At 41.8% G+C, this 72,089-nt stretch overlaps 1 long non-coding RNA gene across 2 annotated transcripts; it reads left to right on the plus strand.

The window, feature by feature from the left end:
• Positions 1-12,472: 12,472 nt before the first annotated feature.
• On the plus strand, positions 12,473-34,429 carry LOC129145778 (uncharacterized). 2 transcript variants are annotated; one of them, XR_008551812.1, is made up of 4 exons: positions 12,473-13,425; positions 13,945-14,051; positions 23,073-23,258; positions 33,946-34,429. It is a non-coding gene; the product is annotated as an uncharacterized LOC129145778 (long non-coding RNA). The 2 variants fall into 2 exon arrangements; XR_008551813.1 differs by lacking the exon at positions 33,946-34,429 and adding an exon at positions 31,058-31,096.
• Positions 34,430-72,089: the final 37,660 nt, after the last annotated feature.

The following is a 72,089-nucleotide window of genomic DNA, read 5'->3' on the forward strand; positions in this document are numbered from 1 at the left end:
GGTCTATCCACTGGGTTGCTCTCACACAATAGGCATATGGATACAGGCCACAAAGAGGACACGACTCGAGTGACCGACTTAGTAAACCAGGAAGGACAGAACCGTGGGATGCTATGCAACATCACTAGCATAAGACCAAACCCTAGTACTAAAACAAGTTGTAGAGTTGCTGAAAACATAGATGTAAATGCAGAGAACCAGGTAAATGGGGAAAACAAAAGAACATGACCCAAATGAAAGAGTAAAACAAAATTCTAGAAAAAAAGCCCTATAGTAGTAGAGATAAGCAAATACCTGATGAAGAATTCAAAGTGGGCCTCCCCGGTGGCGCAGCGGTTGAGCGCTGGCTTGCGAAGCTGCCCGTGGCCTCTGCAGCGCCGGTTCGATCCCCGGCTGCTCCCCGGCCACCAGAGTAGTGTCCCGCATGGCGCGCAGACCTCTCTTGCCACCCGCTGCTCCCCTCAGTAATGTACTTCAGTCCTTCTGCCTGCTCTGCTCCCCGCTCTGGTTCTGGTGAATTCTCTCACCCTCCCATGCTTCTGACTGTACCCAGTGCATGTATAAACAAAACAAACAAACAAATAAATAAAACATGCCTCTATAAAAAAAAAAGAATTCAAAGTAATGGTTATGAAGATGCTCATGGATCTCAGGAAAACACAAGCTCCTTGACATCAGCCTTAGTGATATCGTGGATTCATCTCCAACAGCAAGAGAAACAAACAAAATTCAAAAATATTTAACTGCATTAAACTAAAATGGCTCTACACCATGAAATAAATCACGACCAAAACAGACAATCTACTGAATGGAAGAAAATACCTGCAAACCATACATGAGACAAAGGGTTGATGTCCAAAATACATATGCAGCTCAACAACAATAAAACATACAACCTGATTTTAAGAAAGGGCAGAGGATCCAAATAGGCATTTCACCAAAGAAGGCAACAGATGGCCAATAGGCACATGAAAAGCTGCTCTGTATCATTATCACCAGGGAAATGCAAATCAAAACTTCAATGAGATTTCACCTCTCACTAGTTACAATGACTATTATCAAAAAGTCAAGAAATAAGTGTTTACAAGGATGTAGAGAAAAAGGAACACTAATGATTGTTGGTAGGGCTGTAAATCTATGCACTTTGGAAACCAGAATGGTTTCTCAAAAAATTAAGATTAGGACTTCCATATGATACAATGAGCCCAATTCTGGGTGGTAAACTAAGAACAGACACTCAGATCAGCGGAATAGAATCAAGAGTTCAAAACAAAATCACACATATATGGACAACTAATTGATAACAGAGAAACCGAGAGAAAGGAAACACTATTTGAAAAGATACATGTCTACCCTTCAGGGTTGACTTCTGACTTGTCCCTCGCAGGAAAATCAAGACCAAACATTTCCCAATAATGTCATTTCATATGAATAAGGGTGCAAAGGAGCTTGGGAATGAATCTCAGAGTTATTTCCAAAGGTCAGACACCTATTTCCATAGGCAAATTCACTATGAACTTTGCTATTTTTGAAGTGTTTATATTTTAAATATTTACTAATGTAAAAAAGAGTTTCAGAGGAATGCACTAAATATGATATTTTTATTAAAGTTCTCAGGAAGAAGTTCACTTAAGAATACTCAACATATTAAAAGGGAAACTTGTTAATAAATTAACCATATGCAATTTAGGAAAATTTTCCATTGCAAAATATTTAAAAAAACAAGATTATTCAAGTCACATAGTGCAGACCCTAGAGGGATGTTTACCCCAAAATAGAAATAATCCAACAGGAAAAAATGTAAGCTAGTTCTCCTCATTCTCTCCTAAATATTATTCACTGTCTTATCAAATAGTTGCCATTAAGGGTTTTATTTCCACACGTGTCACTTGTTTTTTTCATCACATTAATTCCCATCTTAGTAATGATTTCTCCCAGCGCTGTGTAGGGGCAGGCTCAGTATTAGCGTGGAATTTACATATTGTCTTTCTATTCAAGGTACAGTCAAACCAGCAACTGGCAGCCAACATCTCATGCTAAAAGAAGGGCCTAGGACACCCTGAGTCTGCCCCAAACTAAGAACAGAAAACTGATAAGGAGAGAATAGAAAAATGATGAGAGTATCTTTACTCCTTATTTTCACTAGAGTAAGTGCTAACAAAAAATTAATTACACAAAGTCCAAAGAAGAATTAACTACATAATGTCCAAAGGCAAATTCCCCCTTCCCCTATTAGGTTTCCCAAACAGAAACATAAATACAACCTAGCTAGACACTAAAAAGAAAAAAAAAAAATACAGAGAATGTTCACCATAAAAGGATTAATGTAAATTCTTTAATACAAAGGTCAATAATGAGATGGTAAATTTCAGACTCCTCTAATTGTTCACTGTGAAATGGTCTTAAATGCAGTTATGTTAAATATTAATGCTCCTAAACCCCACTTGCTCACACAAAAAGAGAAGATATAGAAATGTTCGGAATTCTACTTTAATTGGTGATTTACTTTGTAGCTGCCATTGGGGGTAGGTATTAAGTATGTGGGTCTAATATGATTAAGATAAAGACTAATTTTACATAATCTCTACCCATGTCTCTCATTTTCCCACCAAACTGACCAAACAAGTCTCATTATGTCCCAATTATCTGCTCATTAGAGCCTTATAAAGCCGTTCCAGGGCTAGACTACTTCCTAAAGAGTTTTATAAAGAAGATTAGCCCTTCTTTTAGAACTTGCTAGGGGACAACACTGCCAGGTCTCAAGAGTCCACTCCAGGCTTCATTTACATACTGGGTCATGTAACTGCTTCTTCCTGGAGACAACGGGCCCTCTGCGCAGGGAGAGGACTGAAGAGCTCTGTGCAAGGGCGTCTGCCAGTCAGATGGTGTGTTGGCTCCCTGCCCAGGACAAACCCCTTGTCGTGGTCTTGAACAGGAGGCGGAGGGCTGTCCTGCTGAGTCATCATTCCGGCTGTATTGTAGAAAGTCAGGCAGCATCCTTTCTGCTGCTGCAGCAACCATGTTGTTCTTCAGATCCCTTCTTATAGCCAGTGTCCAATAGATTCTCCACCCCAAATGAGAAAAGAAACAGTGGTTTGAAGGTGCAGAGCCCCAAGGTCTAGAACCATCAGTGACTGGTAGACTTTGGGCAATGGATTTATTAGAAATGTAAAATAATTGCTTTTTCTTTTGGCATTCACTCTCTTTTTCCTGGTGTGGAATCCTGTGGTGAGAGGAAGTTCTAGGGGCTCAACAGAGTGGGTGGGCAGCAGGGGAAGCAGTTGGAGTATTTTATTTATTTTTACTTTTTTATAAGATTTTTTTTTTAAGATTTATTTATTTATTTATTTATTTATTTATTTATTTATTTATTTATTTATACAAGCACTGGGTACAGTCAGAAGCGTGGGAGGGTGAGAGAATTCATCAGAGCCAGAGCAGGGGGCAGAACAGGCCAAAGGGCCGAAGTACACTGCTGAGGGGAGCAGCGGGCAGCAGGAGAGGTCTGTGCGTCATGTGGGACCCTCGCCGGCGGCCAGGGATTGAACCGGAGCCTCAGAGGCCACGGGCAGCTTCGCAACCCAGCGCTCAACCGCTGCGCCACCGGGGAGGCCCAGCTGGAGTATTTTTAAATGGTGTTGGTGCCAATGATCTCAAGTGACAAAATGACTGCTTAACTTTCCCAGACTCTTCGGTGGTCAGCACATTGACATCTTAGAACACGGACAAGACTATTGGGCAGGAACAGCAAGAAAGTATACTGAATTCAAAAAGGTTCCAAAAGTATACTGAATTCAAAAAGGTTCCTCTTCCTGGAGCAAGAGGAAGCCCTTGGAGCAAACTCTGGGTTCAACAAGTCAGACTGCCAGCTGACAGCCCCACTAGACTCTGAGGCTCAAAAAACTTAGTGAGGAGCCACAGAAACCCATCTGAGAAGACCAGCTTTCAAACGTCGGGCACGCGCTCACAACTTTATGAGCCTGTGATTTTGTAAGCAGAGCGGGTCTGAGGCAAAGGCATGCTGAAGCTACTGTGACCCCAGGCCCTGGCGACTGATTCCCGGACTTCATTAGGGTCTGGACCCCCACCCAGGAATCAGCACCAGTACCCCTGCAGACGCTCACTCCAGGAGGTCTCCTCACTCCTTACACCGCTGTGTTGATGCTCTCCTGGAGCACAGGTATTATTTCACCCTGTTATTTACTAACATGCCCATGGAACCCACCAAGCTGTGTATCTTTTGGCAGAACCAAGTCTTCTGCATTCTCCTAGGATGGTGGCACTAAAAAAGGTTTACAAAATTAATAAACAACGAAATGGGCAACACATAACTTAGAAGAATCATCTCCAATGGCATTCCAGTCTCTGTGTAGTAAAGAGTGAAGGGGGTAGTGAAGAACTTTCTGTAATGAAGTGTCTTCCTGTGGGTCTGGTCAGCTTCCAAGCTGATGTGCAAACTTACAAGCATCCTTTGAGGGACATAAGCCCCAAAGACACTGAATTTCCTCTTGGCTTCCTAAGACATAAAATACAAACATAACTAATTTCCTCTCTTTTACACTGGAATGAAACCTTTTATGATCTAGAAACATAAGTCAAAATACAGTAATTACCATCTTCTCCCAATACTTACTTGAATTTTCAGCAATTCAAGACATTTTATCCATCTTCCAGTCTATCTGATTTATAACTAACTTTTATGACAAGCTCTGCTTGGATTACCTTTACTTGCCTTTGACATTGTGTCTTTTTGTATCCTTACAATGTCTGTATGACTATAGAGTCCTAATCCATTACTGAATTATTATAGATGGTTTCAAGTTCTTTTTCTTCAAAACACAAATTAAAGAAAATAACTCCCACTTATTTAACTTGTAAAAAAGCAAATTGGCATATTCAATACAAAGAATTTTTCTCCCTTTCACTTCTTCTGTTTACATATAAATGGGTTCTTGTTCATAATTCGGTTTTACCATATGAACAAATTATCCACTTATGTAAGTATACAGATGACAGGATGATTGATAGATACATAGATATACACAGACATAAATATATGTGAGTGGAAGAGAAGGTGAACATTTATTTGGATTTAGAGTGTATATTCATATTGTAAAAGGCAAAATTCCAACCAAACTTATAAATTTTCTTATAGGTGACAAAATAGGACTTAGATGTAAAAAAGAATAGACGGTCAAAAGGTTTACCAGAGGGATATTACTCAGTCAAAGAGAGGGGTTACTGGAAGGGTTAGGGACAGGACAATGAGCTCTGTAACCAGGTGAGTGGATAATGACAAATGGCACAATGAGAAAAGCCAAGGCAAAATAGTGACCCATGATCTGAATTATGGTGATGAAGATCATTACAGATCAGAGCCAGATAGTGAGAATTCATTTATTACAGACATCATTCATTTTCCCATCAGTTTCAAGAGAAACACTATTTATATGTAATTACATATACTCAATTATGAATAGATATTAATTCATTTGCATACACAGAAACTCCTTAGAGCTCTGCAGTAAATTATATTCATAACAACTGTTATGTATGTTTGTGTATATATATGCAATCACAGAGAGAGGAAATCCCACACACACTCATTGTAGGTTTAGATTCATTCTATCAAAAGATACAGAACATTATGTTACAGGTTAAACAAATCAGAAATTAAATTTTTATATTGTTTCGTTTCTGTACTGAAGTTTTCTCACAACAGTGATGTATTTTACCAGCATTCTACCATTTAAGAAGATAGTTCAAAACCTCTTACCCCTAGTAATCAATACTTGTCTTGGAGGAGGCAGCAGATTTTGTTTCCCAAAGTGTAGACTTCCAAGGTAAGAGGTGGCTTGCCCGAAACAGGACAGCTCTGAGGACTGGAAGAGACAGAACTGGCCCAGCTTAGTCTTGATGCCTCAGGACAGAAAAGTGGGGAAGGGGGAGAGTAAAGGGATAGTGTTTTGCATAAGTGGTGGGGACAGAGGGCAGCAACCTGGGAGAGACAACATGCCAGAAGGGCTGGACACTAAGCCCACAGCTTTATGAGCTGCAGCAAGGGTCCCCTTGGGCCAACTCTGTGACCAGGGAGGATGGTTGGGGGGAGACCTTCCAAAGGAGATCCCTAGAGCTCTCCCAAGGCAGCAGACTAGAGACCAGAGCACCATGTAGCACACATCACCTTAGCAATGGTGGTGTGGTAGGTAATCAGGATGCTTTGGTCGTAAGCAACAAAACAATGCTAGAGATTAAAAAAGACAAAGGGCATCTCACAGAATCAAGGAAAAAGCTAACAAATCAGGTCTCTGAAAGGACAGGAATCAGGGCAGTTCTAGAGATCTAGAAAGCCAGCAATGTCCACCTCCTCAGGGCTCCTCTGTTGCGATTTTTAGGTTCCTATTATTTTCTGTCCAGGCACCAAGTACTCCTCTCTAATTCAAGCTCCCAGAAAACTGAGTGTGATTGGCTTGGCAGGTTGGATGACCCTCCCTTGATCATCTAAGAGCAGGGAAATTAGTCAATATCCCCCCAAACAGTATAACACTGATGGGGAGTTTCCAAATAAACCGCAGGGGCTGTTTGCCAAAAATAAGGAGGACTGCTTGCAGCCACAGTATCTACATGATGGGTACTGCTGTGAGCAAAGGAAAGTCTCCTTCCAATTTTCCCCAGAGTTACACTGAGTCACATATGACCCGATGTAATACAGGGGAGATTCCTAATGATTGATATTTGCTTTGCAATCTACTGTGATAATGGCATCTTTGGTACAGAGTGTAATCTCCATAAAAAGGGGAGGTTCCAAGTGCCCTGCCCTACCTACGGAAGGATGGAGCTGTGCAAGAGAGAGGCTGAAGAGTCTTGGGGAGAAGACTAGAGAAGACCTGGGGGAGACACTTGGAGTGGGCAGACATGTGAGGAAGATTGACTTCTCAGCTTTATACTGGAGACCGAGGATATGGAAGGAGACACGTGGAGTTGACACAAAGAGACACTTGGAAGAGACGGGGAGGCTGCCAATGGCAGTTGTTACCTTGATTTGTACCTTTGATTTTGTTTCTTTCATTCCAGACTTGCCTGACCCCTTACACCCCATTTCTGTGGTTCTCCGCCAGAAGGTGCCTTAGACTTGTGGCAAGCAGCCCTGCTTTTGGCCAACCTTGTTTGGCTGGGCATTTAACCATGAACTAGGTGGGTTAATTTGGACATTTTATTGGTAAACTCTTATCCTTTCTTCTCTCTCTGTGCTCACTCATTAAAGTTCTTTCACACTAAGGGTATGCTTTGTCTTTATGCGGCAGATGGCAGCAACTCTAAGTCCTTTAGAATGTGCAAGTTTGGGTGTCCCAGAGTACCCCTCAGTTCTGCATGCTAAAATTTTGAATCAGTTTTGTCTTGATTTTAAAAATAATAGAGTAATGAATTATTTTTTAAATAATTCAAGTGAGAAATCAAGCAATTTCTCATACCTTGTAAATTTATTCCTACAATAGATATTAGTGACTTTTTAGCTGCTTTTGCCTATCCACATGGTACCCTTGCCTGATCCCCCAAGAGAATGACCTAGGTAGGCTACACATGGGTTCCCTTGCTCTCTAGTTGTGGCTGGGTGGGGTCAGTGAGGGCTAAGAGGTTGAGGAGCAGGGGTAGTGCCAAGTTTGGGTGTTCACTTCCCAGCCCTTGCCTGCTGGGGCACTGGAGCAGATACATCTTGGAATCCTCTCTATACGACCACTTTCCCTGTTCTCAGAATTGCCCCCTCCTCTTAGCCCTTCAGGGGAGGTAGGAGCTTCCAGCTTAGCAAGGTGCTTCATTCTCCCTTCTTGGAAATCCTAAACCATTCCCTCCCACTTTACAAAAAGTCTCTTTAATAATCTCTATGCAATTATTCCATTGGAGTATTCCATCTGTTTCCTGCAGGACTCTGATTGATAGACTAAGTAAAAACAAATTCATATTGAGGACTCAGGGAGGCAAAAGTCAGCAGAACTCAGCCAATCACAACCTGTTGTCAAGAGCAACTGCCAGTCCCTTCTCCAAAGATTAAGTATGATCTGAGCAGCTGCAGTGGCAAAGTGATGTCTGACAAATGCTTCGGAGAGATCAGAGAGCAGCTTCCTATGCAGCTTGCTCTTTAGGAGAACTTGGAGCCAGGAATCATAGAGCCCGTGAAACAATACAAATGAGTCTCAGCTCATCCGCCATTTTCGTACTTAGGGAGAAATAGCAAGATGGCTGCCAGGCTTGGGCACCACCGCAACCTCATACTCATCATTACCAGCTCACATGGCTGCTCCTGGCAGCTCCCATTCACCCCTATTTGCTGCCGAGGGCTACACTGAGGTGATCTTGGAAGGTTTATGCTCCGGTTGCCAAAGGAGAAGACAGTGGCTAGACCCCACACATTACGTATGTGTGAGTGTATGACGGTGCCAACTAGCAGCATGTGTTGTTGATCCTGGTTCAAAAGCACCAGACAGTCATCTGCACCAGGGGAGTGAGAAATGTATTGCCCATCAGAGGCAGGTTTAGAGAGAGCGCCATGCAATGCTATTGTTAGGGCATTGTTTGAAGAGCCTGCATCAAGTCAGACTGTCCAGGAATAGAACTGAGAGAACAAAAATGATAACAAAGGGAGGAGGAGCCTAAAGGGGTTTGCGTATCACCTTCTGCTCCTGACATGTTGGGAAGACAGACCAGCCAACTGTCCAATAGCTTCTCCAGTGGGTTGGGAATGAGCTACTGTGAATGATCAGAAGAACAGTTTAAACCAGAACGCTAAAGTCACCTTCACAAAGAAAAGACAGGAAAGAGTTAAATCTCACACCTCAAGACTGCTAGAGGACAGAGAGAGAGAGGTGGCTAACATGTAATTATATAGCCAAGAGATGGAACTATGGATAGTGGAGAGGTTCGGAGATGGAGCATTCTCTCTGAATTAACCTGGAGGGTTTTCTCTTCCTAACAAAACCAAGCAGTAAAGAAATGGTCCCCCACCTCTAGCAGAAGCTACAGACTCCTGCTTCTCCTTGCTCCTTCCTGCCTCACAATGACTCAAATGTCAGCAACTATATTTCTCAGTCTCTTCTCATCCAGAGACCTGAGCGTGACTTAGATTCAATCAATCTGGGCATCTCTGCCAGACATAAATGCAGAACTAGTTTCAAAGGTGAGAGGGAAGGTCGGAGAAGCAAGGTAGTCAGCCCCACCTGCAGATGATTTTAACTAACTGGCCCAAATTCACATAGAAAGAAATTGCCGGAATTTGAATCTAAGCAGAACAGTTCAGGGGCAATATATACAAAATTCAACATGATATAGCACAGAGTTAAGTTCTCACTAAATGAATATTATGATTAGCTACTTAAACAGCATGTCATCTCCCACAGCAAGTATTCCGAGCTCCCTAGGATGGCATTCAAGGCTTCACCCACGTATATCCTCAGCTGCCTCAGTTCACTGTACACCCCCCACTGAGTGCAGTCCCCACCCAACTCAGGGGCTTTGTGCAAACAAATCTCTCTTCCTGGACTGTTCACCCCACTTTTGTAAGTGTGTTCTCTCTTCCAGAAGGCTCTCCCTAATGGCCCAGCTCTTCCTCCTGCATGATACGAGGCTGCACACACAATATGGCTGTAATGCCCTGAAAAGGTCACACATAGGGAAAGCAAATACGACATCAGTGTAAAAAAATAACAACAGTACAAAACACAACAAACAAAAACAGGCAATTATAAATCAGACATTCTACAGGGGAGGTGGAGGGAGAGGGATCAGAGGAAGGGAGGGCGGAGCACGGGGGACTGAGATGATGGTGCACGGGTGCATTAATGAAGGAAATTCTATGAGGACTACACCTGAAGGGGGGGAAGCAAATATTGTTTAAAAATGAACAATGATGTAAAAAATAAATTAAAAAATTAAAAATGAAATAAAAAGTACACCAAAATAGGGCCTCCCTGGTGGTACAGTGGTTGAGCGCTGGGCTGTGAAGCTGCGCATAGCCTCTGCAGCGCCAGTTAGATCCCGGCTGCTGGCGAGGGTCCCACATGGTGCAGACCTCTCCTGCCATGCCCGCTGCTCCCCTCAGTGTGTTTTGTCGTTCTATCTGTTCTGCTTCCTGCTCTGCTCTGGCTCTGGTGAATTCTCTCACCCTCCTGTGATTCTGACTGTACCCAGTGCTTATATAAATAAATAAATAAATCTTTTTTTTTTAAAAAAAAGTACAGCAAAATAAATAGTATCATTTTAGATTAAAAAAATCAGTTCTGAATTAAAACAAATATAAAATAAAGGTCTCACATACTAGACTCCAATTAGAAAGACCTGCTGGCCCAAAACCATCACATGCTCTGTCTGTCCCAACCACCCTAAGCTCTTTCACCCCTGAAAGCATCCTCAGCAGAGTGGAACTGGGCAGTAGGCAGGGATATGACTGCCCTGAAGACAAGCCCCATACCCTGGTATGCAAGCGCCTTTCTGCCCTGAGGACATAGCCACCCATGGCAGCCAGTGCTCCCTAGCAGCACCTTCACGCCCAGGGTGGAAGCACCACACCACTCACAGGACAGCTCATAAGTGGACACATTTGGACCAGCTTCCCCAGCCAAAGCTTTCCATGCTCAACCTGTCCAATGACTTATCTTGTCCTACTGTCCTTGCCAGCTTGCCTTCGCCCTGTGACTGTACCACAGGTATGTCAGGATAAGGAAGGTGTCTAATTCATTTTCACACCCCAATACCACACCCCGACTAGTACATCAGCAGTGCTGGTCAAAATGCTGAATTATCTGCAGATTGACCAAGCTCTCCTCCTCAATTCAGGCAACAGAATTGACAGCATGGATTTCTGAGGCAGATGAGGAAACGGGACACACAGATGGAAGGTTCAGCCCCATGGATCTGATCACTCTGTCTTGTCCTCTGAAACTTTGTGAAGACACAGCACCCTCCAACTGGGCTGACAGCCACCTCTGGTCAGCTGAGTTTTCAGAGGGTGCTACCCACACTGGCAGGCTGTTGACCTGAACAGACACAGCACCACATCATTAATCCTAAACAGAAACAAAAACCATCATCTGGTACTGAGAATTCTCTATCCCATCCAATTTAAATAATATTGTCTCTAGGCTTATCGGTGCACTCCATTTTAATAGCTCAGTCTACTATTTTAGGTATAGATAGAGATATCTGCTGTTTTCAAATTAGCCTCCAGTGCTCATCATTAAGCCATCAAATCTTTCCCTGCCAAAACTCCTGTGCCTTAATGTTGAAATATTTCCTGTTTTATTATCTCCAGTAAACAGTCGATTTTCCCCAAACAAAGTTGGCACTCAGCCAGCACTCTGCCCTCCAGTCGAGGTGATCAGCTGTGCAGTTGCCTCACTTGTATGCCCAGACAAACATCTTATCACCTGCTCAGACTCCCCTTCCTGGCCCAGTTTGATGTCGACAACTGCTGTTCTGGTGGGCAACCCAGTGGGCAAGTGCTGCAGAATACTTGGGGAGAATATTACAGACAAGTTGCTTGCCATTCACTGGGCTCAGCTGTAGCACAAAAGAGGGGAAGGACTCTGGTGCCAGGCAGACCAGAGCGCAAACCCCAGTCCTATCATTTACCATCTGTGTGACCTCAGGTTTTCATCCTCTCTGAATCCCAGTTTCTACTTCTGCAAAATGTGAGCTAATCAGAGTTTTGGGTATGGAGATTAACAAAGAGAATATATATACACATACACACACACACACACACACACACACATATAAAGTACATATATATATATATTAGATAAATGCTGTTTCCCCTCTACTCTTCCCCCCTTGAGACTAGCCTTAACTAGTATTCTTTATCTTGTGAACAGTTGAGTAGGTAAGAGCTGGAAGGAAACTTACTTGAGAATCTCTGGTGCAAACTGAGAATACAGATGACGAAACCAAGCTCCAGAGATCCACCCCTCCTACAGCATAAAAGAACTTGTAGTCTTGCAAGTTCTCCCCTTCTCTCTTGACTGCACAGTGGCCTAGCTCCCCAGGAGAATTGGAACCCTGCACATCCACCAGAGAGTGGGTCTGCTTAAGGCCCCTGGACAGCACATATGGTTGCACAGCGTAATCAGGGGAGCACGTCATGCCAACAACTAAGTGAATGGCAACCCCAGAATTTTGAAACATGGATCCATGGACTCCTCCCCCCGTGAGGAAAGGAATACTCCTCCCCTTCTTAGATGGAGCCAACAAGGAGGGCAGATACTTCACACTTGGTTGTCAATATGGAGCCTGTGATAAAGCAGAAAGTGGTTGGGATGCTGGCCTCAGAAAACAAAGTGGAGACTCAGTGACTTCTGACAGCTACCTAGCTTGGAAAGGGGGTCAGACCGTAACCATTCAATTTGTCAACAGTTCTGAATGCTCTGAGGCATTGTGACAGACTGTTAGGGTAATAGGCCTCCCTACTTGCTCACACATCCCTGTCTCCATGCCGTTGGGGATCCCCTCCTACTCTGTGGGCTTGGCCACATGACTCACTTTGGATGACAGAACAGAAGAACAACAGGTCAGTGGCAGAGACCTGGAGAGAGCTTGTACTCTCTGGTGTTCTTGGGTACTGGAAGACTAGTACCACCCTCTATGGGATGAGAGGCCACCAGAAAGGAGCACCAGTCATTCAACCCTGGAAGATGATTGGATCAACTAGCTTCCCTCCACCCAGTGAGCCCTCCAAATGATCAGAGACAGAGTGAGCCCGGCTGAGATCAGCACAGCCTCACCTAGACCAGAATTGCCCAGCCAAGCCCAGCCCATGCTGCAACCCACAAGAAGTTAAACTTTAAAGTGGCTTGTTATGCAGCAAAAGCTAACTGATACAGACACCACTCTTAGCTCCACAGAAGAGATCTGAGATTAATAAAAAAAAAAGAGAGCAACTCATAATCTGGCACAGGAAGAGACGTGTGCATAAAGAAACATTGAATCTCAACTAAGTATTCAGGGAGGGAGAAACTTTACATTGACCTTGAAAGACATCATCTAGTCAGACGTGTATCACATGTTGAATGGAGCAGGCCCTGGCAGAGCACACACTCCAAGTATAGCTCTCTCCTGCTGCCGCATCGCCCATGTGAAGGCAAGGTTGGCAGCCCTACTTGCAGATGATTTCAACTAACTTGTCCAAATGCACATAGAAAGAAAGTGCCAGAATTTGAATCTAGGCAAGAGAGATCGGGGGCAATATAGACCAAATCCAATATGTATCTTCCAGAGTTGTTCTTATCCCTGCCTGTCAGCTGTGAGACACATCCATAGAGGGGTAGTTTCACAATTCCACATTGAATCCCTACACCCGCCTCATTCTTCCTGCCAAGTGAGAGCAAGTATCTGAAGGGATCATTTCTCTTGTTTATTGCACCAATTTGGGGCTGGCAGGTAAGGAGCAGCAGAGAGTGAGAGCTCGGCGCTGGGGGGTGTGATGGGGAAAAGGGCCTTCCCTCTCTTCTAGAGTTGCTCTGTCATCCAGGGAAAGAGGTAGATGGTAACAATGGGGCAAGAGTGAAGGGTTACTACTGCCTGCATGTATTTCAGCATTTAGCTAAAAGTAAAGGAAATAATACCAAAACCTTTCCTCTATAAGATGCTGAACAATGAACATAATCCTTTACATGTATTGTCTTTCGTCTGGGAACATAAGTAGAGCTGGCTTCCCCTTGTGTCTGTGCTTTGTGGGAAATATCTTTTCACTTCCTTTTATCTATAAATAGAGAGGATAAATATAACTTGTTCATGACTTTTGGATTGGAGGGAGTTGTGTGTTGATGAGACAGACTATGCTTGAAATGTGCTAGATTCTCAAAAATGGAAGACCATAAATACAGCAGCAGTTAGTATTGATCAGGTAGTTACCACGCACCAGGCACTGTACTAATGACTCCTCCTGAACTTTATCAGCTGATCCACTCAACAAGGGGATGATGGAAGGACTATCGTTTTCCTCACTTTAAAAGATGGGAAAACTGGAACTTATTGAGAATAACTTATCTGAAGTCACTCAGCTGGTAAGTGGCATAGACAGGTTTGATTTGGTGTTACACCCCCACACTTTTAGCCACTCTAGTATGGACTTGATTTAAGCACATAGTATCAAGTCTAAAGAAGGGACTTTTCAATGCTGCAAAAAGCATAAACCAAGCAAATAGGTATAAGGTATTGTTCCTTCAAAGGCACTGTGCAGACCATAACTATTCTCAGGCGACACTCAGGGTTCCTGGCTTGAAAAAGAGCTATTAAAGGGACATCAGACATATTAGAAGCACAGTTCTAAATCAGAGGATAAGGCGTAGTGGGAATTTAAAACCCAGGTTAATTGCTACTGAATTTAACTACAAGGACCAGAAAACCTTGTAGTGACTTAGTCTAGGTCAGGCATTTGTTTCTGTTTCATAAGTGGAGGCACTTCAATCTTATTTCTCTACTTGCCTCTATATGTCTTTTCCATCAAGTCCAAGGTAGCTGCTCTATCCCTGGCATCACATTCCTGCCAGCAGCCAGGGCAAAAGGAAAAAAAAAAGGTACACTCCCTCACTTGAGAGAAACTTTCTGAAAGCTGCACACATTTCTTCTACGCACATCCCAGGACTTAATCAAATGACCATAGCCACTGGCAAGGCAGACTGGGAAATAGTGTTCATTCTAAGAGACCATGTGCAGAGTACAGATGGGAGGTTCAATGCAGGGAGACAGAAGATGGTAGCACAGCAAGCACCACCCGCCACAGAACAACTAAGGTCCTTTATGATCAGGCCACTTCTCCCCAACCTTCAACATTCCGCTAAAGTCACTTCCGTTGTTGGTGACAACAGCATGGAGGGGAGGTGTGCTGAAGTGACTTTAGCAGAATGTTGAACTACTTGCAGTGCCCAAGCACACTAGCCCTCCTGGAAGCACGTTAACTCCCTGTGCTTTCCTTTCAAGTGACTCTCAGTACAATGTGTTGTTGTCACCAACAACTGATCCGCCTGCCTCCTCCTCCCCAAGGTTGAAAGCACCTCAAAGGCAGCTCCCTGGTCTTCATCTCTCCCTCAGGTGCCACCCCGTCCCAGTCCCTGCCTGACATGGGTTGGTGTTCAAAAATTTCATGATTACCAGAACTCTTTGCAAGTCCCTGTATCATGGGCAGAAGTCAAACTGAATACCTAAAAAAAATTTGTAGGGTTAAAAATTTACATGACTTCAATATTAAAAGTCTCATAAAGGGGGCCTCCCTGGTGGCTCAGTGGTTGAGCGTTGGGTTGCGAAGCTGCCCGCGGCCTCTGCGGCGCCGGTTCGATCCCCGGCTGCTCCCCGGCCACCAGAGGAGGGTCCCACATGGCGCGCAGACCTCTCCTGCCACCCGCTGCTCCCCTCAGCAGTGTACTTCGGTCTTTCTGCCTGCTCTGCTCCCCGCTCTGGCTCTGGTGAATTCTCTCACCCTCCTGTGCTTCTGACTGTACCCAGTGCATGTATAAACAAAACAAACAAATAAATAAATAAATAAAACATGCCTCTAAAAAAAAAAAAAAATAAAAGTCTCATAAAGGGATACACCAAGAGGCCTATGTCCTGTCTTTATGAACTCCATTCCTTTTATCTCCCAACCTTTTCTACCTTCCAACGTTTCTTTATGCATAAGCACACAAATAAAAATGTATGCTCACTTCCCTTCATTTCTTAGGCAAACATTAGCACCATTCTGCTTCTTTCTCTTCCACTGAAATAACACATCCTCATAATGTCACCACCGCAGTCAGCAAAGCACACGCTGACTCCACGTTCAGTGGCACAGGGTCCCAGTGTGTGGGTGTGGCACCGTTTACTTAACTCGCTCTCTTTGTCATTACACACCGTGCTGAAAATGTCATTTCCTGTACAGGGAAGTGATCCTGTAAAATAAATTCCAAAAGCTGGAATTCTGCATGAAAGGGTAACCGCATTCGTCGTTTTGGTGGCTACTGTGGCATAGCAGTCTGAGACTTAAAATAAAATTCTGAGTCTCAAGGTTATCTTCTGAGCATTTTAAAAATCATCTTTTCTAAGGAAACAGACCATGAAGATAGTCAGACCAAATTATCTCATTGCCCCTGGAATGTTTTGTTGCATTCGCTGGGGATAAGGGGAGGCACCAGGTGTGAAAAATCACTCTAGTTTGGCTCTTTTTACAAACACGGTGCACCTGAACCCAGTGATTTTCTTGGCATTTACAAAAAGGGCCATTTCTGCCTGGGGTTTGTACTACCACAAAGCTTTTAATGGAATGCTAGACAAAATGAGAAATCCCACACTGAGGCACTTTCCTGGCAGCAAGCAGCACAGGGGCACATGCCACTCTGGGAGCTTTGAAAACATCACAGTGTAGCAAATTGCTGGGCCATCTGTGGTCCCCTGTCCACAGCAGCTAGGGGCAGGAGCTGCCCCTCTGGACCTCAGCAAATGCTCTGGGACTGGCCATGGTCTGCATCATCCTGTATCCATCCACCAGATGCCCTAAGCCTAGCCATCCTGCATTCTGTTGAAAAAGCACAGAAACTTCCAGGCCAAACATCCCTCCCATGAAAGCAGGGTTCCAGGGGCTCATGGATTAGCAGCACATTAAAGGTTCCAGAGACCAGAGCTGAACCTGTGTCAAGGAGAGACGGCGCTACAGTCTGCCACAAAGGAGCCATAATCCGCAGGTGCTGGTGCAGAAAGCAGAGGGGGGTGCCCCTGCAGTACAGGGGCCGCTGCTCCAGCAAGTGTGCAGTGGTGAAACAGATGGCACAGCCTTGGAGCCTGCACAGCAGGAAGGAATGACCTCTCAGGGGACTCGGAGGCATTCTGGCACCAAATAGGTCCATCAGAGGCAGAGAGATTTAGGACAAAATCTGAACTAGACCAAGTTATGGAGAAACGAGCCCTTGTCTTCAGGATCCCTAAATGCTCTTTGGAGCATGCCCACCATCATTTCCCACCTACAGTATAGCCTGAGTCTCCCATATGACCTATAAGGACATCTATACTAAATACAGCACCACAGTGCTGCCCGTGATGTCTACCATGTGGCTCCTTGGCTTCAACATCTGCAACAGTCCCCATGTCACCCACTCTTGCAGCCCTGCCACTCTGGCCACACCAGTCTCCTTGCTGTCCCTCAATCCATCATAGTCAGCTCCCACCCCAAGTTTCTGTATTAACTACCTGCTCCCTACCTGAAACACCTCCCTGGCCCAAAGTCCTCAGCTGCAGTCTTATGAACTCACGACAGCCGTGAGAACTGGGCAGGCTGATCTCTCTCCACGCTCCATTTCCTGGACTAACAATGAGAGTGTACACTAGATAGAAGCTCATGTCTTTCCCAAATGTCCACATCTCATAGAGGAGGTAGCACCCTCTTCTCTATGGGATGCAGGGATGTGGGAAGAGGCCACTGGAAGATGGCTGCATGATGCTGACAATTCTGAATCTAAGTTGTCTGGCTCCTCCAAGAGCTTCCCACTTGCCTTCCGCGGGGGCTTCCAAGGTAGGAGCCAAATTAAAAGTCAAGTCTGAAACAGTTATTTGGATATAGTGTGGCAGTGGTTCTCCGGAAACCACTCTGAAGCAGACTGCCATCTGTTCTGATGCCTGTTTAAAGAAAGGACAAAATTGATGGCAAAAACCCACATCTGTTTCTCAGCAATAGAGACAGCTAGCCATCCTCCGCCTTTACCACAAGCTCGGTTAGTCATTTACACTAATCTGATCTGTGGCCAGAGAGATGGGAGTACTATTATCAAATTAAAATGTAATAAAAGTTCTAGGCTTGACCATCTCCCTTATTCTAAACCAACCCCCCCCCATAGCTAATGTTCTGCCTGCTGAAGTCAAGGCCCCCAGTTGCCTGAGGCAGCCAACTCTCTGCTGAAAGTCAGTCCTCTTCTGATGGTCTCTGTCTCCGCATCTGATCCACCTTCTCCCAAAAGGGTCTTTCTCCCCTATCATAATGGCAGAACTGGCCTGAGGAGCTAGACTAAGAATGTACCATAGACCCCTGAGCATACCATGCTGGCCTCCTGTTCCTCCCCTGCCATATTCTTTTGAGGTTTTTTGCCTGTGAAAGTTGAGGAAGTCATCACCCACCTTCTTTCAGGTCATGATGTAGAAGGAGAAAGGAAAGAAAGAGTAGGATGACTTACATTAAGAAAGTGGATGTGTTTGAGAATATTGTGTCAAATGGAAAAGCCCCCAAATGAGGGAAAGTAGGAGAGCTAGAAAGAATCCCAAGAAGGGTGTGAGGCCTAAGAAAGTGGCAACAAGCAAGAATTGGCCGATGAGCAATGGATTTGAAGCAGGGGTAATTTTTAAGACATTCATCTTGCTATGGAAACTTTATGTGGTCATCTTCATCTCACCATATTCCCACCCATGACCCTAAACATGAGAGCAAGCTCTGCTGTGCCGCAGCCTGATGTTAGTGGAACTTATAGGAGTGGACAGGCCAGTTGGCAAGAAAAGCAGTAGTCACAGAAACCAACAGTAGGAGCAGTAAAGTTGGTGTCATTCCGTGCAGCTATGGAAAGCTGCTTTTGTTAATGAGTAAAAGACAAATGATCGAGCAGTCATTACTCCCTAAAATTATAAACTTTCAAAAACATTTTTGTTCAACATCACCTCTGTAAGAATGTATTATCTCATCTCATGCCTGGAGATCTGGGGCATCTCAGATTCAGAGAAGCAACCTGGATTTCCAACCCAAGGGCAAAGCTCCAGATGAGGGGTTTCTGGATACAACATTCACATTTTTCTTAACCCCACAGTTTCCAAGGACAGAGCGCCCTGAGTCTGCTCTTGGCCCAAGCAGATGTTAATTCCTTTACAAGCACCCAGCTTTGCTTTGAGCCCACTAAAACGCTTCCTCGTTTGAATGTGAGCTAAATCCCTGTCATTTCCCCAAGTCCTGTAATAACCTGGTTGTGGCTTCCTGTGTTTGATGAGATGCTCTGCCGTCCCCCGGAGCACTCTCCTGCATTGTTACAAGTTAATAAACCTCGCTGTAGATTCCACATTTATCCCTGCTGATCACTGGCTTTATTACTTCAGACATTCCAGGGAAAATGACCCCTGAAAGATTACAGTAATAGGTGGAAGACGAAGAATTCTCTCAGCAAAAGAGAAAGAAAAGCTGTGAGACCTGGGGTTCTCTGGGTTAGGCAGATATCCTGAAAAATATGAAGACCTGTAAGAAAGCAGGGAATGAGTTTTGCAGTCAGAGAGCCTTGGGTCAACGCTCTAGCTCCCCTACTTAGTAGCTGGGTGTTATCTAACCTGTCTAAGCTTTTGGTATCTTCACCCTGGGGTGCTTCCAGGGTTCAATGAGGTCATGCCTGTGAAATGCTTTTCAAGTCGCCGGTCATATATTATCCACGACCAGTCAACAATGTTAACCATTACTCTGTCTTCAGTAGAATGGAAAGAATCATGAAAAAATAAAAATTAAAAATTAAAACTATCTGTTGAGATTGGAGAATTTAAGTAATTTTCTTTTATATCCAATATTGCCGTTATGCTTTCTTTTTTTTTTTCCTGAGCACACACTCCTGGGCCACGGGCTGCTTCTGCAGATTTCCCTGGTTCAGTTAACTCTGTGCTTCCAGCTGCTCAGGTCAAAACCCTGGGACCATGCTTGGTCCTCTCTCTCCTGCCTCACACCTGAAGGAGTAAATCCTGTTGGCTCTTCCTTCAAAACCCAACCAGTTGTCATCACCTTCACCTCTACATCCTGATCCAACCAACCATCACCCCATGCCCTGGTTATTTAAGCTGCATCCTGACTGAGCTTCCCCTTCCCCCACCACTCACCTCAGCAGCCAAGTAGATTCATTTAACAAGGAAATCCGACTTCACTCCCCTCTGCCCAAAGCTGTCCAATGACCAGTGATGGCACCTCACCAAATCTTTACATAGAATAAGGTCCTACCCAATGCAGCCTGGCAACTGCTCTGATTTTTTTCTCTCACGCTCTCCTCTTTCATTTCTCCAAACCAGCCACATTAGCTTCTGAGTTATTTCTGGAAATGTCAGGGTGCTCCCACCTCAGGGCCTTTGCACATGCCCTCCCTGCTCTAGAGTCCCACATGGTTCACCTCCTTCAAGTCTATGTCCAACTGTCCCCTTCTCAGAGATGCCCACTTAACCTCTGCGGGAACACATGGGACTGTGCAAATTCCTCCACTTCCACCACATCCCATCCCCCATACTCTATTTCCCTCCATGGCATTTATGGCCATTGGACAGAAAGCATATTTACCTTCTTACCTGCTTATTTCCTATTCCTGCCATTTATAAAAAGGTTCGACTTGACCAGGGCCTGACTTTGTTTTGTTTACTGCCATGTCTCCAGCACATAGAACAAAGCTGGCACAACACAGATATTCAATTAATATTAATGAAGTGTATGAATGAAATCAAAGGTTTTAATGGAGTTTATTAATTCCTGTGCACTCCTGCCTGACAGAGACAATATCATTTTCCTTTTGATCACATGAACAAACAATAGAAAAATTATTTTCTCCCAGCCATATAAAGGCCAGGGGCTTTTTAACCTGATGTTTCTGCACAGAAAAGCAGACTTTGAAGTATCCTCAGAAATCATGGCCCACATGTCTGTGTACACACACACATACACACACACCACACACACACTTGCACACTGAAGTGCAGAAGAAAACCTCACCAGAGAAGACAGGTAGTCGATCAACAGGCCACAGTGAACAGCAAATGTACCTGTTGCGATTATAATGATTTTCCATCAGTTTGCACTGTGACCCCAAAGAGCTACATTAAGTGCTTTTGAAGACTAGACCCAAATCGGCAGCAGCAGCAGCATCTCCTGGGAGCTTATTGGAAATGCAAATTCTTGAGCCCACCCCAAACACACTGAGTCAACAGTTTTATGAGAACAGACCCAAAAATCTGTTTTGGTAGACCCTCCAAATAATACTGATGCACTCAAGCTTACTGGATGAACAAAAGCAGAGGGAAGAATAAAAAGTGTAAAAAACTGGTGAAGTTGTCCAATGCCGCATTAAGTCTAATACCAAGTTCTGACTTGACAATATGGGGCTGTATAAAGGTGAAACAGCATATGTGGTAAAGGAAACAGTCCTTTTGGGAGTCAAGAAATCCTATTGCTGCCCCATCATTGATCTCTTACTCCTGTCCAACTGTTCCCATCTGCTTGGTGTGAAATGAATTAACTAAGTCACTGGCTTCCAAGAAACAGGTGTGTCTTCCATGATCACAGCAATCACTGTCACTGCCACATTAATCCGGTTGCCACTGTCAGGAGACTGAACGAGCCAGAAGCTTGAATCACCTTTCACAGGTTAGAAGCTGTCCTCACACCATCCCAATTCCATTTCAGCCTCAGTATATGGGAAATGCAGGATCTTATGGGAGCAGCCCAGGTTGCAATGTCCTACAGGACATTACTGAACTCTGGGGGAGGAAAAACAGAACCTTCTGCCCTAATTACAGTACATTTTTAGCTCATCAATATCTGCCCACACTGCTCTGGACCCAGGAGACGGTGTTGCTGGAGAAAATGACACAATCACTCAGAGAGGCACGGGTTCTTCCTGAAATGGAAACAGGCTTATGCCATACCCTTGAGCTTGCCATGGCTTTCTTGTGCTTAGAGTAAAATCCTAAACCTCTCAACACCACCAAAACCAAACAACTCAATTTAAAAATGGGCATTTCTCCAAAGGAAACATACAAATGGCCAAAAGCACATGAAAAGATGTTCACTGTCACTGATCATTAGGGAAACAGAAATTCAAACCATGATGAGATATCACTTCACATCCATTATATGGTTATTATTTTTTTAAAGAAAGTCACAAGAGTTGGTAAAAATGTGGAAAAATTGGAACCCCGTACAGTGTTGGTGGGAATGTATGATATGGGTTACCCATTGTGGGAAGTTGGGTGGTGGTTCCCCAAAAATTTAAACATAATTATCGTAGGATCATACGATCCACCAAATCTTCTTAATACCTACCCACAAAAAAATTGAAAGCAGAAACTCAAATACCAGTGTCCAAAGCAGCATCGTTCACAATAGCCAAAAAGTGGAAATGACTCAAGTGTCCATTGAAGGATGACTGGTAAACAAAACACGCTAACTACATGCAATGCAATATTCAGTCTTATAAAAGAATGAAGTTCTGCCGCATGCTGCAACATGGACAGACACTGAAAACACTGTGCTAAGTGTAATAAGCCAGACACAAAAAGAAAAATATTAGATGATTCCTCTCAAATGAGGACCTAATGTAGTCAAATCAGAGAACGAGAAAGCAGAATGGTGGTTGCCAGTGCTTGGTGTGTGAGTAGTGGGGACTTAGTGTTTGATGGATACAGAATTTCAGTTTGGGAAGATGAGAAAGTTCTGAAGCTGGCTAATGGTACTGGTTGCACATAATATGAATGTACCGAATACCACTGAAGGGCACACTTAAAAATGGTAAATGTTGGGCCTCCCCTGGTGGCGCAGCGGTTGAACGCTGGGCTGCGAAGCTGTCCACAGGCTCTGCAGCATGGGTTCGATCCCCAGCTGCCAGCAAGGGTCCCACATGGCACGACAGACCTTTCCTGCCATGCCCACTGCTCCCCTCAGCAGCGTATTTCGTCAATCTGCTTGTTCTGTTCCCCTCTCTGGCTCTGGTGAATTCTCTCACCCTCCCGCACTTCTGATTATACCCAGTGCTTGTATAAATGAATAAATCTTTTTTTAAAAAGTGGTAAATGTTATAGATTAAATCCCAAACTGCTCTCCTCCTCTGACCTTTGCCCATTTTTTCACCATTCTCATGTCGGTCCATTCCTGCTTATTTTGCTTCAGCTCCTCAAACATGTCACACTACTTCTCACCTCAGAGCCAATGCACAATACTCTTCCCTCTATTCTCTCAAGGGTAAGTTCTTCCAATCCTTTGAATTGCAACAGAAACTAGTTAAGAGTTTGCCAAACTTCTTCCTCATCCCCACAGCTAGACCTTACTTCTCAGCCTTCTTTGCTGTCAGGTTTTTCAGGTGACAATGAGCAAAAATACCACCACCACCTCCAGGTTGGCTACCCACCCCACTGAAACCCCATGCTACCCAAGAACATGGCGGCTGTGGAAGCACGTGTTGAAAACTGAGGAGACACAAGATGGAAGGGTCTGGGATTCCTGAATCACTGCATGGAAAAGATCACCTGCTGATCAGGTAATATTCATTTTGGATTTCATATGAGTGTAAAAAACTCATCTTTGAATCTTTATCTATTTAGTATGTTCCTATTATGGTTAAGAGAACTAATCTTACTTTAACCCAAATCTCAAATAGAGGAGTCCTCTGTCCTACCAGTATAAAGACCCTCTCCCTCACTCCATCATTCTCTGTGTCACCATACCGTTTCTTGTGCTGTCTTCATGGTCTTTAACTTATTTATTAATCTTAACACCTTGATTTGGGCATGTTTCCCCTACCAGATAGAAATTTCTTTGATACGCAAACTGTGTGGTTGGTTGTCACTGATTTTTCCTGTTGCCTACTACAAACTTAAATATATAGAGTTGACTCTTGAACAACTAATATGCGCAGGTCCACTTATATGTGGATGTTTTTCAGTAGATATTATCAATGCATGAATTGTTATACTTGTAATACACATGAATTTCTTTTTAACAATATCTTTGCATTTTTCATATCTGGTATTATATGCATAACATTAGTGCTTTGTCTCATAAGACTGTGTTGATGTCGATACTGGCAGACAGATGATTTGTCTTGCAAATGTGAGGCAAATACTGGATCCATTAAAAACAGTACAGCGCTGTCGATGTATTTACATGTGCTTATGATTTTCTCAATGACATTTTCTTTTTGCTAGCTTACTTCATGGGAAGAATACTGTATTAATACAAATAATTTATAAAATGTGTTTCTAATTCAAAGGGAAACCTGCTTGCCTGTGTTCAATGCAGCCTTGTTTACAACAGCTAGGATATGGAAGCAACCTAAAGGCCAAGAAACAAATGAATGGATTAATAAGATGTGATCTATCTATCTATCTATCTATCTATCTATCTATCTATCTATCTACCATTGAATACTATTGAGTTATCAAAAAAGATAAACTCTTGCCATTCAAGGTAACATGGATGGAGCAGGAAGGGATAAAACTAAGCAAAATCAGCAAAAGGGAGATACAAATACCAGGTGTATTTGACATGTAGTGTCACTTACATGTGGAATATGAAGCGGGGGGAAGGGTTAGATAAAGCCAAACTGAAAAACGAACCCTTGAAACCTGAAAGGAGAGGCTCCAACACTTCTATCAGAGAAGCAACGATGTAAATCAATGTTAATTCGACAAATACATTTATTGAAATGTGTGTTGATCAATTTTTATATTATTGGTAAAGCTTGTCAACAGCAGCCTGTTAGTAGTTATTCTTCAGAGAAGTTGAAAAAGGTATACATGGATTTTTTGATGGCAAGGGTCGTCATTGTCACTGACCTCTGCTTTGTTCAAAGACCAACTGTACTCTATGAAGGGACAAAGGTCTAAATCTCAGTCTAGGAATCAATCTTGTCTGTTCTGTTAGACCCTCCTCTTTTCTCTTGCCATGTGACAGAATATGCCTTCCACAGAATATGTCCTCTCAGAGCTTTTTAAAACTTACTTACATTTATGTTGCACCCCTTAACATGATGTTTTGTAACTCTGCAACTACAGCTGTAGTAGTTACCTATCCCCCCCATAGAGTATATTCTTCAGAGTATATTTACATTCCTAGTGTCTAGCATATAGTAGGCAGTCAAACAAATTCTGGGAGTGAGCAAATTTGTCAAGGAAAGGATATGAGACCGATTCCATCTTCAGTCACTGGCAGTGCAAGTACCCAAAGCAGCATTTGCCAAGTTTGGCCTATTCTTCATCTAGACAAGTGTCATGAGTCACCACACCCCATGGAGGGAGTGCAGTCTGGAAGAGCCCTGGCAAGGGAACACGCTCGGTCCCAGCTCACCATGTACTCTGGCAAGTCACCTGGTCTCTCCTAGACTCAATCTCTTATCTACACAGCATGGAATTTGGGTTAAACAATATTGAAAGACTATTGTAATTTTCAAATGTCCTGGTTTAAACCCAGGCAGCCACAAAAGAAATGGAAAACAATGCTGTGTCTGTGATCATGAGAAGTCACTAAGCGCATGTGCAGATGGAGCATTTGAAATAGGACTGGTCCAAAGCTTAGCTATTGTAAACAGTGCTGCTATAAACATAGGGGTGCAGGTGTTCTTTGGAATTGATGTTTCTGTGTCCTTTGGGTAAATACCTAGGAGTGGAATTGCTGGATCATATGGAAGCTCTATGTTTAGTAGGTCCAGAAATCTCCACACAGCTCTCCACAGTGGTTGGACCAGTTTGCACTCCCACCAACAGTGCAGAAGAGTTCCTTTTTCTCCACACCCTTGCCAACATTTGTTGTTGCTAGTTTTTTTAATATGTGCCATTCTCACTGGTGTAAGATGGTATCTCATGGTAGTTTTGATTTGCATTTCCCTGATGACAAGTGATGTTGAACATTTTTTCATATGCCTGTTGGCCATTTGCATTTCCTCTTCAGAGAAGTTTCTTTTTAGCTCTTCTGCCCATTTTTTGACTGGATTATTTTCTTTGTTGTTGTTGAGTCTCATCAGCTCTTTGCAGATTTTTGTGATCAGTCCTTTATCATTAGTGTTGGGTGCAAAAATGTTCTCCCATGTGGTACATATATACCATGGAATATTACTCAGCATTCAAAAAAGATAAACACATGCAATTTGCAGCAACATGGATGGCGCTGGAAGGGATCATGCTCAGCGAAATAAGCCAAAAAGAAAAAGAAAAATACCGGATGGTCTCACTCATAGCAGGAATCTAGAAAACTTAAATAAGGGACCAGGAAAATGAATAACTATAAGAAAGTGAAAATCAAAATCAACAAAAAACTATGAACCAGAGACACTTTTAGGGGGGCAGGGGCGGGAGGGGAGGGATTGGGGTCAGAATGGGGGGGCTGCAATTGTATGGGGAATATAAAAATAAAATTTATTATTTAAAAAATAAAAAAAATAAAAAATAAAAAATAAAAAATGAAAAATTATAAATAAATAAATAAATTATTAAACTATATAAAAAAAAAAAGAAATAGGACTGGTCCAGATTGCAAGTCTCAAATGCATACTGGCTTTGGACCTCCCTGGTGGCGCAGGTGGTTGAGTGCAGCGAAGTGAAGCTGTCCACAGCCTCTGCAGTGCCGGTTTGATCCCCACTGGCCATGGAGATGCCCACATGGCAAGGCAGACCTCTCCTGTCTTGCCCGCTGCTCCCCTCGCAGTGTATTTCGTCAGTCTGCCTGTTCTGTTCCCCGCTCTGTCTCTGGTGAATCCTCTCACCCTCCTGCACAACTGGCCTGTACCCCAGTTCTTGTATAAATAAATATTTTAAAAATAAATAAAATGCATACTGGCTTTCAAAGACTTGGTATTAAAAGAGAGCATGTAAATATCTCATTCATAATCTTTATGGTGATCACACATAGAAGGGAATAACATTTTAATATAATTAAATAAAATACATTTTTAAATTAATTTACCCATTTCTTTTTACTTTTTAAAATGTGGCTACTAGAAATTTTTCAGTTACACATGGCACTTGCTTTATGGACAGCACCTTTCTGTGCCATTATTACTACTTCCATCCTGACATAATCCAAACTATAATGCATAATTATTGCTTATAAATACTTTTCTGAGTTCTCCAAATTAACAGTTAAGTAATTCCCAAAAAAAGACTCACTAACATGGAATTAAAATAATGAAACTTCATTATAAATGTGCACCCATGTAGACATTATGCAGTTTTGGTCCATAACCTGTGTGTTTTAGGTTGAAACTATTAGTGAAAAAGAAAATATTGCAGCAACTGAAAAAGTGTAAGGTTGAAACAGTCTTGATGAAGACAAGGAAAGACAAAATGTAAAGAGCATTTTTACAGCTATGGGGTAACCCTACTTGTCCCCTAAAGCCAGATATTTTATCTGGGTTATAGAGAAGCAGAGAGAATATCTTTTCTTTGTTTCACTCATTTCAGAAATGACCAAAACATGAGCTGAGATGGTAGTTGGGATCAGGTAGGATTATAGAGAGGTGAAATAGCAATAGGACATGTGGGCAAAAGTAATTATTCATATGAGATTAGAAGCAGAGTGGGATCAGGGAGAGACTCAAGGAAAGAGATTACAGAGGTGGTGTGCAGCATCAGTAGGATCAGCATCACCTGGGAACTTGATGGAAATGCAAATTCTGGAGCCCCTCCCAAGTGGTCCATTTCATGATACTCATCTCCCACATAGTTTTCCTCTTCACAGAGTCTGGGGAAAATACTCACATAGGCCTGGGGTTTCCTACCAGAAGATTTCAAAATTTTTCATGGGCATGGAGTAGCTTCAAGTTAACTATTGTCCCACATTCTCTTCCACATCAACACTCATCCCACAGGGAACCCAGAATTACCTGAAGGAATGAACATTCCCTCCACTGTCACTTGGGGGACTGTCAAAGTCTTCCCCCTCCCTTTTTACCTACCCTATACCCTCCCCAGGATCAACTTCACTGTCACAGAAAAGGTTCATCTGTAGAACTCTGAGTCTAGCACTTTCAAATGAGTGACTCAGACACTGAAAACAGGATGTTTTTCAAAAAAATTATCTCTGGATATTTTATAGTATTTTAGTCTCATCAAGCACCAAAGATGAAAGGGATGGAGAGCAATGCTCAGCCAAATGTTTTTAATTGAGACAAGAGTTTTGTCTCTACCGTGCCCTTAATGGAAGCCAAATCTCAAGAAAACACTAATGGAAAGGTGTTTTCTTCCAAGCCTGCAAGTCACCTGTTCTGGGAAACCCCATCTCAGTCAGTGCCCCTAGTTCTGATCTTTCCCTTCATTCTTTTTTATAACACTTGACACAATGGGAAATGATGTATGTATGTGCATTTATTTACTTAGTGTAGGTCTCTCATTAAATCATCAGTTCCGCAGGAGCAAAAACCTTGTGTATATTTTCACTTTTGTATTCCCAGGCACCAGGTTCACATTGAGCACAATCTACTAAAGGGAAAATCATCCAAAAATGTTTTGCATTAATGAAATAACTATAAGACTTACTACTCCAATCTTTTCTGAAAAGAAAAATGGGCCTCTAAGTGTGTTTCTGCCAAGAGCAGCAGAAAGGTGACAGTAAAGGTTAGAGCTCTGAGAGCTTCAGCCTCATCCTGCCCATATCAACTCAAAAAAAGGGGTCACAGAACAGAGAGCAAGAACCAGGATTAAAACCCCACCTGGCATGAAAGGGAAGAAAGTGATTCTGAGGACAGAGATCTTCTAGAGGTGGTCAACTCGTAACTCAAAAAAAAAAAGGAGATGAAGGGAAAACTGAAGAAGTTGAATTTTTACAAAAAGCCAAGATTTACTGTGAAATTTTCCAAATACCTTCCTGAACTAGGTCTTAGTTGGATCAGTTCACAAGTGATTCTCATAAGTATCTTTTTGATCTTATTTTCCACAGCTCTTGCCCATCATATCTTAGTCTACACAGTGCTGTGGTCTGGAACTCATTTACCTCACTTCCCACTGACCCAGGTTGACACCACACTGCTAACCTACGGGAATCCCAATGCCGAGGCGAGACAAGCCACCAGTGATGACCATTGCTGTTCATTCTTCCTATTTCCCGTCTACCAGAACCTTCTCACCTAAAGAAATCAGAACAGCAGGCATAAGAAGATACATATCAGGAAACCTCCCCCTACACTCAGAAAAGTTTATCTAGTTTCTTTTCAGACCTACAATCCCAGTTGTTCAGCTGGCGGCGTTAGTAGGCCATTCCTCTCGTCCTAAATAAATAAATAAGCTTTGCAGAAATGAACAGATGGAGGAAAATTTCAAAGCAGCATGTGGGCGTTTCAGGCTGAAATCCCATTAACAGATAACAGGATTTATAACAGCAGCTCCCACATAGAGCTTTGGAAATTTTAAACTTGTGTGTAATAGATTGGGCTCCCTCTCCCTTAAATTATCTATATCAAGTGCAGAGACATAGTGTTCCATCACTTGGGTTGAATTTCTTTCTCTAAACTAAAATGTCCACATTGTCACCTAAAAAGTGTGTGTGAGGGACACCAGGGGTAGGAAAGGGCAGCGCCAGGTGTGACTGTTTATATTACTTCTTTGTTCTCTAACTCTTCTTCCCCAGAAGAGTTGTTCAGTTCTGTAGGGGTGAGGGGTTGGTTGTGGTGAACTACAGCCTTGACTCATAGGAAAGAAAACTAAAAGGGTGGATGTTCTAACTAAGCCAGAGCACACCGGTACCTTATTTCAGCCAAGAAAACCTAAATCAACATCAAAATAATAATATCCAAATATTAAGAGGCACCATTTAACATTCTAGCAAAGGTATTGATGTCATTAAGAAACCACATAGAGAGTGAAATGGGACAATCACTTGGGACTCTCACAGCACTCAGAAGCAGATGAAGAGACCCTAGGAATCCCTGATTAGATCGGGAAGGATGTGTGAGCTGGGTTCATGGACTGGGGGTAGGGGTGGGTGGAGTTGGGGAGCTACTGACTAAAAAACATTGTCAGAGAGACCATATTTATTTTATTTTACTCTCAGTCTGATAGAGGAGTGGAAATCTGAATTACCCTAATTGTCAGGACTGAAGTAGAAAGGAAAGCTTTTAATTAGTTTATTGATCACCCTGAAACTCAGGACATTCAAGGATAAAAATCCATAATGGCCAAGACTCAAAGTTGAAGAAGGTTTGCAGGGTTCCCTCCGGCCCCTGATTTAGGGATAGGCCTCATTGTTCATGCATGTCCCCATGAATCACTGACATCAAGAAATGCATAGCAAATAAAAGAATTTATGACCAACTCAAGTGGTCTCTAGAATGTAGTAACAGGGAATTGGGAGAGCAGGCACATTTTCAAACTTGATAAAAATAGTGTCCATGCCATGTACCAGTACACAATTGCTTTCATCTTATTTCAGCTTAAACTTCTTCAAAGATAACTTCCCTGACCTCCCTGACTCAGGTCTCCCTGTGAAATATTTCCATGGTATCCAGTTCTTTAGAGCATTTCACTACCTGTAAGCAGGCATTTATTTCCCATTGTATGCTTAATGTCTGTCTTTCTTGCTAAGCTCTGAGCTCTGTGAAAATGGAAACCTTATCTCTTTTTCTGATCATTTTATCCCAAGAGTTTACAAAGCATTTGTTGAATAACTTTGGACTAATGGCCAAGAATAGTAGTGGCTTTATTTATTAAATGAGGAAGTGAATGAATCAGTTAATCAACTATATTTGGTAAGAGCAGTAGTTTACAAGACTCCTGCAAATGGGGAAGCCATTGGTGTGGAGATCTATGGCACCAAGCCCTGGTTACACTCTATGAGATCCAAGAATTGTTAACAGAACATAGTGAACTTGATGGGGACACTGACCTTGAAAGATTTTAATGAGAAGACTCAGTTGGAGGTGACAAGCCAAAAACAACTTCAGTGTTTGCCAAATCATATTTCTCCAATTTAGTATATCTGTAGCTGCTCAAAGTAAGCAAAGAGTGTCATGATATGTCTGGTTTGCTGAACTGGATCCCTTGGAGGAATTAAACTTGCTTCTAGCAATGATCACTTGTGTGTTTAGTAAGCTTGATGGCTATTATTTAAGAATTCAGCAAGTGCACTACACTGAGTAAAGGACACTGAGACCTATGGACCCCAAAAATCCTGGGGAAATCTTTGCTCAATACACACCAACCCATATACACATTTACACATCACACACACACAGAGTTTTCTAGGTTATATTTATGTTAAAGATCTAGAACATTGTAGCTCTAAGTATGGTAGGTAATTATATATAGAGTACCCTATAGCTGTTGCATAGCCTTGCCTTCTACTTCAATTTAGGTAAAATCAATCAGCGCCCCACCTGAATGCAGATGGACACATGCCCAATCCATACATGTTGATCTCACTGAGTTCAGCATGCAAGTCACGAGGGAGTATGTACATTTCCTGTACTTCCACATCTGCTCAATGGCAGCCATGAGACCAGCTGTAAGATCTTGGGTTCTGGTGCCTGAACATATCCTGAAAGTCCAGTACTCTCCAGGCAGCTGAAGAACAAGGCTTGACAAGTAAGATCATGTTATACTGTTAAACTCTCTGAGGTTCTCTTCTCATCTCAAGAAAGATCTTGGAGTAGGTAAGTGAACATTTATGTTGTGAACATGAGAGGATAGTATTTCACTTATCCAGCTAACTCTCAAGGAGGAAATTCTGGATACTGAAGTGTTTTTTCTGATACCAAGAGAATTTATCTAGCTTATATTATTGTGGCCAGTAAAACTCCACCCAGGAACGCTTGCTCTTCAGGAACAGAACCAGCTTAAGTCCAGAGAATGATTCTCTGCTGCTCAAATTTCAGGACCCTTTGACCCGGTGGCCAGGAGAAGACATCATTGACCTTGATGTCAGACTTCATGAAGCCCCAGACTCTGCTGCCTTGTTGTTGACCTGCCTAGTATCCATCCCTCCATCCCCACCCTGAATCATAGTTTCATTAGTTATCTCGGCTTTGAAGATCTTCAGATCCAGAACACTCCAAGTGCTGACATCAGAGAAGAACAGGGTGGAAAAGTCAGCTTCAAACATTTCTTAGTTTCTAATCATGCATGACACAACCCTTCCCAGAACTGATGGAATAAGCAGTTCCGTTGAGCTCACACTCCAGAGAAGAGAAGGCAAAGCCCTGGGGAAATTGTGAGTATAGAAAGAAATGTCAAGAGCTCACAAAATGTGACTGCCACCTTAAAGACTAAGGTCCCAAAAGATTAAGAAATCACCTGGGTGCTTCAATCTCTATCCACGAGACAGTTGTAGAGAGGCTGCTACTGATCACCGGCCACATGGCTCAGATCTCACCCAGCTGCCGAGTGCCCCATCCTAATCACAAGCTGTTCCGTGGCAGGAAGGCCACCACCAAGCTGCAGCATGGCGACATGCCATGCCCCCAGCTGCACAGCTGATAATGTCACACCAGGGCTGAACAGTCGCACAGCAGGCTGTGTGGGACTGGCTGGGAGTGGCCAGTGTGGCTGATGTCACTGTTGTCAATGAACCTCACTTTCTTCCCCCCTATGCCCCCTCCACTGAGTTTGGGCTTGAAAAGAAATGAAAGATGCAAATCCAACCAATACAGACACAAGGAAATTTAGCTGTTTTCTGTCTAATCCCAACACCAGGGTTTCTCGAGGGATAGTCCCAAAGGAACTTTGAATTGAATTTGAAAATCCCTCCAGAGACCATAATAGATACCTGGTTCATTTTTGTGAAAGCATGGAACTAAAACTTCCTCTCTCTATGTAATACATGTCAGCCAAGCGGGCCCTGTTGGTAGCACCTGACACCAGACAAACAAGAGAAAGAAACTCGGTAATAAAATGAACTGAGATCACTTCAGACTTTGAAAACTGACCATCATGGTGGGTGTATAACTTCACTTGAGCTGTCACATCTTCCTGAGCCACACAGAAACAGAAGTTCCCCTTACCTCCTGGATGTTACTTATTTTACAATGATCGAAAGTGAATTTCTGAATAAATCTTCAGTTATTTGTGAGCACCTAGCACATGAAGAAGGCACTTTAGCAGAGCAGTACATTCCATCTGCTACCTCATTTGATCTCAGCAAGCTTGTGAAGAAGGCAAGAAAACACAGCCTAAGTCCTAAGTCTATAAAGTAAAAGAGTGATGAGTGCCCAAAATTAACTCAAAACCATAGTTAATAACTTGTACAACTAAGCTTATAACCCAGACCTTTTACTCGCTCTTTAGGAATGTCTACCATACTAAGTTGGTATCTCTGGAAATATATGAATCTAGCTGGGAAAAAAGAAATGCAAAATATAATGAATGCAAAGAATTATATGAAATAGGCTTCATAAATATGCAGTTAATAAAAGCCAAGGGAAGGCAGAAACATAAAAGCTAGCGACAGACTGAAAAACTGAGGAAAAAATTAGCAAAGGACATGGAACATGAGTTAGAGCTTCCATTATGAACCAACCCCACTGATACCTTGATTTTGAACATCAGCCTCAACTGTTTCACACAGATTGATTCACTGTCACCTCTACTAGAAAGCTTCGCCTGACACAACATTCACCCCTCTTTCCTGCACCCCACCATTACTGGGTTACATGCTCCCTCTCCGCACTTAGAATAAGAAAAGTTTAAGCTTTGAATTTACAGTACTGATTTTATACTTTATTTTTTATTTTCACGCACATTCCTCCCACACTATTGGCTCCATGAAGGTAGAAATGGTCTCTTTTTCATCTTTCTATTTCTACTATGTAGCACATAATGGTATAGTAACATGACTGTCAATCAGTGAATGAATGAAGACTGATCGCATTCGCATTTACCAATCACAATCCATGTATCATTTCGATGAGTCAAATGATAAATCTTTCTAGTCACATTTCTCTTTCTACCATTTCCTCTCCTATATACCAGACTTTATGGTGGGTTAACACATAGTTCACCCAAAATCAAGTTTATGGGTTTAATTCTTTCTACGTTTATTTCAGTTCCAATACCCAGGTCTTACCCTAACAATAGCCAGTTGAGGTGAGTTGAGTGGTGGACTCCCATGAAAAGGTATATCTGTGTTCTAGAACTATGATATGACCTTATTGGAAAAAGGATCTTTTTTTAAATTTTTTTTTATTTTTATATTCCCCATGCAATTGCACCCCCTTTATTTTGACCCCAATCCCTTGATCTTTGCAGATATAATTAAGGATCTCACAATAAGATCAGAGAGAAAATTAAATTCTGAATTCTTGTGGCATATTCAAAATCCAGTGACAAGTATCTTTACAAAAGACACACAGTGGACAAACATCTGGAGAAGAGGAGAAGCCTTTGAAAAGATGGAGGTAGAGTTGAAAGGATGTGGGAACAAGGAACCACCAGAAGCTCAAAGCAGCATGAAAGAATCCTCCTCTAGAGGAGAGAGAACCACTTGGCTGTCACCTTGACTTTGGACTTCCAGCTTCCAGAACTGTGATAGAATGTCTACTGTTTAACCCACCAACTTTGTGGTGATTTCTTCCAGCTGCCCTGAGAGACTAATGCACTGGCCCTCCTAGATCTTCATCATATTGTCCATAAGGAAACACTAGACCACAGACTACAGGATATACTCTGCAGCATGAGTCCCCACTCCTAGGAAGAGGATTTAGAGAAAAATGAGCCAATAAAAAGGCGAGTTATTTCTGTAAGTACAATAAGAATCATTTGTATTTATTATGCTCTGATCTAATTCCAGTCACTATTCTAATCATTTCACACCTAGAAGTCATTTAACCTTTTGGACAATCCTATGAGACAGCTAGTGACATTATTCCCATTTTATAGACAAATTGCACACAGAGGGTCTCACTCACGGGCTCAGGATCTCACAGCAGTGAGTGGTCTCTCACCACTCAGCCATGTCTCTGCATAAAGTGCAATGAAACTGAGAGCAGAGATCATCCACTCTCAGTCAGAGGATCCAGCTCTCTTCTCAGATGTCCTTGGGCAGATTTCCCAGCCTCTCTGAGCTGGACAGAAACTCTGGCTGGTCGCCCTGACTGCCATTCTAGGGTCTCCCAAATCTGTTCTAGTTTTGAAATGTTATGATTTGCAAACCAGGTTTTTCCTATTAACAGTGATTTGCTTTTACATTTGCACCATGCTTTCCTGCCAGAATCTGGACACCTGGTCTTCTTTGCCACTCAGTTGGAGAAAATAACCAGAAAGGCAATAGAATCAGCACTTTCTTCAAGCCATACGGAGGGGAGGTGAGAAATGCACCTCATATTTTAAAATGTCCTTTTCCTCCTGCAGCCAGGCCTCACTGACAAAGCGGGCCCCAAGGCTGCCAGGAGACCAAGCTGCCTCTCATTCTTATATTTAAATTTAATTTAACCGTAGCATTACCCTGCATGTCAACAGTTCAGGACAAATTGATGGATTCTAGTTTAACTATTTAGCTGTGCCAGTGGTAATACGTTCAATCATGCATTAAATTAAAAATGACACTTGGAAATATGTATATCCTGGACCTCAGTTCTATGTACCAAATAGGAAAAGATTTAAAATGCTGTCTAGTGGGGGATTACCACTGAAGAAGCATGAATCTCATTACTGCAGGCTGCATGCACACATTTGCAAAGCTCCATTTGAAAGACTCTCTGACAGTAGCAGCTTGGTTCTCTGGCTGGCTAAGCATGCCATTTCCTTTCCATAAGCAAAAACCCAGCTGCTGCCAAAGCAATGATGTCCCCAACCTCCTCACACACCTTGACTCCTGGGTACTCTACCCACAGTTTGTGTGTCACCTGCTCCAGCTAACCTCTCCTCCCAATACCACAGTCCTAGTCTTCTCACAGACATTAACAACCTCACAAATACAAACTAGAAAACAACATCAGTGACCACTTATTTAGCACCTACTATGTGCTAGCAATGTTGCCAGGCACTTCTACAATATGCCATCTGACAGCTCTATAAAGTAGTTATTATTTCCCTTTGGGGAATAAGCAGAAATTGATGCTCAGAGAGGGTAAGTGCATTTTTCAGGGTCACACAGTATTTAATGGCAGGCCCAGGATACGAGGCCAGTCCTGTCTAACTGTAATGTCTAAGCTCTTAACCACTGGCAGCACCACTAGTGAAACCTGAAAATGCACAGTTAACCAAACTTCCATTCACATTTATACCCATCTGTGCCCCCAAATGTGTCTCAGGTAGTGCTAGGAAAAACTGCAGAGCAAAGAGCAATTCCTTGGGAGTGCCCCACTCTGTTGTGTCCTTTCCTCTGTGGGCAGGCAAGTCCTGCACTCCTGGAGGATGGACTCTTCTGGGCAATGCTTGGCCCCATGCCCAGAGCAGAGGCACATGGCCATTTGGTGAGCTACATTGAATTGGGTGCTGGGGAAAAAAAGGTGAGACAGGAGTGGGTGGGCAGAGGGGCACAATCATCAGAAAGTTAATGGTGAGCGGGAAAAGCATCCTTCCTGTTGTAACACTGTGAAAGAGAATATCATTTCCCCTTTCACGGTAATAGTCAATCATTTCCCCTGAGAGCAAAGTAACCATTACTGAAGAGATAGCAACCTTCAAATTCTTCCAGTTTTCCAAAATTTAAGTGCAAATCATTTCGACTCTGAGTTAAAAAAAAAAAAAAAAAACCCACAAAAAAAGAGCCTAACAGCAAATTTTCTCAATGGTAAGGACAAATTTGATAAACAATAAACTCTGTTTTTCCACAGGGGCACATACAATACAAATAAAACTATTGCTTCATAAAAAGTTCAACCCTATAACCTGATTAAGTCTACGGTTCCTGAAACAATTTTATCTTCTAGGAAATGAATACAGATCGAGTTGAAGACATTTTCCCATTCATCTGACTCCACCTCTGTGCATTTGTCTCCCATTTTCTATGCTCTACCCTACTTCTATCTTCCAATGATAGGCTGGCAATTTCTGCCCCAAACAGATGCTCTCCAGTCACTCAGTTTTGCACCTACTCAGCACATGCCCTACTGAGAGATGCCCATTTGTGAGCTTTACCATGATCTAACCTTGCAAAGTTCTGGGCTGAGCTGGCATTGGCTGCAAGAGGACAGTAGCAGGATGAGGCTGAAATTAACCTGATTTCAGCAGTTGGCTTCTGAGTGTGTTTGCATCTGCTGTCTTAATGGACTGTGAGGACTGCCAGGTTATCTTCCAGAACCTGCTGTCAAGGTCGAAGGACACAGGGAGACAGTCCAACGGGAGCCTGATGCACAGCGGCCTCCTCTGGTTGATCAACCCACGCTGTCAGGCAAGTCTTTATGGAAACCTTGGGCTCTCCTATTCCCTTTAGACAGGCTGACTTTGTTCTCGCAGAACAAAATTAGATATTTTAATCATCCTTGTTTCCTAGGGCTCATCTTAGCATCTTACCCTGGATGGCAAGGCAGTCTCTTCCACACAAAATTCCTCATCACAGAGCTCAGCCAGAGCACACTCATGAGAACATGTGACTATAAACAGGAGTTCTGTCCAAATGGAAACTGCAGTTCCGATCTCTTAAAGAAAAGCTGGAGCTGTTGGATTTTTTTTTTAAACACTACCTATTGTTTGGTGCATATTAACTGTATTCTAAGGTTTATGGCAAATACTTTATAGAGTCCTATTATTGCCCCCATGTGACATATGAGAAAACTGAGACAAGCAGAAGCCACAGAATGTGGCCAGGACTACACAGCTAAGAATGGAAGAGCAAAGCCATTCAAACCCAAGTCATCAAACCCATAGCCATTCTTGCATGATCCTGTAAGGGAAATAGGTTCTACACTCAGGAACCCTGTACAGTGGTGGAGGGTCTGGAGACCTAGGTGTGACCCCAAATCTCACTCCTCTGCTCCACTAACTTCCATTATTTTTCAAAGTCCACTCCCTATATACTTCTCAAAAATGTTATAATAATCACTATAGTCTTAGTACTCATTGAGCAGGGCAAAATTTACTCTGAATTTAATGTTCATAAACAAGTTTATATCTTATTCCTTATAATAAAATCAGTGAATATTACGTACATGTTTAAGTTGTTATTAACCAGCCAACGCACAATGCTTAGGGTGCATAGGAACTCTTGGAACTCTTGAGCTAATTTAGGAAGCCACCACCAGCTTTAATTTCCGCCTCTGCTCTTTGTCTCCTGGGTACCCAAAATAGATGGTGTAATGATGGATAAGGATTCTGACTTAAAAATAACAACACAACAACAAATGAAATATTTTTAAGTATTTAAAGGGGTAATTTAAAAAGACACTGAATTTGCTGTCAATGTTTTCTTCTTAAGGTCAGATACAAAGTCAGCTTGCAAAAGGATAAAAGATTCTAGACTAAGAGAGGAAATACCCCTTAAGGTTTCCAAAGTCTTAAACAAAGGACCCTCTGTGTGCGATGAACTGTTTCCTCTCACAGAATACAATACACAGGACTGCCACACATTGGGTCAACCTGGAACCTAGGTCCTCTGTGTATGTCTGTGACTAGAATCCCATGATCCCGTCTAGCACACTTTCAGTAGATCGATCTCAGAAGACACAAAATCAATATCTGCCTTCAATATGCCACATATCAGCTCAACAAAAACAAAGGAGTATCTTTCAAGTTGCTCTTATTCTCTTAATGGAATGACTTTCCTTTCTGAGTTTCTGGGTTAGAAAGTTCTCCATCATAAGCCTGCCTGCCAACAAAGACACCCAAGATCAGGTAGCCTTCCTACTGCCAAGTATTTTGAGTTCTCTTCTATGTAAGATGAGTTTGGGATAGCACCAGGCATCAAAGGAATCACGTGCTCTCCCCAGTTCTGGGTCACAGGGAGGCTCGCAAAGGAAGATTTGTCCCCCTGCTGGATGCATGTTTATTCTAAAATCAATATGGGCAAGACAGCTGATTCTTAACTTATTTGATTAGAGGCCTAGAATTTATCCACATTACTGCCACTTACCCCAGGGAGAGGAAGCAAGCAGTGGCTTACTTGGGTATGTAATATGAAAGGCATCCCTGTACAGGCTCTGTCCCTTCATGCACCTGTGTTTGGACAGGGTGTATTCATGGGGTCCAATACTCGCACCGACAAGTCCACCTCTCCATTCTCACATGGAAATTTGGATTCTGAATTCTGCCTCAGCCAAAAAGCAGAGTCTCCGTCAATTCTTGATTTGCAATGGCGTTTACTTGCTAAGATCAAGGAAACAGACCTCAGCATGGCCATGGGGGAGCCTCTACCATGTACTTTTCTGTCCATTAGTCCATTTCTGTCCTTCCTGTCCATTCTACTAAGTACTTTTCTCCTGAGAATTTAATAGCAAGCCTTGACTTGATAATCTTCAGAAATGCTGAGACTGAGAAAAACAACATTTTTATGTCTGATTTTTTATTTGCCCTCTGAAGTCAAAGAAGACAGTCAGCAAAGCTTCACACAGGACTGGAATACAATCACTCAGATTTTTTGGTAAATAGCCACTAGATAAAAGGGAAGACATGTGAATGGACCCCAAAACTGAAAAAAAAAAAACTGAACTGAAAGTTTTTTAGGAAAAGTAAAAAAGTGGTCAGAGCATGGGATCAGCCCACTGGACACTGGACTTGAGATCTGAGCTGTTGGCACTTGGTCAACACAGGCAGCAGCCCCCCTAAGTCTGCTCCCCTTGACTATCAATGAGATAAATAGATCTGCAATTTGACAGTGGTTATGAGGACTAACTAAGACAATATACATTAAGCTCAGAACCAATGGGCATTGTCTACAACATGGATCTAGTTTGGGGTAGAGCGAGTCTCCTGTTGATGCTTCAACAGTACTTCCATACCTCTGACCCCCGTTGCATCATTGTGGACCAGGGTCAAATGAAAAAAGAATGGGGATTTCAGTCCTCGTCCTTCATTTCAATGTTTAAGATAGATAAGAAAGTTTCTCCCTGCAACTCTTATCAGTATCTCTTCTTTATACATCTCCAGCATCCCAAATATCCCAAGGCTTGCTCACTCTTTGTCCTAGCCAAATTCTCCCAGCCACCCCTTCTGGCCCCATCTTTGCCCCCAGTTTCCTTCTCCATGACATTGCCTCTATTCCCCCGCCCTCTATTATTTTACAAGAATCTGTGCATGAAGCCTTTGCCTTTTATTTCCTTGAGAAAGACAGAGGTAGAAAAGAACAGAGGGGGTAGGGGAACTGTGAACTCCCACACATTAATAATGTTTATACCATCTCAGAGAATTAAAACACAAGAGTCTCCATTTTCGCAAGTATTGTATAGGTGTATATAGTTTTAAAATTTCCCAGGAGTTTGAGCAAAACATTTTATATGGTCCATAAATTGTGATATTAGCCTTTGGTTGGCACAGAAAACTATTATTTTTTTTCCTAGCCATCAAAACCATAACTAGTATCATGGCCTACACAGTACATTTTACAACTCTCTCTGGATTTTTTTTCATTCCATTTCTTATTTATATTTTAACAGTCATTTGACCAAAGGCTCCTTTTTATTTTTCACTTAAATGGAAGCATATTTTCTGCTCAAGACATAGCCATGATGAATTCTAAACTATTATCCTATATCCATGGATTACTATAAATAAGAATGTTATTGAATATACATATACCACAGAGAACAAGTGTAAAGACCACAATATCATAGGAATTTTATATTTGTTAATTACAAATGTTGACTAAGGAGATGGTGACATTAATCTTAGGTATGTCTAAACAACCCTAAAATGGAAGAAATTACATTTCAATAAAAATAATACCACTATTATTTATTTATTTATTATTCAATAAAACCCACCACTATTTTTAAATTATATAATTATCAATATATGGAACAAATATCTTGACTTGAATTCTCTTGAGCCCAAACCTTTCATTTGGTTTCTTGACCCCTTTCATTTCTGCTTGCTGGTTATTTCCCTGATTTCTACCCTCCCACCATTTCACAGAAGGCTTCTCACCTCCCTGCTTTCACCTCCTCCATGACCTGTGGGTGACTATTTTTTTTTCTTTTCCTTTAATGTGTCCACTCAAATGGCCCATGCCTCCTTCTTTTTGCTAGGAGAGTTAAGCTAAAATGGACTTTAAAAATGAAAGTAAAATACCAGCTACATCTTCATTTAACAGTCTACATTTGGTATACCACCAAAGATTTCAGTGAAGAAGGTTCCTAAGTATAAAGACCCTTCCCACAAGACCTCTGATAGGAAACCAGGAAGTTACTGAATGAAGATAAAGAGAAAATAACCTAAGTTGAAGAATCACTTGTATCACTGCCAAAATTCTTGGTGTTAACCAACAGGAAGAAACACAAATAATGAAGATCATAAACTCTCAGGTCTTAGCTTTGCCTTGATTTGTCATGCTCTTTCATAGACAGCATTGATCTCTCACTGATCAATACTTGTGTGACACTCACTTTCTTTCCTACCATTTGGTAAAAATGGTACAACTATCTCACCTTCCTCTGAGCCATCTTTAGCAGGGAGATGATTGGAAGGCACTAGAAATCAGGAAGCTCATTACCAGCAACAGCAATTTGCCAAAGCATAATCAGACAGTTGTTAGTCTGTATCAGAAAAAAAAAGATGTCCTTGGAAATAAAACCATAAAAAATAACTACCAAAGATTTTTTCTTTGAGTCATGGCATTATGGACAGTTAAAAAAAATAATTATCTTAGTTTTTCTTGAATTTTCTAATTTTTCCCATAGTACATTTATTACTTGAAGAGTACAAAAATTATTAAAATTTTGACAGTTTTCATAATATCTAATTTGGGGGAATAATATTTGTGAATTTTTTTTCATGGTTGTTCTATATGTGATGAAGATTAATAACTTGATTGTTACATATATTTACAGGTAAACTGTTACTGCTTCTGAATATTTCAGGCATCCTGTGTGTCTGTTACAGCTACTGTGGTACAATCTTAGCTTTTATCAAGCATATTTGGTGGTGTTACAATTAAAGGCCTGTGACTTGCAAGCCCAACAGAAAACATGATTCTCTCCATTCAGGAATTCCAGTGCCAGCCACTGAAATGCAATGGTGTCCTCAGGTTTCTCCCAAAGGACTGGAGTTATTCATCGAGTGAGGAATTTTCTGAAATCCTGTGCCTTCCCATTAAAAAGTTCTTGGTTATAAAATTTTTCTTAAAAAAAAAAAACTTAAAAAAAAATTTCATCCTTGTCATTAAAAAGAACAAATGTTAAATTCAAAATGAGTATGCCAGGGCCTCCTTGGTGGCTCAAGGGGTTAAGCAGCACACTATGAAGCAATCCGCAGCCTCTGCAGCATAAGATCGATCCCCGGCCGGCCAGGGAGCAACTCACATGGTGCAGCAGACCTCTCCTGACTCGCCCGCTGCTCCCCTCAGCAGTATATTTCACTCAGTCTGCCAGTTTTGTTCCCTACTCTGTCTCTAGTGAATCCTCTCACCCACCCCACCCCCACATCTTTCGCCTGTACCCCAGCTCTTGTATGCATAAATAAATCTTTAAAAAAAAATGAGTATGCCAGACACTTGTCTTGGAGTTCTTTAGACAATGGATGCAATGACACAGGAGTTACAACAAATGGAATTTCATAGGGAGAATTTATAGAAAGAGCTGTTGTGTATACTGCTCTCAGATTTCAGCAGTAAGTCAAGATCTTGATCCCTGAGGAGGCTGCCAGCTACCTAAGAAAGTGGATCGGGATCACAGCAGCCACCCTCTCAAAGGGACATAGTTGAAGACCCACTGCACGATTCCATCCATGAGGGCAGAGAATGATGACCAACACCCACTAAACACTGTGCGAGCTGTAGCTGTTGTCCTCATGGGACCACGAAACTCTATGAAACATACACCCACACACTCAGCAACCTCTTCCCATGCTCCCACCTCAAGCTTAAGCCTAAGAAATGTGTGTTACAGAGAAGCTGGTTTACTACAGCCTCAGAAGTATCTAGCCTTGGCTTATTACTCCATATAAATATTTATTGAGGGCAATCCCGAGGTTTGAATTCTAGCCTTATTACTTTATATTTGGAGCCCAGCTCATCTGTAAAATGAGGACATCCCTGTCCTGTCGTCTGTTGTAAGCATCTGAGTTGAGGTGTGTAAAGGTAACAGCACAATGCATGGTACACCACAGGCACTTTGCAGCATCAAATATGGCAGCATTATCATGATTTCTAGAGCTAGAGATGGTGCCAAGTCTATTGGGAGCCCTTTTGTTTCCCTGCTTTCCTGCCCTTGACCTTGCCGTAGGCAGAAAATGAGAAAAAGCTCTGAGAACTTTCCCACTATTCCCTCAAGAAAAGAGCCAGTGAAAACACCTCCCTGAAACATCTAAAGAGCTGTAGGAATGTGAATTGTGAATGGTGATTTCAGTTTCCTTGTCTGAGCCCTGGCAGACTGAGAAGCACCTCATGGAGTGCCCTTGGAGAAGGAACAGTTCTCTCTGTGGCCATCAGTACACAGGCTGGGGACAGGCTATGCTGTGTGCAATACCACACATTCCAAGAAGCAAAGCTACCACTCCCAGCTGAACCCAGAATAACCTGGAGTCTAGCAGAATATATTGTAACAATTGAAGTGCACCAGGAAGTTACTTTCTGTGTAATCATCAGCCTACCTTGTCTGGGCTTCATTTGACTTAATTATTTGATTTATAAATGGTCAATTTTATTGACCACCCAGCTGCCTGTAAACCCTTCCACTTAATAAAACAGAGGCCTATTAGTCCATTAGTTCAATAAACAAGCACTGGAGGGGAGACGCTTCTGCCAGGACAGCCATGCAAGGCAGCTAGGCTGCCTGAGCAACCTCCCAGAGAGGGTGACAATTTCACTTTGGATCTATAGATGCCTTGTTTGATTTTACACAAAGAAATTATGTGATTAAACTCAGCTCCTCTAAATAGTAGTGAATATTGCAAAACTCAAGAATACTGCCAAAAATGTTACCAAGTATACATGGTAACATAGAAACATATTTATATACACACCTGTGTAAAAAGAGCATACTCTCCTCATGAACTACTCAACATGCCAGCTGCCAGCCAAATATCACAAAGGAATTAATTCACTCCTGTGGTGCTGGATTTGTTGCTCCTGAAGAGAGAGCATGACGAGCTCAGGCGGCATTGGAAAGAAAGCCTTCTGTGCTGTAAGAATATGCAGTCCATGCGAAGGTAGCTAGGGCCTCCTGAAGATGGTAAACCAGCATGAGCACGAGGCCTGTGTGTGCCCACTCCCTTTGAAGATTTACTGGATCTTACATCGTACAAAAAGATTTAAGTCTGGGCTATCATTATAATGAAATGCTCCCCTGCTCTGGTAGGTTTCTGCATTATCAGTTCTTCTACCATAATCAAGCGGTGACATAGGGGTTCTCATTTTAAACACACACACAACAAAGACCAGAATTGAATAATATGTCTCTTACTGTCTCTGAAAAGATTGTAAGTTCCGCCTTGCAACATGAGGAGCACATTAAAAACACTGACACACTCACATTCCCTGGAAGTGATGCTTGAGACTTTATTACAAGCACCACAACAGCAGGCAGAGACCAGGTTCTCTGGTTCAAGTGTGGTCCTGCTGGAAGCCCTTAGCAACCCCAGAGTGAGGCTTCGGCTCCACTGCACTCACCAGCCATGTTGGCGAGTTGTTCTGTTCCTGCTCTCACTCAGACCTCTCACACAAGCTCCTGAGTCTGTAGGTATTCCCAGGAGGGTGGAAAGAGGTGAGGAGGTCCCAGCTACTGTGAATAGATTCTAGAATGGGCAAGGTGAGGATTGCTTCAGCTTCCAGGCCCTGTGCCAGGGAAGACATATATTAAATGTTCTGGTCATCTGACCAGGCAACCTGGGAGCTATTGAGACTAAAGGAGAACTGAGAACTTCTAGAATATTTTGTGCCTTTTGTTGAATATGTTACAAAGTAATTTCATTATTTATAAGATACTGTTTATGAATAGATCCAATATGTTTGTGTCAATGATATTCACTGTTTTGCATGAATTATCATTTAAATACATAAATAATTCTATTTTAATTTTATTTTCAAGGTATTGCATAGTTATTATTCATGGAAAAAAATGAGAGGAAAAAATATAATGCCTGCTTCCTGTAATATAAAACTTATGTCACAGGAAGAGGAGGAGAAAATTTGTGAGTGTTCATGATAGCATCTGTAAGAAATAACAATTCTTAAAATTGCATGGAAAATGATATGCTTATACTTAGCCATGCAACATTTAATTTATTAAGGTACAAACGTAATCCTCGAGTATATGGAATGTTGCTCATTCCACTTTGGAATGGAAAAGGTAAATGAAAACAAAGCAAATTCCTATCAAGGATTTATAAGACTTATACCATTTAGAAGTATGTACAGGTCAGAAATATTTTAAGTATACAGAAATGTTGATTCTACAGAATCGTCTTCAAATATTATATAAAGGCTGTAACAGACTCCTTTGGTGTCTCAGAGATTCATTAATTTTATGACACCTTGCCAGAGCATTTTAATTAATTATGGCCTTCATGACCAATGAAGATCACACGTACGTGTGTGCCTCAGTTATGATTCACTGCGCTCCACAGACAAGTCTAGAAAAGAATAATCTTACAAATCCTAATAAATGTCATAACTTGAATCATCCTGGAGACATAAATGCATCAACAGAAAACCAGTAAAAGCAATCAACTTGGAGACAGACACTCATCAACAGATGTTAAAACTAGTAGGTGAAAGCTCGATGAGGAAGTGGACATATATATAAACCTCACAGTATCTCCCACAAATTGCTTATTCACTGGAGAGACCTGGCAGACACTGTCTTTACCCAGTGGGTCAAGTCACCATCACCAGTCCTGGGACTAAGAGACATGTGTGTCCCGCCTCTGTGTACTCAGGATGCCTTGGCACTTCTGTGTTATTCTGCCAAATGCAGGACTGGACCCCGTTAGGTAGACGCAGTACACAAGCCAACCCGATAGGCATTCTACAAAACAAACGGCCTCTACTTTTCAAAAATGTCCAGATCAAGACGATTGAGACAGGATGAGAAACTAGAACAAAGGAAAACAAGCTATAACAAGCAAAGGTGATCTGTGTTCTTGGATCATCAGCTTATAGGCTGGGGAAAAAAATGACTTTAGAAAACATTATTATCTCAGGTGGAAAATTGCATTTTATCAATGCTAAATCTCCTGTTTCTGATGACAGTGTGATTATGTAGTAGAATATTCATATTTCATGAAAATACATAACCAAGTATTTAGAGGTAAAGGGAATGATGTCTCCAACTTTATACAATTCAGGGGAAAAGTGTGTGTGTGTGTATACAGAGACAACAGGGTCAAACGCAAACAATTGGTGGCTCTGGGTAAGAGTATTTAGGGGTTCCTTGTACTCTTCTTGAAGCTTTTCTTAAGTCAAAAATGTTATTAAAATAATATCAAGGAAAAAATTACAGCTGGAGGAACTTAATCCACAAATATGGCACAGTGTGTCAGCTGGGTGGGATTCTGAAATTTCTCTACCTGTTCTATCTCCTCTAGAGGACACCTCATGTCATCCTAAAGCAGGTTTCACTCTGTTAGAGTAACTTGAGTGGCTACTGTTACCATGGCAACCTATGTAACTCCCTCTGGAGGTGCTGATACAGACAGACCTCCTGTCAGGAACAGGATGAACTAAGGCCAGAATTTTAGGTAATTTAGGGAAGGACTAAGAACTATTTCAGAAAAGCCAAAGAACATAAAATAGTTTGTTATTTCAATTATATGTTTGATTTAAAAACTCTCAGAAAATTTGCTCAAAACAATAATGCAGCATATTTTTTTTTTACAATGCGAATCCCCTGAGCTGCCATCATATTATAATTTGTAAAAATATAGCTTAAAGCAAGATACCTCTGCAGCAGCATTTGCATTTTTCAGATGCAACAGAGAAATCATATGATTTTTCCAAAGTCAAAAGAGAGCAAAGCTAAATTCCTCATCTTCAAATCTTATTTGTGTTTGTCGAGTGAACATTGTATAATCACCTACTGGGTGCTTGGCAGGCAATGGCTCTTGAATCTCTTCTATTCCTGGTACTTCATATTGGAGATTCCTTCACGGGCTCTCTAACAGACAGGCCAGAGTAACACAGCCAGACAGTATTCGTGATGGCGGCGTGGCCCGCAAAATCCAGCACCTCATTCTGTCTTCCCCATCTCGGCACATGGCAATTTCATTTTTGTACTTGCTCAGGGCCATAACTTTGGAGATAGTCTTAACTCCTCTTTGTCTCACACCCAGAATCTAAGCCAAGAGCAAAATCCATCTGTTCTACCTTCAAAATACATCTCAAAGCTGGCCACCTCAGACCTCCTCCATTTCTACCTCTCAGAACTAAGGACCATGAAATCTCACCTGGCTGATGAACACTGCAGCTTCCTGCTCTTCCAGCACTGCCCTGGCCCACATTCTGCACTCACAGAGAACAGAATGACCTGTTTCAAAAGGAAGGTCAGTGCTTCAGTCTGCTAGAGCAGCCATAACCAATTACCACTGTCTAGGCGGTTTAACCAATCAAAAGTTATTTCTCAAAGTTGCAGACATTGGAAGTCTGAGATCAAGGAGTTGGCCGGGTTGTTCCTCCTGAGGCCTCTTTCCTTGGCTGCAGACAGCTGTCTTCTCCCAGGGTCCTCACACTATTGTCTTCCTGTGCATGTCTGACTTGATCTCCGCTTCTTCCAATGACTCCAGTTATATCAGCTTATAACTAGGTCCCATCCAGATAACCCAGTTCTACCTAAATTAGCCTTTAACAGCCCTGTTTCCAAACACAGTCACATGCCTAGATGCCAGGGGTTCGGACTTTGGTGAATTTCAGGATGACACAATTTATCCCATAAGAGCACACTCCCATAAGACAACACACTCCTTCTTAAGACTTCAGTAGCTCCACTTAATACTCAGAAGAAACAAAAAAATTCCAGGAGTGACCTACATTATTCTCCCCCTGGCTCACTCCACTCCCACCACACTGATTCCTCACTGTTGCCACAACATGCCAATCACACCCCACCTTGTGGTCTTTGCATGGCTGCTCCTTTTCCTGGGTCTCTTTCCCCAGACATTCACATGGCTTTTGCCTCATTTCCTTCAGGTCTCTACATAAATGGCACCTTATCAATGGGAAGCCCTCCCTGACCACTCCGTTGTCCCCTGCTATGAGAAAGCCAAGTGCTCCCATAAAAAACTTTCTTAAGTAGAAATGGTATAAAGCAAAGAAGCAATTACCACTCGTTCATATAGGAAAAAAATGCTTATTTCCAGACCCAAAGAGTTCCAGACCAAATCACATCAAATAATATACAAAACATAACAACACTAGCACATAGTAGAAGCAGGACTGATATGGCAAACACACAGCCCAAATAAAGGGCTGTTCCCAGGAAGAAGCTTGGCGGTGCCAATCTCGCTGCTTGGAGTGCTGCTGCCTCCACATAAGCTGCTGCAAAACCATTGTGATCAAATGCACATTTTTTCAGATATATATTTTTTTCAGATATATATTTTTTTCAGATACCCAAATGCTTTTTGAGTCTGTCCAGTTTGTTGACCCTGTACCTCCAGCATTTACACTGCCTGATTCAGAATAAGCACTTGTGAACATCTATTGTTATTCTGAATAAAACACCTTGCTCTATTGATGGGAACTACACTTTGGAGAAAAACACAAAAACAGCTAACACACCTACCTTCAAGTTAAAGAGTGTACAATCTCGAATGCTAGTTATCGTATATATGTTTTAATGCCAAGAAATAAAGAGGGGTATCCCAATTTGTTGCATACATGTGCATATACACTTTTTAGATTGTATTGAACATGTGCTCAACTCAAATATGTATTAACTGATACCATAAAAAAAAAGTGAAAAGCAAAATTCTCTTTAGTTTTGCTAAGTGGCTAAAGAACATTTTCTGGTGAATTCATTTTCTTGAGATCGCTAATAAGTTCTACGGTCGCATGTATTTCTTTATTATTAATTTTGCAAGCCATAGAGAAGATATTTCAAAAATAAGTGTGTCTGTGACTGGTGCAACTGTCCCTCTCTATAGAACTGCCACAAAGCATGTCACTGCTCGCAGGATATTTTTAGATTTCCTTTTTTAGACTATAAATATATACAACTCAAATGGCATCCACCCACTCTTGTTAATTCTGCCTGGATAATTCCTATTTACACCATTGGTTCCCAAGTTTAATCTCTTTAAAGAGATCTCCACAGGCCCAGGGAGAATTGTCTGAAAGACCCTAATAGTTTGTATCACTTCATTAAATGGTGTTTAGTGACAGCACAAGCTGAAAGTCTGAAGTGGAAAGGAAACCCTTAATTCTATGCCTAATTATCATGATTAAGGAAAAGCTCCGATGTTTGATTTGCTCCTTTTACTTGGGAATCTTGCTGTCTTGCACCATCCACAATCTGGGAAGATGCCCTGTGGTCATGAGCTGAACTCCTGGCTTGACACAAGCCTTTCTCCCAGCACACACTCTACAAGCAGTCAAAGAAATTTCCAGACCTGCCTGGACATTTGTTTATCTAGCTCACACCCTTTCATATTTTTCATCTGGGTCTCAAAACTAAACCTTGATCATATCTTCACTTGTGAAGCCTCCCATCAGTTCTTCAGATTAAAGCAAACTTTTTTTTTTTTTTTTTTTTTTACTTTGCTGACAGCCCACTTGCCAGATCAGTCACATGGGAGTATTTTTATTATTGCTGGGATTCGGTCAGCCAGTCTGATTGCAGGACCCATACACCACTATATTGTATTATCTCTAATTTAGAAATTATGGACTTAAAAAAGTAAAACCATATTACTTAAAATTTCTTACCACATGGTATGGGCTTAAAACACACACACACACACACACACACTCTCTCTCTCTCTCTCTCTTTCTCTCTCCCCTCCCCCCAACTCTCACTCTCTCTCACTCCGTACTGGCCACCACACTAAATACTTTAAACATATTATAGCAGGCTGATGTGAGATGCGCTTCAGAACACATGCCAGCCTTTTCCCAGCTCGGGGGTGGGGCTGCTGCGCTTTCCTCAGGTTTGACAAAGACCTGCTGAACTGAGTCGCTGGCTCATTCGAAAGACCCTTAGCGAGCACCTGCTATAGACCTGGCCTCGTACCAGGCATTCAAGCTGCCAAGCCTTAGCCCAGGAAGTTTCCACTACACTGAAGTGTCTAACTTGCCTATTCGTCTACCTAACTCCTGACCCAACTTAGCTCTCAAGCCCAAAGTCTCCTTCTACATCTTTCTTTTCCTGAGCTGCTATAATATCTAGCCCACACATGAATACCACCAATAATTACTTTATTAGGTCAGGCTAGGTTCCAAAATCTTAGTTATTATATGAATGACGGCTACTTTTTTTTCCAAGTAAAGTCTGCTGAGGTAAAGGTGAGCAAGACACCTGAACTCCAGCAGACTCAAAAGATCCCAGATAACAACAATTAGTCACTTTGGCCCTGCCTAACTGCTAAAGGGGGAACTTAACATATGGATGAGCATAAAATAAATAATTTTGATGTCTCCCAGTCAAGGTAAATATCTCCAGCAACAGAGAATGAGAGCCTTAATTGGAGGAGTCATAATTATTCATCTCATTGCTATATCCCCAGTTCTGAAAACAGTGCCTGTAAGATAGGAGCTGCTTAATAAATATTTAATCAATTAGTTAGCTAATACATAATTTAAACTAATTAGTATAAACTGCCTAAGACTGAAGAAGAGTTCCGCCTCTCTAAAAGTACATAGCTGCCTAATTTCAGAAAGAAAGAAAGGTTTGTTGGGAAATTGAAGGAGACAACATGGCTGTTCTTTAACAGCTTTAGTGTTAACTACAGAATCTTGCAAACATTTGTTGGTTGAGTGGGTGGATGGATGGATGGATGGATGGACGGACGGATGGAGAAATGGCTGGGCAAACTGCTTCCTTATCCCTATCACCACTGATCCCACTCTTGCTCAGATAACCATCATTATCACATAAGTTATGACAATGGCTGCTATAATGAATATTATTTTCCCTGATCTTTTTTTCTTCTCAGCATAGTCACTACACTGATGTCTTTTAAGACTGAGTTTGAATCATGTCACCCTGTTTTCTTTTTTTATTTATTTTATAAATTTAGTTATTGTTTTAATTTTGGCAACATTAGGATCCTCCCTATCAGGTAGGAACATGCAGGGCACCCGCCACCAAATCATCCACAGTCAACCACCCTAGTTCACTGTGCTTCCTTCCCTGCTTGTTCCTAGTTCTCCCCATTCTTGCCCGGCTCTGAATGCTTCAGTTCCATAGTGAGCTTCCAAGGGTTAGCTTTTATACATTGCCTTTCTCTGATTCTTTGTTTGATTCTCTATATTCCACATGTTAGTGACACCATCCAGTATTTATCTTTCTTCTTCCGACTTATTTCACTTAGCATTATCCATTCCAACATTCCTTTTTTCTTAAAAAAAAAAACAAATTATGCCATCACTTAAAAAAAGAAGAAAAGGAAAACATTCCATATGATCCAGCAATTCCACTCCTAGGTATTTACCCAAAGGATACAGAAACATTAATACAAAAGGGCACCTGCACCCCTATGTTTATAGCAGCACTACTTACAATAGCTAAGCTATGGAAACAACCCAAATGCCCAAAAACAGATGACTAGATCAGGAAGATGTGGTATATATACACAATGGAATATTACTCAGCAATCAAAAAGGTAGACTCATGCCATTTGCAGCAACATGGATGGAGCTAGAAGGGATCATGCTCAGTGAAATAAGCCAGAAAGAAAAAGAAAAATACCGGATGGCCTCACTCATAGCAGGAATTTAGAAAACCTAAATAAGGGACCAGGAAAAAGACTAATTATAATAAAATCAAAATCAAAATCAACAGGCAATTATAAACCAGAGACACACTATGGCGGGGAGGGAAGGAGGGACTGGGGTCAAAATAAGGAGGGGGGGAATTGTGTGGTGATGATAACCAAGATGAAAATAGATAGATTATGCAAAAATGAAAAATGGTGTAAAAAATACATTAAATAATAAAAAAGTGCTCCCTCTTATCTCTGATTCTCTGCTCATTCTTTCCTTCCCCTCCCAATCATAAGATGTCCAAGTCAACTGGTCTCTGTGAAGTCTTCCCAGACAGAATTCATCACCTCTTTCTATGTTCACCCATTAGACCTGGATTATACATTTTTTGAAAGTACTGCACATGGGATAATATGTTTTGTATGTGGCTTTAAAACAGAGCTTGAAAAAATGACACCTTAGTTATCAATGCGTATCTATTGGATTATGGCTTCTTAAGAACGAGGACCATACTTGACATTCTGGATTAGGATAGTGCATTGCACATTGTTAGCACTCAGTTACTTATCCTTTCATCCTATAAATGCTATTGAGTAGCAAATATGTGCCAGAGTGAACAAATTAACATTTGTAGAAATGAATAAAATCCCAAGTAGAGTTCTGTTCACCCAGAGCCCTCTTGTCATTTTCACATACTTCCCAATGGCATGTGATGAAATGTAATAAAGCTGGCTTTATAACTAAATGTGAACCTCATTATCTTGTCCAGATGCCTATAGCATTTTTGATATCCATCTTAGAAAGAAAATACAGAGACCCTCACTACAAAATAGTTCCATGTTAATATCTCAGACTCATATCTCAGATTAGGTTGCTACTCTCCGAATTTTATGGAAGTTTTTATTGACCACCTGACATTTAAATATGGAATTATATGGGTTACAAGATGCAGGAGTTGGGCACCCTGTTGTTTGTGCGTTTATTGTTGTGCATATGCCCATTATTCAAAGCAAAATGTTTATAGTGCTTCTAAGATGACCCTTATCTTTTCATAGGCTACATAAAATTGTTCTGGTGCACATGGGGCTTTCATTGTATTTGTTTTTAAAGCATTGATAGGGGAAAAATGTGTTTTCAAACAGCTTCTATTTTCTACATGACATAGAAGTTGGGTGTGGAAATGTACACTGCATTTCCTCCCTGTGGACTTAACAGCACTGAGCCAGTGCTCCACTAGAAACTATCTATTCTCCCTTCAGACCTGGCCCTGAAACTCCCATTAAAGATAATGGAGACAATTATGTCCACAAACCAAAGAGAAAATAAACCCCTTCATTTGTAAATTAACCTGATTCCAGTAGATTTTCTATGTCAAGTCAAGAAAGAATAACATGAAAACATGTCAATCATGGCTCGCTCTACTTAATTGTCTGAAATAAATGTTAATCTGGGAAGCTTCTCATTCCCTCTAAAAAGAAAAGCAAGAGCACAAACTCTTAACAGCTACCTGGAACACTAGACTATGAACACTACAATTTCCTTCACAAACCTTTTCAGTGAATGGACTTTCATCCAAAATTATTGGAATCTTAGGATATTTAATAAAAGAAGCATCAAAATTAATCTCTCCAATTTGCAACACTGGTAGATCTTCTTACCAAGCAACTGCCTACTCCATCTAGAGAGAATTTAACAACCTCACACCATAGTCACTAGAGGGATGTGCTTTCGGGAGAGACCCATCAGCCATGAGACTTAGAACTGGTCACGTAACCCCTTCACTTAGGTTTCAATTTCTTCCTAAAAAACAAGAGACTGTGACTAGATTTAAGGTCACAATCAACTTTAAACTTTTCTATATTTCAATGAAAGATGAGTTTTAGTTGTATCAGCAGCACTTTTGAAGTCTTCAATTTAAGAATAGAACTACAAAGATTTTTTTCTTTAACTTTTTGACTACATACAACAAGTTTTACTTTCATTTCTCAGTTCAATGATGGAAATGATTGTTGTCTCATATGATGAACAGTCAACAAATTTATCTAAAAACAAGGAACTTAATTGTTTTTTACATTGTGCCAAATTGAGCATACCTTGCTTGTTCTCAATAGATCTTAATTAATGACTTTGACACTATTAAAATTAATTGCTATCTCCAATGCTCCAGAATTAATGTGCCACCACAAAGAAAGTTGCTCATCTCCATTCTGACATCCTGTATTACTCCTAAAATTTCCTTAGAGTCCATAAACAGGCCCCTCTTTTTTTTTTAAGATTTATTTTTAAAAGAACCAGGGTACAGGCCAGATGTGCAGGAGGGTGAGAGGACTCGCCAGAGACAGAATGGGGAACAGAACAGGAAGACTGACCAAAATACACTGCTGAGGGGAGTAGCAGGCGAGACAGAAGAGGTCTGCTACACCACGTGGTTTGCCCGCAGCTGGCAGGGATAGAACCAGCACTGCAGAGGCTGCAGACAGCTGCACAGCGCTGCCCTCAACTGCGCCACCAGGGAGGCCCAATCAGGCCACTCTTGACATTATAAGTTAATACTAATATTTTAGCCCAAGCTGGGTGAAAACCAGGAAAACTCAGAGAAGAGTAAACTCAGCTTGAACTTGCTCTATTGGTCATACATGACAAAAAAATAAATGAAGTATATCAGGGTAAGCTGCTTTGCACTTCTACACTAATCTACTGGCAAGATTAGTTTAGATGCTTTAGAGGAATAATGAGCTCAAGATACTGTCTTAACCTAAAGCTGGAACTCCCTTATATTGATTAAGTGACCCCATGAAGAACATGGATTTGTGCTGCTGAACCAAGGACATCCATTGTTTCTTCCCCATCAATAGGCCCTTCTTAAAGAGTCCACCTCACCCACACCTCAGAGGGGGCAACCCTACCCATTATAACTGCTAGGATTTGGGGATGACCGAACCTGATCTACACTGACCTTAGTTCTTCCCATACAAGAACTTGAAATCAAAGAACAGACTGAATCAGTCAGTTGGTGTTGGAACTGGAGGTTCATGTAAAGTTAGATCAACATGGCATGCCAAACCAACACGAGGCAAAGTTATTGACTCAATCCATTTGAGCTGCTATAACAGAATACCAAAAACATCACCTCCCAATGGCCCTACTACCTACACTATGACATTGGACATTAGGTTTCATTCAACATGAATACTCTGGAAGAAACATTCAGTCTATTGTAGTCACAGAGAGCTGAACCTTGGTGCCTGACTGAGAAAGTAGATTGACTAATATGGATTTTCCATATTAGTCAGCTCAGTGATAGGTACTATCTCAGAAGTCAAGACTAATATAGAAGATGACAAAGGGAAGAACAGATGAGCAGGATGGAGACAACTATGCTTTATGATTCCCACTACTTCTCGTGACATGTGGTTGTACTTCTGGTCACTGGGTTTTAAAAGATTACCTGTAGTGTAGTCAACCACCCACCATTAGGTTTCCCATTGCAAAAGTGATGAGTGTTTATACTCTCTTGATCGAGTCCCTTTTCTATCTCCTTCACACACACACAATCACATATATTTATATAACTGGTACAAATGCCTGACACAGAATTTAAAAAGTCACAAAAACTTGACTTGGTTTGTATTAGAAAAGAAAACTGCTCAATGTAAGTGACAGGAGTGGACAAATACTCAGGAAAAACTGATTCAGAGAAAAGCTGTAAATATGTTGAGAAAATAAAATTATATTGAAGGCAGATGGCATATTGTACGGGATACCTGGAAGTATTTTATGAAGTTTTGCTATTAGTTTAAATGAAAAAGTTCAAGGCCATCCTTTAGATTTTATGATGTTAAGCATCACTGACCTCTACACACTGACAGAGTGCTCCTACTTGTCACAATTAAAATCACTCTCTGCATATTACTCTAGGATGGGAGAGAAATGCTGTCTGTGGTTGAACCACTAATCGCAATGTTGATAAGCTGGTTTCCAGTCACTACAGTGAAACAATTTCTGATGAAGTACAATTCCTGGTTAAGAAAATAGAATCATTTTAGTTCCTCACTCAACTCAATGATAGGTACTATCTCAGAAGCAAATGTGATACTGTTTGCTTCATCATGCATGATGATTGAAAATGAAGCACAAGATAGTATACTCCCAGACTTGAACAAAATTTTGAAATTGAAAGTGGATTATCACATCTAAAAACAAAAGGACATAGTGGATTTTTGAGGAAGAGCACATGATGGACACTAAGAAGAAAATGGACCTCAGTCTGAAGATGATGGCTAGGAGATACTATGAAAGTTCATGACCTCAGTAAGACAAAAATAGGGTAACATGTAGTTTTGTATCAAATCCTGTAATACCAAGGCTAAGACCATAATTGAAAGCTAAAATCTAAGCACTAACTATGCTAGTAGGCCCTAATTAAACTGTCATTCCTAGACCAATGAAAGCATGTACTATTTTACAACATTAAGTTCTTTGAAACTGTGGCTCACATAAAGATGTATTTTAAAAACAAGATTTGTGCACTTGTTCTTCCTCTACCAGCTAGGATGTGCTTCTCCCAGATAATCACATGGGTTGCTCACTCGCCTTCTTCAGGACTAAGTGAAAATAGCAGCTTCTCCATGACAATTTTAAAATGGAAAACTTCACATTTGGGTCCAATTCAAGATGGCCAAGTAGGAAATGCAGAGTCTACCTCCTCCCACAGACACACCAGATCTGTAGCTATATATGGAATAGTTTTCCGGTTTAAAACAAAACAAAACAAAACAAACAAACAAACAAAAAAAAAACCCCACCAAACCAGCTTAGTGACACTTACACATCAAACAAATACAGAAAAATTCACATGGAAGCTGCTGCAAGAAGTGTTCTCATTTAGACCACACTGCTCCCCACTTGTAGCAACCAGGAGGGCACCCACAACCCTAAACTTCTCCCTGAGGAGCAAAAGGTTTGCTCCACACATTGGATGCCTCAAACCTTAATGCTTGTACCTGAGAATCAGGCCCCCAAAACAGCTAGCTTTGAAAGCCAACAAGACTGTGTGCCCATGGAAAATAGGATATGGGAGTTTCTCAACAGTTCTTAAAAGGCTTACAAGCCCTCACCCTTGCCAGACCAAGCAACAGAGGTAGCCACCTGAAAAGGAACCAGGCTTTTTGTGAGAGGTTTATTTGCTTGTCTTAAAACACTGACCTGAGGTCAGGCATCTAATTTAACAAACATCTGAAATATTCCTCAAAGATGGAAGCTGCCATCTTTGCACTTTCTCTGCCTCCCTCCAGCTCACCAGTGTCTCCCGGAAAGGGACTTATACCCTCTGCTGTTGCCCTAGTTTTTGGAACTGCCATTGCACAGATCTTAGATACCCCTAGATGGCCTGGATCTAGTGGCCAGTAAGACTTACATTTACTGTCCCATAAGATTGTATATATTTGCAAACTTTATTGTGTGTGTGTGTCTTTAATTTTTTCAATTATATTTATGTACCTTAAAAGCTTCTGCCTGAGGGTCTTGCTTCCAACCATCCTGAATATAGTTGCTGACTAAGATCCACCCCTTTGGGACACTGACAGGTCTCTACATCCTCACCTACTGAGAGCTATGAAATATAAAGCTATCAAATATAAAGTTTGGATAATCACAAAGGTTTGAGAAACAACCAAGAACTAGGACAAGGTTGAACAATAATGTCTTAACTCTTACATGAGACCACTCCTTCAAAATCTAGAAATGGCTATCGTATCTAATGCATACAAACTAGCACAGTCAAGAAAAATGAAGAAACAGAGAAAAACATTCCAAGCAAAAGGACAATATTTAACCTCAGAAAAAGATCTTGATAAAATTATTACTGCTGGAGCTCTTCTTTCATCCCTCCTTCGCCATAGCTCTTATCATTCAATATACTCTGTGCTCACTTATTTGACTAGGTGGGAGCAGCTCCACCTCACTCAAATGTAAGCTCCCTAAGAGCCAGGATCTATGGTCTGTTTTTTCACTTAGTAAGCATTTAGTACATTCTTCCTGAATATATGAATAAATAGATATAAGAATAAGAAAGCTAACTACATAAGTAGACACTAGTTATTTCAACAGGCTAATGATATTTAAGGTAGCTCTTTAATTCTTGGGGGTACATAACATGGAAAACAAACATAATTCTACCCCATTGTTCCATAATTGTACACCCCAGGCTGGCTTTGAGCACACAGGATAACCCTGGGCCTCACCTCCTCACCATCACCTCCCTCAACTCTCTCAAGGGGTAGAGTAGTGCTGCCCCCACCTGGTAGATTCTGGCAGCACAGATGGAGAAAGAAGCACATTGCCTTGTTTCTTCATTTAGAAGTTGTTTCTTGAGTGTTTACTATGTTCTAGGTCCTGCTTGACACTGTTTTCTAGAGACACAATAGTGAACAAGACACACCTGGTCCCTGACTTCCCAGGGTTTCCCACAAAGCCACAGAAAGAAGGATACAGCCTTAGAGGAGAGGCTGACAAGGCAGTGTGTGTAAAGAGGATAAGGAAAGGAGAGTTGAGGTTGGACTCCTTCCTTAACCAAAAATGCTTGGCCACAATTTGAGTTCCAAAACACACTTTACAACTTCTTGTTTTCAGATATTTGGCATAATCCCCAATTTTCTATTTTTAACTTTAGCAAAAGGGATCAAGAACATTTTTATGAGCGTCTGGATTTTTCTAGATCTCAAAGGGCCTTTATGAATAATATTTTAGAAAAAGAGAAACACTGTATCATCTCACATGTGGAATCTAAAAGAAACACACAGGCCTCTCTGGTGGCACAAGGGGTTAAGCACCGCACTATGAAGCAATCCGCAGCCTCTGTAGCACAAGTTTGATCCCCGCCCAGTCAGGGAGAAACCACATGGCGAAGCAGACCTCTTCTGTCTCACCTGCTGCTCCCCTCAGCAGTGTATTTTGGTCTGCCTGTTCTGTTCCCCACTCCTCTCACCCCCCACACCTCTGGCCTGTACCCCGGTTCTTGTATAAACAAATCTTTTAAAAATAAATAAAATGCATACACACAAAATAAAAACCCAAGTTCATAGACAGAAACCACAGATTGGTGGTTTCAGAGGTGGAGCAAAATAGGTAAAGTGGATCAAAATGTACTAACTTCCAGATATAGAATAACTGTCATGGGACATAATGCACAGTGTGGTGACCATAGTTAGGAATACTATATAGCATGTTTGAAAGCTACTAAAACAGCAGATCTTAAAAGTTCTCATCACAAGAAAAAAAAATGGTACTTATGTGTGGTGACAGATGTTAACTAGACTTACTGTGACCATTTCACACATTATGTCGTCCACCTGAAACTAATGTTATATGCCAATATGAAAAAATGTTCAACATCACTTGTAATCAGTGAAATGCAAATCAAAACTACAATGAGATACCATCTCACACCAGTGAGAATGGCACATATTAAAAAAACTAGCAACAACAAATGTTGGCGAGGATGTGGAGAGAAAGGAACTCTCCTGCACTGTTGGTGGGAGAGCAAACTGGTCCAACCACTATGAAGAGGTGTGTGGAGATTTCTTGACCTACTAAACATAGAGCTTCCATATGATCCAGCAATTTCACTCCTAGGGATTTACCCAAAGGACACAGAAACATCAATTCCAATGAGCACCTGCACCCCTATGTTTATAGCAGCACTGTTTACAATAGCTAAGCTTTGGAAACAACCCAAATGCCCAAAAACAGATGACTGGATCAAGAAGATGTGGTACATATACACCATGGAATATTACGCAGCAATCAAAAAAGATAAACACATGCAATTTGCAGCAACATGGATGGCGCTGGAAGGGATCATGCTCAGCGAAATAAGCCAGAAAGAAAAAGAAAAATACCAGATGGTCTCAGTCATAGCAGAAATCTAGAAAACTTAAATATGGGACCAGGAAAAAGAATAACTATAAGAAAGTAAAAATCAAAATCAACAAACAACTATGAATCAGAGACACTCTATGGGGGGTGGGGGGCGGGGAAGGGAGGGGTTGGGGTCAAAATAAGGGGGTTGTAATTGTATGGGGAATATAAAAATAAAATTTAAATAAATAAAAAATATATGCCAATTAGATCCCAATTTTTAAAATATTGTAAAATATTTAAAGCAGTAAATAGAAGCCCTTCTAGTTGTGTAATATTTGAAATAATGTGTTATTTTCAGTCAATTTCACAAATAAAAATGGGCTATCACTTTAAAAAAAGAAGAAAATTTAAATTATTTAGGAGTGAAGGATTCCAAATCAAATAGATTGGACGTACTTTGATGTGTCAGAATCTAGCACATACCTGACTACACTCAGTGTTCTAGGCAGTCGAATATTTGGGAGAGTACACCAACATGAGTGACTCTAGTGGCCTCACCTCCTTGTTTTGGGGAACACCTCTCTCTTATAAATGTTTTCTTCCGAGCTGCCAAGAACATGAACTGATTGCAGGTACACTGTAAGGAATAGCCAGAGGGGCCCCACTTCCATGTCCCAGGAGGAGCCTGGATTTCCCCAAGGTGCTCTGTTCAGCAAGTACAAACAAACAGCAAAATGCACAGTGCTCTCACCGACACAGTCCAATTTAGTGTTTCATTCAATTCTAGCTCTGTGCTTGTCTGAGAAACAGACTAGAGTATGTGGCCACAGGCCTGACTCCATAATCCAAGGACTCAGAGCAAAATGAAAAATGCACGTGTCTTGTTCATTAAGTAGGGGGGGGTCTCAAGATGGCAAAGACAGAGCACACAAGAGACGTGAGGAGCCAGCGCTGCATGAGGTATTTTCTCCCTTCACATCTCTTATTGTGACTGAAAACAAGATGGAGGCAGAATAATGGATGGGATCTCAGCATATATGTAGTATGATGAGATCATGAACTCAGGGTTGGGGTTTCTCACGCACTGTTGACTAAAATCAGATAGCACCAAAGATTTCAAACTAAAATTGGAGAGCACCAAAGATTTCAAACAATCGCAGTAAGAGCGAATCAACTGAGTTCTCATTAAGAAAGGGAAGCTGTTCCTGGAGAGCAGACAGGGCACAGTGCTGTTTCCTACCAGGGGTTCTGAAAGCAACTGATGCTTAGTTTGTTTTCTCTATATTCTGTTTATTAGTGACACCGTCTGGTATTTATCTTTCTACTTCTGACTTATTTCACTTTGCATTCTCTCTTCCAACTCCATCCATGTTGCTGCAAATGGCTTAAATTTCTCTTTTTTGATTGCTGAGTATTATTCTATTGTGTATACAGATCACATCTTTGTCACTCATCTATTTTGGGGCACTCAGCTTGTTTTCATATCTTGGCTATTATAAACAGTGCTGCTATTGAACATAGGGGTGCAGGTTTCCTTTTGAATGAGTGTTTTTGTATTTTTGGGATAAGGAATAAATTATTATTTTTAAAAGGCCACTGATGTCAAGAATGGCATTCTCTTCCAACTGATGGTTGGATCTGATTTCTAAGAACACCAAGGAAGATTTTTAAAGGCATGCTGAATATTCTGGGACGTTTAAGACATGGGCAAATCTATGTTTTGCAATTTTTCATTTTATCGTATGTTTTATTTGTTGTGGCCTTGGAGGTCTCCACTTCTTTTCTCTCAATTTCCAGAGAGGAATAAATATGCAAAACAACAACTTGAGTTCATGGAAGTCACTTTATATAATCATCTCATTTAAGATTAGTCTTCAAGAATCATAGTAAATAAGTACAGTGTTGGCCATAAGCATTTCTTTTAAAGTATTCTGTACATGGAGCACACTTATGTATATAATTTTGAAAGAAATAACTTATTTTTCTGTTGATAGAATTTGAGAATGTAGAGCACAAAATTAATCCCTTATTGCAATCTCTTCTTTAATGAAGAGCCTGCTATCTCTTTTCTATTTTTTGTAAGATTTGTCATATTATATAATAAAAGAGCATTCTATAGGTTCAGTAATTTTTAGTTTCTCATTAGTCTTTTTTGTTTGTCCTGTGGTATCTATTAAGACTTGCTTTTAGAAGAGACAAGAAGACAGTCTGTTTTGCATTCCTTACACTCAGTCCTCTCTCATTTTAAAAAACAGTTGATTCTATTTTTTTAACAAATCAGCATGAGGCCTGTTATTAAGCATTCGACTGTAGCATGTGTTTTATCTTATTTATTTGTGAAGACAAATGGTTTTTTGTGTGTGTGTGCGTATCAAAAAAAAATTACATGGTGGATGGAAAAGACTTTCGGTGGTAATCGTGACAGAACGTATGCATGCTGAATTATAATGCTGTCTACCTGGAATTATACAATGTTTTAAACCAAAGCAACCTATAAAACATTTTTAAAAGCACTAAAAATTATATTTAAAAAGCAAGCTCATAGAAAAAGATCAGATTTGTAGTAACAGAGGCAGAGGATGGGGACGGGTAATCAAGGAATGTGGTCAAAGGGCAAAAAATTCTAGTGAAGAGGCCAAGACCAGGATGTAAATGTGCAACATGATGACAATAGTTAAAAGTGCCACATGAGACCAGGAAAAGAGTAAATCCTGAAAGTTCTCATTACAAAGAGAACATTTTTTTTCTTTTTCTTCTTTTATTTATAACTGTGAGAGGATGAATATTAACTAAACCTATTACATTAATCCTTTCACAATATATGTAAATCAACCCATCATTCTGAATGTCTTAAACTTAGAGTGATATATCATTTCTCAATAAAACTTCAAAAATTATCAAAAGATAAGTTTTATTTAATAAATTATTATAAACTAAAAATGTAACTTCCATAAGCAAATTAGAAAATATTCAATATGCCAAAGACTTGGTTTCAGATAAAATATCCATATCATCCCATTTGGGGCCTCCCTGGTGGTGCAAGGGGTTAAGACACAACCTATGAAGCTGTCCGCAGCCTCTGCAGCACAAGTTCGATCCCCGGGCAGGGAAATACCCACACGGTGCAGCAGACCTCTCCTGACTCGCCCACTGCTCCCCTCAGCAGTGTACTTCAGTCAATCAGCCTGTTCTGTTCCCCACTCTGTCTCTGGTGAATCTTCTCACCCCTCACACTTCTGGCCTGTACCCCAGTTCTTGTATGCATAAATAAACAAATCTTTAAAATAATTTCATCCCATTCGACAAACATCTACCAGGTACCTTCATCATGCTGGATACTGTAAATATAAATTGGATTCCACTCCAGTCTTATGCACCTTTGCTATGGATAAACAAGTGCAGGCAGTAAAATATCTAAACAATGCAGGCTAAACAAAATGCCAGAAAGAAAAAAGTCTATCCTGGCATAGTGGCCAGATGACTTAATAAATCTTTCATTTCAGATCTAAGTCATTTCATAAAGAGCAGAGCAGTGTATAACAATACAGCCCCTTCATAGACTCCACTAGGGGCCACTTCCTAGTAGACTGTAAAGTATTTCAAACAACATAATCTACACCTGTCAGATTGACGGAGCAAAGGGCATATGAGGACACATTTATTTTCCTTGACTTCCTTCAATGGAGATTTTTCAGTTCCTTGCAAATGTTCAAGATTTGGTAGTTGATGATTGATCTCAGAGCAGCAGCAATGAATTAGGTGCGTCTGGCTGCCAGCACCACAGGGACATTCTACCTAGCCTGAAAACATCCCAAGTGAGCCCTCCAAAGCAGAAGTGGTAGAGCCAAATCAGGAAGATTGAGGACATCTATGAATGTCTAGAAATAAAAAAAAAAATTAGGTTGCAAGTAAAATTCTGAGTTGATCCTCACTTCTTTATATTTTAATAAATTTGGGTGATGTAAATGGAGGAGAATTTATCACTACCAAATCTATTACATTGAAAGTGTGTTTGCAAAGCTAGAGGGGGAGTGTGTGCACATGTATGCCTGTGCCTTTGAAACGGATGGACAGAAGTCAGAGTGCAGCAATGCATGGACCCACAGATTTAAGGTTAAAGAGACAGGAATGTTCGAAGGATGCTACGTTGCACTCTGCTTCAGTTTTGTGCTCAGTGTCTCTGATACATCCTTTCTTTGGCCTTGCTCATTTGCACATCCAGCAGAGTAGCCCCTGGGTGAACACTGAGATGGGACAGACTTGAGTAAATGGAGGAGAAAGCTATGCTGCGTTAGTAGCCCATGCTGCCCTAACAGAATTCTACAAACTGGGTGGCTCACACAAGCCGTTTATTTCTCACAGTGCTAGAGACTGTGGAGTTCAAGATCAAGGTGCTGGCAGATTCAGTTGTTAGTGGAGCCTCTCTTCCTTGTTCATGAACTGTCACCTTCTCACTGTGCCTTCACATGGCCTTTCCTTGATGGCTAATCACCCTTAACACCTCATCTAGCCCTAACCACTTGTGAAAGTTCCCACATCAAACACCATCACATTGGGAGTTAGGGCTTTGACATACGCAGTTTGGAGGAACACAAATATTGATAGTCAATCCATTACACTTGACTCTTTCCTACCACTGCATTTCCCTATCATTCTCAGGCTCCTGGAACATTCTGACAGTCTTTTAATGGGAAGCATATGTCATCCTCACTCTTCTGCAAAGTAATCACCTTCCCCTGGTCACTTCTAAGATACTTTCAGTTATTAGCAAGAGAAAGTAAAGTGAGTTAGCTTAATGAAAAGCTAGCTCATTGGTCAATTATACCTCAATGAAGTTGAAAAAAATATTAACAATCACAAATAGTTACATAAGAATTCTTATTTGGGGCTTCCCTTGTGGCGCAGGTGGTTGAGCACAGTGCTGTGAAGCTGCCTGAACCCTCTGCCACACAGGTTCGATCCCAGCTGGCCGGGGAGATACCCACATGGTGTGGCAGACCTGTCCTGTCTCACCTGCTGCTCCCCTCAGCAGTGTGTTTCAGTCAGTCTGCCTGTTCTTTTCCCCACTCTGTCTCTGGTGAATCCTCTCACCCTCCTGCACATCAGGGTACACATCTGCCTGTACCCTCGTTCTTGTATACATGAATAATAAAAAATTCTTTAAAAAAAGAATTCTTATTTTTTTAAGGGAGAAAGGAGAATTTATTTTAAGACTATAGGATGCCTCATTGGAACCAGAATGCATTCAATTGCTCATTCATTCAAAAAAGACCTACTGAATAACTAATATATCCCAAGTTCAATGGTAAGTTCTGGAGATTTATCAGTGAAAGACACAGGCACATTCCCTACATGTACAACATGAACCAATAATCACACAAATAGATATATCACTATAAAATGTGTTATGTGCTCTGGAGAAAAGGTATAGAGTGTTTCAGAAAGTTTAACAAGATTGATAAATACCAGATGGTGTCACTAATATGTGGAATACAGAAAATAGACTAGGGAGAAACCAAGCTAAGCATTAGTGCCTTTCATAGCCCCTGGTAGAAAACAGTGCTGTGCCCGCTCTGCTCTCCACGAACAGCTTCCCTCTGTTAATGAGAACTCAGCTCTTCTTCCGACTTTGCCACCCACTTTCTCCTGTGTACTTGGCCTTGGATTATGCTCCAAGAGCCAGGGAGAGAGGGCAATCCAGCATATGGTTAAAACTAACTAATGACAATTACATACATTAATAGGTTCTTCTAATGGGTTCTATGAAACATGGAATACAGAGGTGCTAGCCACAGAAGAGTAAGACTGTGGGATGTTATATAAGGGTGAAAAATACAAAGAGGGGGCCTCCCTGGTGGCACAAGGGGTTAAGATGCAACCTATGAAGCTATCCGCAGACACTGCAGCACAAGTTTGATCCCCAGCCAGGGAGCAACCCACATGGTGCAGCTGACCTCTCCTGACTCGCCCACTGCTCCCCTCAGCAGTGTATTTCAGTCAATCTGCCTGTTCTGTTTCCCACCCTGTCTTGGTGAATCCTCTCACCCCCATACCTATGGCCTGTATCCCAGTTCTTGTATGCATAAATAAATAAATCTTTAAAAAAAATACAAAAAGGAAGCCATCTAGTCTCAGGATTCACACTTAGGAGGTAAAGCCATAATAAAAAGCAAGAGAATGACAAGTCCAAAATTAAAATAGTGTTTCTTTTGGGACTGAAGAACAGGAAAAACACTCATATTAATCTTAAATTGGGTAAGTATGACTACTAATCGTTCTTAGTATCTTAACTATAAATACAGAACATAAATCTTTTTGTATCTTAACTGTCACAATTTTTTTTTAAACTTTTTTTTTATAGAGGCGTGTTTTATTTATTTGTTTGTTTGTTTGTCTGTTTTTTTGTTTATACATGCACTGGGTACAGTCAGAAGCGCGGGAGGGCGAGAGAATTCACCAGAGCCAGAGCGGGGAGCAGAGCAGGCAGAAGGACCGAAGTACACTGCTGAGGGGAGCAGCGGGCGGCAGGAGAGGTCTGCGCGCCATGCGGGACCCTCCTCCGGTGGCCGGGGAGCAGCCGGGGATCGAACCGGCGCCGCAGAGGCCGCGGGCAGCTTCGCAACCCAGCACTCAACCGCTGCGCCACCAGGGAGGCCCAACTGTCACAATTTTTAAACTAGCAAACAAAAATACCAAAAAATAGAGGAAATAGACAGCCATGGAATTCAGATGTATCAGAAAAGTTTAGTTTCTGTACAAAATATACCCACAGAACATTGTGTTATAAAGTGACTTGAGGTTTGGGACTTTTCTATAAGACTTTTAAATTCTCATGGTTTGAACCTTTGCTTTAGGGCTACTGGCTGCAGTCAGGAGAAAAGCCCAGTATTTCCTTTGTTGACATTTTCTTTTAATCAAAGTATATATTTTATGTCTTCTTATAAGAGCAGACACTGTTTGGATGCCCCTTTGGGTTAGAAAAGCAGTTTGCTTCTCAGTGGTAAACAGATTTGTCAGGCATTCGGACAGCATCACACGTCAAAGTGCCCGTGTGGAAGGGAACAGGGAAGGCGAGATTGCTGCAATATTTATTCCATGAGCCTGTTTAATTATTGATATCGAAGACCCAAACGTATAAGGACTTTGTTTTTTAATAATGTGACTGTGCTATAGAAAAAATATGTTCTTGTAGCTGTCATTGCACAAAAACCATCCATTTAGATGTGCTTTATAGTCTTGCTTCTTTCCCCCAGAAACTGCAATAACTTGTTTCTGCATAAGTCTATATCTAATGGCATATTGCATATAAAATTATTTTGAATAAAGAGATAGCTTTGTAAGCTATTATTAATTATTAATATTCCTATGACCACATATAAAATTGCTGAGGCAGAATCAAAGTGAGTAATTTGTTCACAAGCTCCCCCACCTGGCTGAGTCGAGGGAGAATCCAGGGTCCCAAACACCCAGAACAGTGCAGGGCACACAGCAAGCGCACAGCGATCCTCTCTCGGAAGGACAAATGAGCAATGCATGAGTACTGGACGAGCAGTGGTGGCCAGCTCTGCTCCCTAGTAAACCCTAGACCCTCTCATGGCCAGTGTGCCCTGATGCAGAAGGACAGTCGTCAGAGCAGGCCATCCGAGACGTCCTTGCTGACAGGGCTGGCCTCCTCCTCCTGTTGTTTTCCTTCGAGGACACCTACTGTGCTGTCTTCTGGCTCGCCCTTTGGCCACCCACTTTCTACTGTGTAGTTGGCCTTGAATGAGGCCTTGCAAGCCAGGGAAAGAGGGGAGTCCAGCACTACTGGCCCACTACCCCCCACCACGTTGCTAGGGTGAGCAAGGTTCCCTTCTCTCCAAGGGAAACAGGACAGGAAGGCAGGCACAGGGCCAGGGCTGTGTGGCAGGAGCTGGCTTTAAAGCCACAGTTATCAACAAAGAAATCCAGTTACAACCTGGGCAAGGAAGGGGTGAAGGTAGAAGACTGCAGAAGGAACAAGGGGTGCAACTGAGCAGCGGGGAGGGCAGCTGTCTCCTTTGGATCAAGCTGAAGACACCATCTGGGCAGAAGTTCAAACGCTGAGCTAGGAAAGAATTTTTACATCTTTTAAGTCTGTTCCAATAGCGGTGCTGCCTCACTGAGGAAGTTCAATCTCTTCTGCATTTTAAATCCACCCCTTGTTGTCTTCCCTCACAAATGACAACACCCTACCTCCAATTCACACACACACACAGAGGCACATACAAAACCATATACAAATGTACACACAAACATACATACAAAAGCATGTACATATATAAACACCCATACATATGCACACACAAAATCATCCACACACAAACACAAAGACAGACATGTGATACACAAAATATATGCATAAATAGCCACAACACACATGCACATAAGTAACACATCTATATACATGCACAGATAGTTGACATACAATCACACATACACAAACACACATACCCATATACGTGCAGATATACATATACAAACACAAAAACGTGCACAAACATGCATGGACACACAAAGCACACCTAAACATGCATGTATGTGTGTGCTACCAATGCACATGTGCACACATCTTGCCACATTTAATGTTCAAATGGTCGCACTTCATTCCAGTAAAGGAACGGAAAAGAAGTCCAAGTATAGAGGAGTTTCTGGACCTGATATCCAAGCCACATGGATGGCAATGGGCCCTTTCAGATCAGCTGAGACCTCCCTGGAAGACGTGTGGGAAATCATCTGGAAGGAGCAAGTCTATGAGACCCTCCAATGTGCAGAACAGTCCTCCTGCCTGGCTCCCCCGCAGTCTCCTTCTCCCACCAGGAGGGTCCAGCCCATGGGCAGAACCCTCACGGAAGGGCTCCTTAAAGGTCACAAGTTCAGGGCGTGTGGAACCAGGTTCCTCGCACTGCCTTCCAGGTGGAGAGGGGCCAGCTGACAGCTCCCCAGGTCAGCTCTGCATCAGTTTTGCAGTTGAGCCTGTCTATTCAAAGTAGTTATGTTCCGTAAAGTTACCAGGAACTCTGAATTAGTGAATACTAAATCACTGCGTCTAGGAGAAATACACACACACACACACACTGCACATAGATTATAATCTTAACTCCCAAAACAACTCATCCTGGTAGATTCTATTTTCTCTGTTTTAACTAAAGAGAAAACAAGATTCCATTTAAATGGCTTGCCCAAGGCTACCCCACCTACTGGGACTATGTTGAAATTCAAACTCCCACGTGGCCCCATCTCTCTCTGCCCTGCTGCCCCCAGTCCATGTCCATCTCTCTCTCTGGTCATTTCTGGATGGAACTGAAACCAAAAGGCAGAGGCTTTCTCCACTTCAGCTGGGGACATGGGTAATTAAAATATTCCGCCATGCTTGTGCATATCCATGGACAACCGCCAGTACTGATTTTAGGGTTACAAATAAATTTTAATAAGTAGGGGGATTCACAAATAAAGAACCCACAAATAATGCAATAAATGATATTTTATGTAGGATTGCCTTCTCAGATATCTTCAGAAAAAAGAGTTGTTATAAAAATTGTTGGAAAATCAACAATATATTTTATGGCTCAGGCAAGGCAGATATGTAAGGTTCAGCAGTGTGAGCAAGTCCAGTCACTGGTAACAGCTTTCTAGAGGATTCTGCAGCCAGGCAGGACCTAATGAAAAGGGTAGGGGAATGCATACACCCTCTGATACATGAGGTCTGGAGACAGGCAGCAGGAGGGGTGTCATCAGAGGGGAATTCCTCACTGGCCAGGAGCGGGGAGTCCTACAGCTTGAGTGGGAAATAACTTCACGTCTCAAGGGCTGCTGCCTTCTGACAGGTAACAGAATACCTCTCCCATTTTGGAAATACAATTGAAGAGAAGTAAAAAGAATTATAAGCAGAGACATTGTGAGCTGGAATGAAGTGGAAGTTTGGAGAAATTAGTGAATGGCTGACACACAGCTGGTCAGAGGATAAACTGATGCCACTGAAACAAAGGGAGAGAAAACTACCTCCAGCAGGCTTGGGCCTGCAGGGACGCCCCTGAATAATCTCCTTATCTTGCAGAGGAAGTTGTCAACGGGCCTGCTCAGGGCAGGGAATCTAAGGGACTTGCTCACACATAGAGCAGTTCTCCCTCCGCCTTCAGTTCCTCTGTGCTCAGGTGGGGACAAGCAAACTCTCTTCAAGATGTATTTCCTAGGCTGGTTCCCTCTCTGAGGGGGGATTCTTATAGACTGAATATTTGTTTCTCCTCAAATTCACATAGTGAAACTTACCCCAGCATGATGGTATTTAGAAGTAGGGACTTCAAGAAGAGGTCAGAAGGGTGAGACCAGGCCTCCCAGGTGGTGCAGCGGTTGAGCGCTGGGTTGCGAAGCTGCCCGCAGCCTCTGCAGCGCCGGTTCGATCCCCGGCTGCTCCCCGGCCACCGGAGGAGGGTCCCACATGGCGCGCAGACCTCTCCTGCCGCCCGCTGCTCCCCTCAGCAGTGTACTTCGATCCTTCTGCCTGCTCTGCTCCTCGCTCTGGCTCTGGTGAATTCTCTCACCCTCCCACGCTTCTGACTGTACCCAGTGCTTGTATAAATCAATAAATCAATCAATAAATAAATCTTAAAAAAAAAAAAAGGGTGAGACCACTACCCCCCCCACCCCATAATGTTGGGATTAGTGTCCTTCTCTCTCCCTCTCTCTTTCCCTCCACCCCCACCTCAGGCACAAAGAGGTCATGTGATCACACAGCAAGACAGCAAGATGGTGGCTGCCTAGAAGGTAGCCCCCATCAAAAACCAAATCTGCCAGCACAGATTTGGTTGAACCTGAACTTCCAATCCTCAAAACTCTGCTCCCAGTCTGTTGTATTTTGTTAACAGCCGCTCCAGCTAAGCCCAGGATCTCTCTGCCATCTGGAATCCCAGGAATCTCTCTACACCGTGATATCTATTAGAGCCACTGAAAAAATACATCCTAAGGTTTTGAATCCACAGATGTTTGAAGAAACATTCCTTTAAGTATTATCACACCCCAGCCATAGCACCCAGCCCAATTCGGTGCACTGTGCATTGTGGGCACAGGACAAATGCTTCTTACGTGAGTTTGATGTTACCAGTTCTCCTAAGAAATGGTATTTGAGGCATGGGTGGCCAGTAGCTTCAAAACAGCATCCCAAAGGAGTGTGGGAAAATCAAATAATGAAGTCATTGTCAATTTGAAAATTGCCATTGTGGTCCTAAAATTTGACATACACCCACCTTAGTATTCCACATGTGTCCCTTATCAATTCAAAGCACTGTGAGAGAAGAGAGTGCCCAGCAGCCCTACCTCACCTGCACCAGAAAGGTAAGGTGCCCAAAGGACTCCTGCTATGAAAATTACATCTTAACCCTCATTGCATAGCTAATTCACAACCAATTATTTCTCTGTCCAGAAGAGTAAATGCATTCCTCGAAACCCTACAGGGGAAAGCATTTGTGACATGCCCTTTCATTTCTAACAAAAGATAATAATTTGCACATGTTCTTTCCATGGGAGCACTTCACTTCAACTAGAATAAGCTTCCTTAATGAGACATTCAGGAAAAAAAAAAAAAACCAGAAAATTTCCCAGCCCATGCCAAAATGATCACATCCAAGGGAACTATGCTCAGAGAGTCATCACTATATTCCCCTCATCTGCCGCTACTTAAAACTTTTAGCAAAAATCACTAAAAATCACTCATCAAATGCTCAGAGAAATCACCACAAGCTGAGATTCCATCCACATTTGTGAGTCTCAGATGGGTAGTGGTCCTGGGAGGCTCTGGAAGCAGTGCTAGCTTTTTTTTTTTTTTTAAGATTTATTTATGCATACAAGACTGGGTATAAGGCAGAGGTGCGGGGGCGAGAGGATTCACCAGAGACAGAGTGGGGAGCAGAGCAGGTGGATCTACTGAAATACACTGCTGAGGGGAGCAGCGGATGAGTCAGGAGAGGTCTGCTGCGCCACGTGGGCTGCTCCGTGGCAGGCCGGGAATGGAACTTGTGTTGCAGAGGCTATGGATAGCTTCAAAGTGCTGCGCTTAACCCCTTGCACCACCAGGGAGGCCCAGTGCTGGCTTTTTTTATGGTGAGGGTCTTTTGAATGGAATGGATTATTTCCTTGACACGATTATGATCAGCTACCTTTGGTGCCACATTAATTCAGTCTGTGCAACCTGATGAACAACAAGAACTGCCACCACAATGTAGTTCCTTCCTGGCCCAATATCCAAAATGTTCAAAGACAATTTCTGGCTTTGTGGGTGTATAGAGTTGACCCAAGGTAAAAAACGAGTATGTGATGTCAAAATTCAACTTTAGCAACTATCTCCTGACTCCATGTAGCCAATGAAAGCAAAGAGCAAGCCTCAGTAAATTATTATCCTTAGAGCAACAGGGACCCATGTGCCAGGCCACTGCATGGTTAATCTCATCTGCACTGTTCAAAGTGCTCCCCACCCCCTCCTCCACCATCCCCGGGCACCCTCTCCCTCCCCCAGCTGCTGCTGTACAGTCTCCCCAAACATCTTTCTCCCCATTGGGGTCGGAATTAGTGTGAGGCA

The sequence above is a fragment of the Talpa occidentalis genome, unplaced genomic scaffold, assembly GCF_014898055.3.
Source record: "Talpa occidentalis isolate TD23 unplaced genomic scaffold, MPIMG_talOcc4v2.1 talOcc4.14, whole genome shotgun sequence".
NCBI lineage: Eukaryota > Metazoa > Chordata > Mammalia > Eulipotyphla > Talpidae > Talpa > Talpa occidentalis.